This window comes from Vombatus ursinus, unplaced genomic scaffold (genome assembly GCF_900497805.2).
Source record: "Vombatus ursinus unplaced genomic scaffold, bare-nosed wombat genome assembly UNPS02014832.1, whole genome shotgun sequence".
NCBI classification, from domain to species: Eukaryota; Metazoa; Chordata; class Mammalia; order Diprotodontia; family Vombatidae; genus Vombatus; species Vombatus ursinus.
Genome location: NW_020954610.1, coordinates 28,824,926 through 28,897,014, shown reverse-complemented (window position 1 = coordinate 28,897,014; position 72,089 = coordinate 28,824,926). Strand labels below are relative to the sequence as shown.

The window sequence follows — 72,089 nt, the reverse complement described above, 5'->3', positions numbered from 1 at the left end:
TACATAATTACAAGGGAAACCAATTATATTGAAATAGTTAGGTTGTTGTATGTTTTTCAAGCAAGGCTGCAGAACCCAGGTTAAGAATTAATGTAGTATAATGTATCTGATTAGCTTTGCATTGTTCTAGTATATGATTGCTGCTGACACTTGTTTCTTTGACATCACTAACTCAGACTTGTGATGGGTTTAGCCTCTTGGTTGCTCCATTCAGCAAAGAGCATTGTCAAGACCTACAGAAAGTTTGAAAATAAAAAGGATTATAAGTGTAAGGGCAGCATCAGCAGGATATACATAGCTCTGGATTTAGCTCAATAATCCTTTGCTTAAGAGTTATGTTAAATGTCAGGTTCTAGTTTCAAATTGGAACATAGCTGGAGGTGGAAAACCATCAATAAGTGTTTTTTAAGCAACTACTATGCCAAGCACCATGCTAAGTGAAGAAAAAGTTGAAGAATTACAGAATGATAGAAGAAAAAATGCAATAACAGAGATATAAAAAATAAGTGAGAGAAAGGAGAAACAAATGGGCAAAAAATCAGCTACTGCCATTTCGTATAATGTATTGTCTAAAAAGACTACAAGAATAGGAGACAGAATGTAGACTGAAATTAACCTGTTAAGCTACCATCAGGAAAGGGAGGAAAAAGAGAGGAATGGCTGCTTCAAGGGATTATTTAGAGTAAGGATCTACTTTACAAAGGATAAATGTATTTGCACAACAAGAGATCATGTGATGGACATCCAGAATTTTAGTTAAATTGCAATTTACCCGGGAGACATACTTGAAGTAGTGTAAGTTGCTGCATTTATGGGTTTGACTTCAGTTTCATATCCAGTTAGAAATTGGATTTATTTTAAAGAATGTGTTAGAAGAATAAGGAGTAAGAATGCTAGTCCAATTTCACTCAGAAGATCATGGTGAAAGAAATTGCTTATTACTGTCAGGAATGAATCAGTGACTTGTTTAGAGTCAGGTTCAGTTCTTATACCACAGGGATATAGTGATTTCATTAGAGAGATTATGACATATTAGGATTCCCAGGAAAAGTAGGAGATAAGTTTGGCATATGAACTAGAGAATATAAATTTGAAATAACATTATGAAAAGAAAGAGATAGGATTAAAAAGAAAAAAGACTTCCAGTTGATTTTCATTTAGGAATAGAAATGAGTGGAGGTTCTAGCCAAGGATATGCTATAGGTATGCCTTTTTTTAAAAAAAATAAAATGTTGAATAGAAAAAATTGTTTCAAGTTGAGGACAAAGATATAACACAGTCATCTGTTTAGATAGTTAAGAGTCACCTTTGTGGGAAAAAAGTGCTCAGCTACTGGGTACTGAGATACATCTTTTTACTGAACTCTAATCTAATCTCTCTCTCTCTCTCTCTCTCTCTCTCTCTCTCTCTCTCTCTCTCTCTCCTCTCTCTGTCTCTTAGGAATGAAAAGAAATACATATCCTGAGTATGATATCAAAATTTCAAAAAAAAGCTATCTATTCAATGATTTGTAGAACAATATATTTTGTAGTTTAAGAAAAAAAGAGGGAACTTAAATGTTTAAAACCAGGGTAATGGTTAAATAGAGTCCATTAATGTAAGAATACTACAATATAATTAAAATTGAAGTTTATAAAGCATATAAAGAAATGTGGAAATAATGAAAAGAAAAGCAGAAACAAGACAGCAATGCTTCTCCATGCTTCAGCACAACTGTGGGCAAACAGGAAATCTCCAGAGCCCTGACCATGCTTACTTCAATGGAACCACTGGGAAATGCAGAAAGCATGCACCAGATGCCACCACTAGGACCCCAGCTCAGCACCAGGTAAGCTGCTAGACTCTATGGAGTACAGCAGTGCCAGGCAACCCTCACCCCACCCTGCAGCACAACACCAGACTTGAGGGTACTGTGGGGAGCCTCAGAGCTCAAATGTAAAAGAAAAGAAAAAGGCCAAAAAAGGGGGGATGAGTAGAAAACAACAACCAAACAAAAAATGTGACCATAGGAAGTTATTATGGTGATAGGGAAGACTATGACACAAACTCAGAAAATGGCAGCAATGTCAAAAGAACTGTGGGCAAAACCCCAAAGAAAAATGGGAAGTGGTCTCAAGCCCAGAAAAATCTCATGGAAGAGCTTAGAAAGGAGCTTAATAGATGGAAGAAATATTGGGATAAGAAATGACAGAAACACAAGAGTATTATGGAAAAAAAAGAGTATTATGGAAAAAGAGTCAACAGCTTTGAAAAATTGCCAAGGAGAATTTGCTAAATGGAAAAGGAGATACCAAAATCCACTGAAGAAAACAACTATTTAAAGAGTGCAATTGGCCAAATGGAAAATAAAGTACAAAGGATAACCAAAGAAAACAACACCTTAACAGTTAGAATTCGGCAAATAAAAGCTAATAACTCTACAAGACATTATGAATCAATGAAACATATTCAAAAGAATGAAAAAATGGAAGAAGATGTAAAATAAATCAAGAGAAAAACAACTGACCTGGAAAATAGATCCAGGAGACACAATATCAGAATCACCAGATTACCTGAAAACCAGAATCAAAAGGAAGACCTGGACAGCAACTTTCAAGAAATTATTAAGGAAAAGTGCTCTGATGTCCTGGAGCCAGAGGCCAAAATAGGCATTGAAAGGATCCACCAAGCACCTCAGGAAAGAAACCTCAAAATAAAAACCCCCAAGGAACATTATAGCCAAATTTCAGAAGTATCAGGTCAAGGAAAAATAAAAATACTACAGGTGGCCAGAAAGTAACAATTAAAATATTAAGGAGGCACAATCAGGTTCACACGGGACCTGTAACATTAAAGGATCAGAGGTCATGGAACATGATATTTCAGAGGGAAAGGAACTGGGGCTACAACCAAGAACCATTTAGCCAGCAACATTAAGCATAATACATGAAGGGAAAACAATGTTTATTCAATGAAATAGAATGATTTCAAGACTTTGTAATGAGAAGACCAGAAATAAACCAAAAAATTTGACCTATGATATCAAGACACAAGAGAAGCATGAATAGGTAAAAAGGAAAAAGACAAGGGATTCAATAGAGCTAAACTGTTTATATCTATATATGGGAAGATGATACTTGTAATTCTTAAAACTTGCATTGCTAGCTCATATTCTTAAAATCTACCCTCTGCTTAGATTCGTTAAGAGTCTGGCTAATATGATGGATATTCTAATAAACTTTGTCTTTGGCTGAAAGAAAGCTTGGGTTGAATTCATTTGGGCAGGATCTGTGTGTTGTGATTTTGTGGTCCAAGTACTCCTAAACCTGAACATTTTGGTGGCCCCTATGAGGAAAACTGCCTAACCCCAAGTTCTTCTCCAGCCAAAACTGGAAGGTAAATAAGCCTCCCTCTCTTCCTTCTTGACCTATAGTTGGGGTCACTCTCCAAGCACCTAGGAAGGTTTGGAGGTGCTTTTCAGGCAGACACTTATGAGATTGTCTCACACTCAGCCTGACACTCTTAGGCTCTTGCTTCACTGGCTCGGTTCAAGGACGTGGACCTGGTTACATCTTCTGCAGCATAGAGGACAAGGATGTACATTCTATCCAGAAGCAAATGCCCAATTCTGTCAATTCTCTTGGCACTAGGAAATTGAGAAAACTGCAGGTGCTTTTTGGTTCCCTGAGGCTTACTTACTCCCTTCCCTCTAACCCCCTGAATCCTCCTTCATGTAGGTTACAGGGAAAAGTTAGAACAGCTCAAAACACCTTATCAGATTCTGGAAGTTTTATGATTGATCATTAAGGAGTTTTGAAACAGCTCCTTACAACCTTGGTCACTCCCTTCTCCCACTCCCTTCCCTTGAGTTAAGAGGGTATCTGTTAATCTCTCTCATAGGAGAAAAGGGTTTCACTTTCCCCCTTCCCACCTTTAAATTTACCCTCTACAGCATGGGCCCCACCGACAATAGCCTTGGGCCCTGGAAGCATCAGCCAGGTTCAGCACATCCTGCTCAAGGTAAAGATGCTAGCCTCTGAACTTGGGTAAGCATGGTCTTTTAAAATTGTAGTTTTAACTGTTAATGATGAGACTGATTCCCTGTATAAATTAATTTGGAAATGCATTTAACAAAACTGAAGTCACCTGATCGGTAATGAGTTTGTTTCAAGTTTCAAATTGGTGAACTTTTTGTATGAGTGATGTCAAGCAACTTTTTTATAATTTGGTTACGCTAAAATGATTTGGCTATTGTTGGTTATTGTTTTAATGTGCAAACTTGCCAGAAAGCTTGCTTGTTTTTTTTTTTCTTGCTGAGAATTTGCAAGTATATAGAAATAGTCTCTAACAATTGGCTTTTTACACCAGGACAAATTTAAATTTGAGATGTAAATTCCAGAAAAAAAAAAGTTTTTCCTAAACTGTGATTAGTGAAACTTGCTGTTTGAGGTAAAAGCTCATAGGGTTTTATTTTGAGTTATCAGATGGATCATAATCCATTGATAATCAATAATCTGCCATATAAGGGAGATGCCAGAAGCTACTCAGAGAGAATATAATACTGGTGCGAAGTCAGCATTGGGAAAAGCTGAGAGGAGAATTTTAACCTCACTTTAAGATGGGATCCTCCTGGCTCTGTTACTCCATTATGTTCCTTTGAAAAAGAATGTTACCCTCCTGTCTATTCCTGAGTCTGGTTATGAGGTGGATTTGATACTGCGTGGTTGGAAAACTGAATTATCTGCATCCAAACAGAGCTAATGATGTTTTATCCTGTCATATCTGGGCCTTGCAGCTTTTTTTTCTGTCAGATTTATGTCTTCTAGATTACAGGCCATTCACCTGTAGTTGGTAGCAAACAGTGGGTACCAGCCAATGTCCCTCCACCCTCCCTCATTGTTCCCTGGATGCAGCCTGTGCTAGGTTCCACTCAAACTCCTCTTTGGGACCACTTCGAGGCAGGGACAGCTCTATGACCCTTGCCAGCAGAAAGTAGTTTCAGAAGTCAAGACCTTCGCCCCTTAGCCCAAAAGAATTTGGGTCCCATTTGTTTGAGGGAGGAATGATGGGGATGGGATCTGGACTCCAAAAAGGAAAAAAAAAAAGAAACAAAAATCTGGGCTTTCCTGAATGACCAAATCTCTTGTGTTTGCCTGAGGCTATAATCCTATAAACTGGGTTTTCATTATAGCCTAAACCCAATCTCTCAATTCCATTACCTGGCCCTCCATTGTCTATTACCTCCAGTTGACCTCTGGCCATTTCCCACCCTTAGTCCTATCTAGACTCCATTCTCCTTTGGCTAAGTGGTCCAGGTCCCAGGCATTCTGTTCATCCCAGCTTACTGGCCACTACTATCCAGATCTTCCTGAGATCCCTCCAGTCACCCTAAACTACTTGGCCAATTCTAGATCCCTCCCATAGTCTTTCTGTACATTAAGTCCATCTTGTCTCCATTAAAGTGCTCAGATTCTTAAAATCTAGCCACTGCTCAGATTCCTTAAGGGTTTGGCTAATATGATGGATGTTTTAATAAACCTTGTCTTTGGCTGAAAAAAGCAAAAAAAAAAAAAAACTTGTATTACTAACAGTGGAGATAAAAGGAATATACATATATAGAGGATAAAGGTACAAGGTGAATTTGAGGGAATGACAAAAAATTAAGAGATGAGAAAGAGGAGTACAAAGCATACAGAAGAAAGAGGTAGAGTACAGTAAATTATCTCACATGAAGATGGGATAAAGACCTTTTACAGTGGAGAGGAAGATGGGAGGATGGACAATGGGCATTGTTTGAATCTTACTCTCATTAGTATTGACTCAAAGAGGGAAGAATATACTCAATCAATGGAATATAGAAATTTATCTTCCCCAACAGGGAAAAAGGAGGGGAGGAGATTAGGTAAAGGAAGGAGGGGACTGATACAAAGGACGGAAGATCAGGGGAAGTGGTAGACAGAAAAAAAATAGGTGCGGTAGGAAAGTGTGAAAGAAGAGAGAGGATAAACAGGAGGAAAAATAGGATAGAGGGAAATATAGAGGTAGTAACCATAACTGTGAATGTTAATGGCATGAATTCTCCCATAACATGGAAACTGATAGTAGAGTAGATCAAAAACCAGAATCTTACAATATGTTCCTTACAAGAAACACAATTGAAGCACAGAGAGACACACAGAGTAAAGGTAAGGAGCTGGAGCAGAAACTAGTATGCTTCAGTTAGAGTTAAAAAAAAAAACCCAGGGGTAGCAATTTTGATATCAGACAAAGTAAAAGCAAAAAATACACCTAATTAAAAGAGTTAAGGAAAGAAACTGCATCTTGCTAAAAGGTACCATAGACAATGAAGCAACCAAATTAGAAGATCAAAGAACAATCTACCTTTCAGATGTATGGGGAGGGGAAGAATTCCTGACCATACAAGAGATAGAGAGCATTACAAAATATAGAAGAAATAATTTTGATGATATTAAACTGAAAAACTTTTGTACAAACAAAAGCAATGCAACCAAGATTAGAAGGAAAGCAGAGAGCTGGAAAACAATCTTTACAGCAATTGTTTCTGCTAAAAGCCTCATTTCTCTAGTATATAAAGAGCTGAGTAAAATTAATGAAAATACAAACCATTCCCCAATTAATAAATGGACAAAGTATGTGAATAGGCAGTTTTCAGATAAAGAAATCAAAGCTGTCTATAGGCATATGAAGAAATACACTAAATAACTTTTGATTAGAGAAATGCACATTAAAACAACTCTGAGGTACCACATCACACTAATGAGATTGGCTAATACGACAAAAAGAAAATGATAAATGTTGGAGAGGATGTGGAAAAATTGGGACACATGTATTATTGGTGGAACTGAGAATTAATCCAACTATTCTGGAGAGCATTCTTTTACTGTGCCCAAAGGTCAACTAAACTGTGCATACCTTTTGATCAACAAAGAGATCCCAAAGAGATAATAAAAAAAGAAAAAGAACTTACATGTGCTAAAATATTTGTAGCTGCCTTTTTCATGGTGGCAAAACATTCGAAATTGAGAGGATACCCATTAATTGGGGGATGACTGAAGAAGTTGTGGAATTTAAATGTAATGTAATACTTTGTGCAATAAAAGTGGTGAACAGCCAAATTTAAGAAAAATCTGGAAAGACTTGTACGAACTCATGCAAAGTGAAATGAGCAGAACCCAGGAAATCATTGTACACAGTATCAGCAACATTGTGTGATAATCAATTATAAATGACTCAGTTCTTCTCAGCAACACAATGATCCAAGATGTGTACAAAGGACTTACAAAGGAAATGATATCCATATCCAGAGAAAGAACTGATGGACTCAGAATGAAGATTGAAGCATATTTTTTCACTTACTTTTTTTCTTTCTCTTCTTTTTATTACCTTTTGATCTGTTTCTTTTTCTACAAGTGTGATAAATATGGAAATATGCTTTACATGATAGCACATGTATAAACTATATCAAACTGCCTACCATTTTCAGAAGAGGGGAAGAGATAGAGGAAGGGGGGAAATTTAGAACTCGAAATGATCCCCAAAACAAACAGGAAAACAAAATAAAGACGTGAATTTAATAAAACATTTTTAAATGACAGAAAAAGGAAAAGTAACTTCAGAGGGATATCCAAGAAAGTAAGAAAGCTGTTGGATTTATTATACATGTAATTTGTGCCTGAAAGCCCATTTTCATAAGGCATTCCCATTTGTAGCAACTGATTATTTAATGTTTCATGCTTGCATGAGGGATGGAGTTGGTAAGAGATTCGGAGAAGAGAAATCCCTGTCTTCTCAATTCCAATTTCAAGTCTAGACCCTCTTCATGCACTTGGTGGGAGAGAAAAACTAGAAAAAACTAACATGTGGAGAAGCTGGCATTTGACCATATTCTTATATCTCTATAATTGTCTGTTCTCTAAGGAAGACAAAATAGCCAGGCTCTGTCTCCAACTTCCTGCTTCCCTTCTGGTGGGAATCTAAGTCTTCCTTGGAAAATGATAGGAAAATAAATCTCTAGAAATATCTATCCATGCATTCCTATGAGTCATACCTAGACAAATATCTGTGGACATATAAACTCTACATGGGCAGCACATAAAGCCACTACTACCACCAACTAAAATATACTCTTAAAAGCAGAAATTATACTTAATAAAGATTCATGGTTTTATATATAATGAATAGAAAATTTGACTTTCAAATACAAGACTCAAGTGAAACATGGAAGAGGTAAAAGGGAAAGAGAAATCATAAGAGACTTATTAAGGTTGAACTCTTTACATTCCTGCATGGAAAGATGATATTTGTAACTCAAGAGTCCTTTGTCAGTATTACGGTAGTGGGAGGGATAAAATATATGTAGGTATGTAGATAGATAGATAGATAGATAGATAGATAGATAGATAGATAGAGGGCACAGGGTGAGTTGAAGATGAAGGGGTGATAGCTGGAGAATAAAATTAAGGGGTGAGAGAAAATTATAATGGGAGAAGGAGAAAGGGAGTAGTATAATGGTGTAAATTATCTCATGTAAAACAGACAAGAAAAGGCTTTTACAGTAGAGGGGGAAGGTAAGAGGGAATGAGTGAATCTTATTCTCATCTGATTTGGCTTAAGGAGAGAACAACATACAAATTCATTTGGGTATGGAAATCTATCTTACCCTACAGGAAACTAGGGGGGAAGGGGATAAGATGGAGTAGATGACAGAAAGGAAGGCAGATTGGAGGAGGGGGTAATTAGAAACAAGCACTTCTGAGGAGGGACAGTGGTAAAAGAGAGAATAGAATAAATGGGGAGTGGGAAAGGATGAAGGGAAATATAGTTAGTTTTTTACAATATGGCTACTATGGAAGTGTTTTGCATGACTACATATGTATAACATGAATCAAGTCACTTGCCTTCTCAATAAGGGTGACTGGGGAGGGAGGAAGAGAGAAAATTTGGAGCCCAAAGTTTTAAAAACATGTTAAAATTGTTTTCATAAGCAACTGGGAAATAAGATATATAGGCAGTGGGGTACAGAAATCTGTCCTGCTCTACAGGAAAATAGAAGAGGAAGGGGCAGGGGAGATGGAAGGAAGGTCAGATTAGGGAACGGGGTATTCAGAATGCACACTGTCTTGGAGTGAGGGGAGGAATGAGATGGGGAGAAAAATTGGAACTCAAAATCTTGTGGAAGTAAATGTTGAAAACACCAGGAGGCAGAGGTGAAGAGGGAGAGCATTCTGGCAGAAGAGCAGCCCCAGAGAAAATATAGCTAGTGGAGAGAGAGGTCTCATTCAAGGTCATCAAGGAGGAGAGTGTCACTGAACCCCTGATATGGAATAAGGTGTAAGAAGAGTGGAAAGGTAGGATGGCTCAGGCTATAAAGGGCTTTAAAAGTTAAACAGAACATTTTAAATTTGGTCCTGAAGGTGATAGGGAACCCTGGAGCTTACTGGATGGGGAGGGGGTAGGGATATGATCATACCTGGGTGTTAAGGTGATCACTTTGACAGCTGAATGAGGAGAGATCTGAGGTGAAGAAACCAATCAGCTGGTTATTGCTTGGTTCGGCATTGACAAAGGTCTGTACCAGGGTGGCTGCAATGTCAAAGGAGAGAACAGGGCTTATATGAGCAATATGACCAAGGTAGAAAAGATAAGGCTTGCTAACAGACTAGATTTGGGGGTGTAGTCAGAGAGAAAAGTTGGGGAGAATGCCTCAGTTAGGAACCTGGGTTACTTCAACAGTAAGAAGGAAGTTAGGAAGAAGGGAGGATTTTGAGGGAGATTATGAGTTCAGTTTTGAATATGTTGAGTTTGATATTTCATTGTTCACTTGTTTTGGTTGTGACTGACCCTTTGTGACCACATTTGGGGTTTTCTTGGCAAAGATCCTGGAGTGGTTTGCCATTTCTTTCTCCAGTGGATCCTTTTTGTCAGGCAATCAGAAATTAAGTGACTTCCCCAGGGTTGCACAACTGGGGAGTGTCTGAGGCTGGATCTGAACTCAGATCTTCCCGACTCCAAGCCCAGTACTCTATCCACTGAGCAACCAGCTGCCTCAGTATTAGTATTTCTGCTTGAATATTTCTTTTTTTCTTTTACTTTTCTTTTTCTTTTTTTTTAAACAATCTGGAGATTTATTCCATTAAAGAATGTCCAGGTTAGGGTTTATTTGCCCTTTTGGGCTTTGATCTTTCTTAGGTAGAACTCAAACTCTTTGCCTTCAAGCTTGTAACTGTCTGCCTGGCCACACTGGCCTGGCCTCGATGAGATGCAGGCAAGTAGCTTGCCCTGCTAGAACTGTTCCTCCAGAAATGAACTGATCTTGTCATTCTTCTTCCATTCCTCATATTTCTTCTAAATCTTCTTCGACTGTTATTTATTTAAAATTTCTTCCTCCTCAGGAGTCAGCTTAGCTCCCTTCTTCTGACCCAAGGGCAGGGCATAGTGGGACTCATACCACTGGAGGTACAGGGTGCTATCGATGAACATGATGCAATTCTTCACCAGCGTCTTGGTCTGGACCAGCTTATTGTTGGATATATTATAGACCACATCAATAATCCTTGTTTTTTGGGTACAGCACTCAGAGCCCCAGGAGAAGTTGCCTACATTCAGCCTCAGCACCTGGTACTTTTTGTTGCCACCTCGGACTCTCATGGTGTGAATGCAGCAGGGACCAATCTTGGTGTTGGCTGGCAGGTGGCCCAGCTCATACTTGGCGCTTCTTATGGTAGGGCAGATGCTTGCCCCCTGTCTTGTGGTGCTCGTGCCAGTTGTCTCAGGAGATTCCCACGGTCGGCACGAGCTGCAAAGAGTTGCCTGAATATTTCTTCCAGCATTCAGTTTGAGAGGTTTAGCAGTCAGCTGGTAATGCCAGACTGGAGATTAGTAGAGAGGTGAGGATGGATAAATAGATCTGAGAATCATCAGAGATGATTATGAAAACTGATGAGATCAACAAGTGAAATTGTATAGATGGAGGAAAGAAGAGAAACTAAGACAGAGCTTTGAGAGACATCCACAGTTAATAGGCATGACCTGGAGGAAGACCCAGCAAAGGAGACTGAGAAGGTTTGGTCAGGTAGTTAGGAGGAGGACCAGGAACAAGAAGTGTTATAAAAACCTAGAAAGAAGAATGGATCAAGAAGAAGATGGTCCCATAGTGTCTCCCTAGACTTCTAGCAGAGGCTGGGTGGCAATTTGTTTGGGGATGATGTAGAGGGAATTCTAGTTCCAGTGTTTGTTGATATAGACTGAGTCCTTGGAGTTGATTCTCAATTCTGAGATCAATGGATTCTGTAATCATAAATAAAGATTCTAGAACAGCTTTTTTTTTTTTGAGTTAGTCATTGTGGCAATGAACAGATTCTATACAGTTCTTAAGTTAAAATGTATTTGAAAGAGAATAAAAATCTTAGCTCTATTGAAAAAATATCCTCAAAATCACTAATAATTAAAGGAAGGCAACTTGAAGCAACTCTGAAATTATCCTTCATTTTCCTTAAATTGGCGAAGTTCACCAAACAGAATATGACACATTTTGGAAGCACTTTAAGGAAAATAGGTTTATTGATTTGTGAGTAGGGGAGATGTAAATTGGTCTGGTTACCCTGGGAAACAATTTAGAAAAAAAAATTATCCCCAAAATATTAATCTGTGTAGGACCTTTGATGTATTGATAGAATTACTGGTCTTACCTGAACAAGAACAAAGAAAGAGGCAAATGTCTTACAAGTACAAAAATGTCTATTTCTGATGTCTTGCCACATACTCTCTGCTGACCTCCAACATTGTATTTCTAACTGTCTTTCAGATATTTTCAATTAGATTTTCAGTAGAAATCTTAAACTAACTCAATATGCTTAAAACAGATTTCATTGTCTTTCCCCCTAAATCCTCCCTACCTTTGGCCTCTTACTGTACAGGTCAACACCATCCTCCTAATCCCTCAGATTTACAAGCTAGGTAATGCTGCATCTCTCATTATCTCTGTCCCATATAATCTATTGCTAAAGTCTATCTGTTTCACTTATGTAACAACTCTCATATATATGCCCCCCATCTCTTTTCTGACACAGCCATCACATTACTGAAAGCTCTCATCACCTCATACCTGGAATATTTCCTGTTACTAGGTCTTCTGTGCCAAGTATCTCCCCATTCCAATGCATTTTCTAGTAAGTTACCAAAGAGATTTTCCTAAAGCACAAGTTCAATCATGTTACCCTCCTACTAAATAAACTCCGTTAACTCCCTGTTACCTCTAAGATCAAATACAAAATGTTCTGTTTGGCTTTCAAAGACCTTCTTCACTTTTCTCCAACATTTTGAGTCCTCTTACACATTACTCCTTGCTACATACTACATATGAATTGGTCTCAGGTCATGGAAGAGCTTAAAAAGGACTTTGAAGATCAAATAAGATACGTGGAAAAATTGGGAAGAGAAATTAGAGTGAAGGAATAAAACAATGAAAAACGAGTCAATATCTTGCTAAAGGAGACTCAAAAACTACTGAAGAAAGTAACACCTTAAAAATAAACTAAACCAAATGGCAGAAGAGGTCCAAAAATGCCAGTGAGAAGAATACCTTAAAAGTCAGAATTGACCAAATGGAAAAGGAAATCCAAAAGCTCACTGAAGGAAATAATTCCTTAAAAATTAGAATGGAGCAAATGGAAGTTAATGATTTTATTAGAAATCAAGAAACAAACAAACAAAAAACAGAAGAGTGAAAAAAAGAAGACAATTGAAATACATCATTTGAAAAATAACTGATCTGGAAATCAGTCTTAACCTACAGGAATGTAGGAAGGAAAGTGAATAAGAAAAGGGGTGTTAACAGAAGGGAGAGCAGATTGGAGGAGCAGGTAGTCAGAAGCAAAACACTTTTGAGGAGTGACAGAGCCCTGAGTTGAGCTGAAGCATGTGGAAGAATGCACACTGAAGCATGCTTGCCTGCCCAGAGCCATTCTAAAGCACGTGGATGTCCAATTGCTGTAGGACACCTGCTGAGGCTATGTTAAAGCATGGAGATATCTGGCTGATGGAGGTTGCCTGTTTGTCTGGGGCTACCCTGAAGCATGTGGTGGTTCTTGGAGCTGGAGTCTGCTGAATCCACTGGCCATACTAAGGTACATGCGGGTGGGGGTAGGGTCCTGATATTTTATTTTCCTGTTCCACCACACTGAGCCTGAGGATTTCCCACTGGTTTGCTGAGATGGGCCTTGCTGTTGGCTTATTGAGATGCTTCCTGTCCTGGAATATGCTCCTCTTTTACCCGAGTAAGATGGACCTTTCATGCTGATCCTGCAAGTCTCTTGGACTAAACAAAAAAACAACAACAACAACATTCCACCCAGACTTTCTGCTGTCACCATTATTCCAGTATTTGTTCTGGGGTGCTATTTTATATGGGTTTTTTTGGTTGTTGTTTGGAGATTAATATGGGAAAGCTGTAGTGATTTACTGTTTACTCTATCATCTTGGCTTCCTGAAATGCTTCTCCTTTGCTGTGCTTTAATGAGGAGCAAAGACTGCCTTTGGTCATTTTTCCCCCTTTTTTCCCATTTTGAGATTACAATGCAAAAAGAAACACTATGTATTCAAGGATATGTCAGTGATGTGGGGAGTGAAGTCTAGTAATGTGCTATCTCCTTCCCTGCTACCTTGGGGTAAAAGTACATGAGAATTGCATAAAGTTTTCCATGCAGCCTGAAAGGAGAGAGTGAACCTTCATGGCCTAAAAAAAAAACAGAAAATGGGGGCATAGATTAGCAATTACCTATGGGAGTATAGGGTGGAAAAAGTAATGTGTATGCCCTCTTCTCCCTAAAAAGTTCACCTTAAATACCATGTTTCTGAACACCAATCACCTATGTAGAAGTGGAGGAATTTTGATTTGTTGGCTGTGTGATTCCAAAATTCAACCTTCTAACCAGTGAAAAAAGACTTCTTGGATATTTTGTAAAATTAATATCAAGCACTTCCAAGTCTGAGAGTTCAGGTTATGGAGATTCTGGAGAAATTAGATATCTCGGGTACCTTTGCCTTTTGAGAAAAGAAGAAACCTGCATGGGCCCTGTGAACAGACAAGTGGTAAAAAAAAAAAAAATCTGTGATTAGAGAAGTAAACAACCAGTAGTTAGCCATCCCTCTATTATTAATGAGTTATTAGAGTAATGTAGATCTAATGAAGTTTGATGCCATTGGCAATTCCAATTTTGTTTTTCTGTTTCTGTGAAAAGTATACCTCTGGGAGGATTCTGGGAGGCAATATGGTGGAGTAGGACAAAAAAGTTTCAGCTCTCCAAATTTCCTGCACACAAAAATAGAACCAAAAAAAAGTCAAGTTCAGCATTCATCTCCTAAGAAAACCTAAGAAGACTACAGGAAAGACCTAGCCCCCTGGATCAGAGGTTTGACCTGAGTAAGTGCAAATGCCACCAGGCCAATTCTGCAGAATCAACAGACAATAAGCCCTGGGGGCATCTGGGGTTGAGAGACAACTGAGCCTTAGAAACTTTCATCTCATCAACAGTGTGGGGATCAGACAGATGAGTAGAAGGAGAAGGAAGGCCTTCCACTGTCGAGGGAAACTAAGCACAGCTTTGCTGACCAGAAGGTCTGAGGGTGGGCTGCTGCTGTGGGAGAAAAGATGCTACCCCACACCTGATGATTGCAGTAGCAGAGGGGCAGGGAACTTGTAGGAGAGCAGAGTCCCTGGTTTCAGTTCTAGGGAAGAGAGGACAGCTATAGTTTGCAACCAACTGAAGGACCCCAGGGAGTAAGATAATTTGCAGTATGGCATGACCTAGGGCTCTAACCCTGGCAAAGGAGTGGTGAGGAGATCCCAAGGTTTAGCATGGGACAGATCACAGAAAATGATAGTAAGAAGGACTGGAGGCTTGGGGCATTATTCCCCACACATAGGAACTAGAACTTGATCACACTAATAGCTGCCAAAAATAAAATAAAACAAAAAAAAATAATAGCAAAGAACAAACAAAGGAGAAAGAACTCAACCCTAGATGGGAACAGAGAAGATCTGGGTTTATATTCAAAGGAAGATAATGGAGCTAAAAAAGCCACTCCTTTTTCAGTGAGAAACATTACATGGTTCCTAGCACAAAAATATTTCTTAGAAGAACTTAAAAAGGATTTTTACAAAAATAAGAGAGATTGAGGAAAAATTTAAAAAATAAGAGCAATCCAAGAAAAATCAATGAAATTATGAAAAGAAAGTCAATCAACTTCAAATAGAGAACCAAAAACTTAATGAGGAAAATAATTCCTCGAAAACTAGACTTAGGCAAAGGGAAGATAATGACATTCTAAGACACAAAGAAAAATTAAAACAAGATCAAAAGAATGAAAAAGTAGAAGAGAATGTGAAACTTCTCATCAGAAAAACAACTGATCTGGAGAACAAATTGAGGAGAAATAACATAAAAATAGACTGCCAGAAAATTATGATAAAAATCTTAATACAATATTACAAGAAATTATGAGGAAAATTGCCCTGAAGTTATAGAACAAGAAGGCAAAGCAGAAATAGAAAAAATCCACTGATCACCACCTGAAAGAGATACTAGGAGGAAAAGTTACAGGAATATCAGAGCTAAGTTTCAAAACTCCCAGGTTAAGGAGAAAATACTGGAAGCAACAAGAAAACAAAAACATTTTAAATATCATGGAGCTACAAAAATGATTAAATGAGACCAAGTGGCTAATATGTTGAAGCACCATAGGTCTTGGAATACTATATTTCATAGAGCAAAATAACTGGAGTTATGACCAAGGGTAACTTACCCAGCAAAGTTAAGTAAAATCCTGAATTTTAAAAAAAATGGACATTTCACTAACTGAAACACTTTCAGGTATTTGTGACAAAAAACAGCAGAATTTAAGGGAATATTTGACATATAGCATCCAGGAAAAATATAAACATTAAGGATCACTTATGAGGGACTCAATAGGGTCAAATCACTTATTTCTTATATAGGAAAATATCAGTTCTTTTATGACTGTCATTTTTATTTGGGTAGTTTGAAAGAAAGACTTTGGCTTAGCTGAATATGATGGGGTGATTCAAAAAAATCTGAAGGGAGAGATAAAAAGGAGCAATTATCATATACAAATGAGGAAAAAAGGAAAAACTAATGCAGAAGTTAGTGGGGGCAATACACACACACATATACATATGCATGTTTATGTATATATATGTATGTGTATATATTTGTGCATATGTATGTATGTGTATGTATGTTCATGTGTGTCTTCTAAAATCAGAAAGAAATAATAATGCAAAGGGATATGATGGGGAGAGAGGATAAAGGGAGGAATTCTTGGAGAGTTGGATAGGTTGAGGAATAGAAGGGCAAGGTAGCGGGTAGAAGTAAAGCAGAGTAGTGAGGAGGGATAGGAATAGAGTGAGAAGGATAAGAGGGAAAAATAGGAAGGAGTAGAATATGCAACAAGTAATTATAGCTTAGAATGTGAATGGGATGAATTTATGCATAAAATGGAAACTCATAGTTGATTAAAAATTTGAATTGAACAATATGTTACCTTCAAGAAATATTACAAAAGTGAGAGATACACACAAATATAAAATAAAGGTCAAAAGTAGAATTTATATAAAGAAGGATGGGTAGTAATTATGATTTCAGACAAAATTTAAATTAAAATAGATTTAATAAAAAGAGAAAAATATGGAAACTACATTATTTTCAACCATATTACTCAATAATATTTTAGACCATTTAAAATAACTAGACAGTATAAAACACCTGAGAGTATACCTGCCAAAACAGGTTCAGGACCTATATGAATATAAACATAAAACACTTCTTATACAAATAAAGTTAGGTCTAAATAATTTAAATAATATTTATTGTTCATGGGTAGGTAAAGCCAATATAATTTTTAAAAAGAAAATTTTGCTTAACTAATCTATTTATGTAATGTCATCCCAATTAAATTACTAAAATTAACTTACTGAATTAGAAATATAATAACAAAGTTCATTTAGAAGAACAAAATCTCAGGAACTCAAAGAAACCGGGATGGGGAGAGATGTAAAAGAAGGAGATTCACCATATTATAAGGTGAGAGAATTGCTGAAGTGTAAAATGAATAATTTTGATTATTTTAAACTATTTTTTCTTCTATAAATATAACCTATGAAACTAAAAATACAAGGAATGCAGAAAATTGGGGAATGGAGTAGCTTTCATACAAAATCTCTCAGAAAGAAAGTGATTGGGTTGGAATGTTACTTGTGGTGTAGGAAATTATGACCTGGTTGATTCAGAATAACATGGAAAGACTGGGACTTATGGAAGAAGATGCTATCCACCTTCATAGAAACAGATGAAAAGTGGAAACAAGCATAGTATTGTCTTACATAAATGCATATGAGTATACATATACACACACACACACATACACACACACGTATGCATATAGGTATATATGTATGTGTATATCTATTATATATATAAACATTTATACATACATATATATAAATAAACATTGTACATGTTTATGGATATCTTTGCATGCTTGTGTACACATATATGCATACATGTGTATATATGCAGGAATATATGCATATGTGCATTTTACATATATACAAACACACATACACATATTCATGCTTAATTGTACCCTGCTTTGGGGGAAAAGAGGAAAATGAAGTAAAAAGTGAAAAGTAGAGAACAAAAGAAAACCTATAAAGAAGAATAGAAAGACTGGACAGCTTTGAAAATAATTTGTAGAATTTATCATATAGGCTTTCTTGAAATGGAAATTATTGCTTAATTTTGAATCTTCTTTTATATTCTGCTGTGTACATAGCAATGTTTCTTTTATTTTTCTTATTTTTAACATGTTTAAAATAAATTTGAAAACTTTAAAAAGAGAGTATAACTCCTGAGAAGATCTTTATAGGGTTAAAGAGAGAGTCTCTGCCATGTTATACCATGAATGTTTTAAACATTTCTGTATCTATTTATGGAATTCTGTGAATCCTTTGTGATATGCATCTTTGTGATGAAATAAAAGGATATTTTACCAAATACAAATACCAAGAGCTCATGACCTTCTTCCTCATATTTGAGGAACTTATAAATATGATATTCTTGTGATATTGGGAGAAATTTCTTAGGATAAAGACTCCAAGTTTAGGTGGGGATGAATAATATCCCTGAGAGAGAAACCAATATATGCATTGGTATCCAGGATTTGACATGATCTAGCATGTGCATGTGTGTATATAGGTCTGTATGTATGCATGTATGTACATGTGTATGAATATACATGTGTGTATACATATGTGTGTGGATACATGTATACACATAGATTATATATTTAAATTCACATACCTGTCTACACATTTTTTCTACCTAATAGAATAGTTAGCTCTTTGAGTTCAAAGGTATGTTTCATCTTGTCTTTGTCCTCCCAGTGCTTAGTATATTTCTTGACACTTAGTAGGCACTTAATAAATGTTTGATGAATTGAATTGAACCTTTGCCAGTCACTATTTGTGCCAAAAAAAGAAAGACTCCTTGACTTCACTGAAATTTCTTGAGTGACAGCAATCGATGTAACTGTAACAAATAAGTTATAAATCTGAATAAAGAATATCTCTTGGCTGATGGAAGCAGTTTGAATTCATTACAGGTTTGAGAAGGATGCAAAATGTAGCATTTTATTGACAGTCAATTTATAACCAGTAGGGGGAATATCACTTTAGTGACTACATCTAACCAGTTGCTCTGTCCTGATTCATATCTTGATTCAAATGATTTGTTTCCATGTGTTGAATAAATTACTCCCATAAAAGAATTCAAAGAATGATGTAGAAGTTAAATAAATCTCATTCTCAACCTTTGTTCTTATACCTTGTAGCTGGGTAATTGTTAGTACTTTATAGTAAAACACTCACCTCAGATCAATTATAACTTACTCAGTTAAAACCCAGGACATTTCTCAAGAAAGAACATGTGGTTTAGTGGGTAGGTGGGGTAAGAATGGATATTCAAAAACTGCTTTGCTGAGTATGACTTTTTAAATATTAATTATGCCACGAGTTTCTTCCTGTTTACAATTTTAAGTATTTGCTTGGGACATAAATGGTACTAAATGGTCTTGAAGAAGCCACAGAGAAGCTTTGTTAGATAAAACTTTTTGCAGCTGTTAATTTTTGGCAATTAATATTATAAATGCTAATGGCATAGAGAGTGGGAATAGCATTTCCAGGATGCTACTTATCTCTGTAAAACAAAAGAAAATGTCAGAAGTGGTGAGCCTGCTGAGAGTATAGCTTCTGGGAGGTAATTTAGGTGACAAATGTTAAGATTACCGTATTTATGGATAGTGTAGAACTTTAAGACTTAAACTTGTTATAAATATGGTTTGATATAAATATTTTTCAAATTCATGTTTTGAATTGGTTATTATAACACTGAATACTTTCAATTTTTTAGTGCTACACTATAGTAAATAACTGGGTTAAGAGCAGTCCCCTGCATTATTGAATATATATACATATATACACACACACATATGCATTTATACATAGATGTACACATGTACACACATGTACACACATACACACATGTGCGTATGTATGTATGTATATGTCTGTGTGTTGGTTTGATTTATAATAGTTGCACATATTGCAGTAGCCTCTGTAAAAATCAAGCGTAGAAATATAAAACCAAGAAAACAAAAGATAGAGGAATAGAAACTCATTCTTTATTGGTTATTGGTACTACAGGTTATTATTTCTTGGGGGATATTAAATCTTTTTCTAACTTGCTACTGACTGAAAGTCATTACTATGTAATAGATACTCAGTAGCTTATGTCATTTGAATTTGACTTTTCATTGGAAAGAATGACGCAAAAGAGGACAAGAACTTGAAATGTCAATTATAGAAACTGGATTGCGCCACACACTGCATTCTCATGGTTCACAATTTATATTTAAGATTTGAGGAGCTGTTTGGTAGCAGGTAATATATTCTATATTTTCAACAGCTGAGTAGTTTGGGTTTATGAAAGAGACAACGAAAATTCTGTTTTCTAAGTCTAGAACAGTGTTTTGTTTGCCACAGATCAGGAAGCCTCTGCTAATCTTTTTAATTGCCATAGTGGTTTGCTCCAAAGTATATTGCTCCAACTTACTTGACTTCTCAAAAGGTGAAGGAGGCTCCTCAATCCATACATTCATTAGCTTTTCACCTTGTCCTTGTTACTCTTGGAACATTTCTGTTTTGGGCTTATTCAATGTATTCCTCCCAAAAAAGGAATTAATGAAAAGGTAACATAAGTATACAATCAGGGGTGTGGCAAATAGTTAATTCCCATGAAGAAAAGGAATGGCTAAGCATTAATGAATTATAGGATGTATTATAGAATTATTTAAAACTTATCATTCATAGAACATTCTATTGGAAGATTAATATTCAGCCCTTATTGGGACATAAACAGTTTTTGCAAGATTACTAATTAGCCAGTTGCATTTTACTCTCACTGAACAGGATACAATCAAACATCAATCTGGATTTTCTTTCTGCTTGCCAGTGTCTTATCACTACTAACTCTTCCTTTACTGTCATTGTACTCCTATTCCAAACCTTTCAAGTTCACAACATCATATGGTAAAATAAAGTTATTAAGAAAGAGTCAAAGGGACCTCATTATAATACCAGCCACTTGATTCTTGACTTCATGTGGGAAGCTACTGCCCAAGACTGACTCTATTATGTCAGGGAAAAAAATGGCTGTCTTTCAATCCCTTAATATCATCACCTCTTTTGACCTAGAAGGCTGTGATCAAAAATTATTAAAATCTTCTTATTTTATCAGATAAAGCATCTGTCCCCTTTCTGTGAGTCAAGGGAAGTCTCAGAGTCAAACCAGTCATTGTAAGACCAACAAGTCCTTTCAGTCTTTAGACCACCACATTGCCTGGAGAATTCAGGAAGTTTGTCATCCCTAAAGGCCCAAACAATGAGTCACTTTGTCCTTTAAGTCTCCAGAAATTTTCAGGGGAGGACTGGGTTCCTTGGTTTATTCAGTCTTACCATACACAACTTTTTTCCTTTTTTTTTTTCTGTAGGAGTTTAGATTATATCTTCAATGTTAGAGAGAACATTTATTTTTGTTACCAAAATAGTATAGTATGCTTTGTAATGCTCTACTTAGGGCTAGAAATAAGGTGATAATAAATATAAACACTTTTCTTTTTGTTCAGTAAAACTTCTATGTCACCATTGAGAGGTACTATATAAAACATGGCAAAACTGTAGTTTCAATTCATTTCAACTCAATAACCATTAACAAAGTACCAAAAGCATATAAATGACAATACAAAGTAAGAAACAACAAAGATAAGAAAGACATTGTCCCTGCTCCTATAGAGTGGAAAAACTAGAAAAGCTATTTGATACATGCCCATGTAACTAAAATACAAAAAGGAACATGAGGTTTGCATGAAGGGAGGTGACTTGAAATCTGTTATAGTGGGAATTCCTTTTAGAGATAAGCATTAGTTGGAATAGTTGGTCAATATCTTCTTCCACAGATATGATTCTATGACTTAAGAAATCTGCAAATATTTTTTTTCCAGTAAGAGTTAAGAAAGAACAAAGCATCTATTTTCTTTAAATTAAATAAAATGCATCATTTGGTAAGTCACATCATCTCTGAAATTCATTGCTTTTTTTTCTCATCTATAAAATGGGGTTTATTTTGCCTGTCTTTTCCTACCTCTAATAGAAACAGCATAAATAGTGGTGTCTAATACTAGTAGGTTTTAAAAGTCCTGGAGATATCCTGAAGGAAATATTAAGCAAATAATGCATAACATATGGAAGATTATTTTTTTAGAGGTGGAGGATCATACATTTGACAAGTTACAGTGCCTTTGGATATTTTTGCCCTTGAGCTCTGTCTTCTTTGTTCTGGTGCAGAATGATTGCACATCAGATGAACATGATTAAAGACTGCCAGGTCTAGTGAAAAAATCATTTTGAAAATTTGAAAAAAAAAAAAAAAAGAAAACTGACCAGAATTGTGACTGGAGCTTTTCTGTGTCTGAGATGACTATTTCAAAGTATTACATGGCATTGAATTTAGTAGAGCATAAATGCTGCTAAGATGTTCCCTTTTTATTTCTAAGAGGCTGAGTGGTCTGCCCACCCCAAAAGCATCTACTTCTGACCAATCCAACATTCTAAATTTTGAAATTTCTATTAGTCTATTTTCACGAGATTGTGATTTGTGGTATGAGAACTTCTAATATTGCTATCTGGAATAAAATCAGTTTAGACTTTCTGTTTTCTCATTACTCATGAACCATTGTTTATAAACCCCTGGGGAATATTTTTTTTTTCCTTTTGGTCAAGATACTTCAATTTGTGTATATTACATTGCTCAAGGCTAAATTTCATGAGAAGGGGATTATGTAGCATATATCTTCATATCTCCCAGAGTGCTTTGGACATAGTGTAGACTCTCTCTTTATCTTTGCCTTTACATATCTATATTCTATATGTGTGTAAATATATACATATATACACATACAGAATATGTAAGAAAATAATGTTTGATGTGTTGTATAAATGTATGTGGCTGAGTATCTATATATGTATACATATGTGTATGGTATATATACAGTGTATGTTTATTGACAAAGTCAGGAAAATAAAATACAGATCAGTTTGACCAGTATTTATAATATTTGGCTCACATAAGTTCCTTCTTCTTTTATATTGGCTTTCTTCCTAGAACTAGAACTTGTGCTGAACATGAGGCATGGCACAAATTATAATCATTAATATAAATAAAAAAGCCTCACTAGTCCAGAAAAAGTGGTATAAACTGGTGGAATACTATTCTAATACTAGTACTATTCTAAACTCTGCCAAAAATTACTTTCTTATTATCCTGTAGAATTAGATTTAGTGTATCTGATTGGAGGTTCTGTTCCAGCAATATCTTTTCTATTGAGAAACAGCAAGACTAAGAGCGAGAGGATCAGATTCTCTGCTCTATCACCTGCTTATGAACTTTTAGAAAAGTGACTTAACCTTTGTAAAGCCAAAATATCCTCATTCCTAAAATAGCAGAATAAGATCTATACCCCAAGTATGATAAGACAAATTAGACCATATCATCATCATCATCATCATCGTCATCATCATCACCATCACCATCATCATGATCACTCACATTAACATAACACTTTAAATCACCAGATGGTTGTTAAACTGGAATCTGATTATGTATATGTATATGTATATCCCTATGCATATCTATGTGAATATGTAAAAAACACACTCATATGGGCATGTATATATATAGTAACTTTTCAGTATGATGAGTTGCCTTTAAGATAGATAGGTAGATATAATTTTATTCATTTGAAAACTGTGTTTTGAGAAAGGGTTTATATATCCAGACTGCCAAGGAGGCCCATGACACTCAAAGAAGGTTAAAAAACTCTGCCTTAAAATTATTCTATATTTCATCACAACTGCTCTAGGAGGTAGGTTGTGTAAACTTTATTTCCATTTTAGTTAGAAGCATTTTCAATAGTGTCAGTGTCAGGATTTAAGCACAAGTCTCCTGAAGGCAAGTTCAAAACTCTTTCTACTATATGATACCTAATATCACCTCTCACAATTTTAACATTTTATGATTCTTTGTTTCAGTGACCTGCAGAACTGGAGAAACACAACAGTATATTGCATATAAACTGGGCTTGAAGTCAGAACTAGGTTCAAACTCTCTCTCAGATATTTATAGTTGTATGATCCTCGGCAAATTTCAATCTCTACCTCATATTCCTCAGCCATAAAATGGAGAGAGGATTAGACCTGATGATCTTCAATATCCATTACAAATCTAAATATATGGCCCTATAATATAATTAACACATACACCTCATAACATTGCCCTGGTTAATACAATATTACAATAATGTCTTTAAAACATAATAACCATATTCTACTCTCCAGTCATAAATCATCTCTGTAATGTTATTTAATTGACCACATGTGTATCTTTTTTGTCATCTTATTTCACCAACCCTCACAATTTGTGGGAACTAATTAGCAGTAAGGTGGTATATGCTTACATCTATGTATAATTATGCAGGGGTTTTTCTTAATTTTTTTTCCTGCAATGGTGGCCATCACTGTGTATTCCTTAGATAAAGTTATTGAAGACATCTACAGAATTCTGAGAGGAGTCAAAATTGTGAGAACTGAGTGAACCACATTGACCCCATCTTGTGCCTCAACACTGGATCTAGCTCAGTTTACCTTTTATTCAATTATGGGTCTAGTCCAGTTTCTGTTTTGTGAGAAAACTTCATTCAATTATGAGAATTGTGAGAAAACTTCATTGCATTGTTTGAACCTAGCCCTGTGTAGCTGGGAAGCTGGACTACCTTTGCCTGTTGCTTTGAGACCTTTAACTAAGAACCTAGTTTATTCTGGCTAGAAACCCAGTCAAATTCAAATATTTAAAGAGGGAGTTTTCTCAAAATTATACATCTCAAGCAATCCACATGTCTTATCTGAAAACTAACTTAGTACTGGTCAATCAATTACTGTTTTCTTGTTCTTTTTAGTAGAGGCACTTGGGGTGAGGGGTACTGGGACACATCTTTTCCTGACTTCAGGGAACTACCATCTCCCTCCCATTTGGAAAGCCCTTAACCTTTCCTTCAATTAGAAATCAGATTATCTAATCTTGTATTCAGGTTTCTATTCTGTTAATTATTCTCTTTCAATAAATAAACATCAGTATCTTCTGTATCCAAGGGCCAATACCAAGCTGAGGAGGCCTACTCCTGATTTGTTATGAAATTGTCATTAATTGCTTAATAAATTGAAGTGCTTGGAAGCTTGAATCTTTTTTTTTCCTCAGTCATTTCAATCAATCTACCCTGTACATATGTTAGCAAAACTGAATTGTTTTTAACAAATCAGCATACTAAACCAACTAGGAAATCAGTTTAGAGACTAGGACACAGGACAAGTAAATGTAGTTAGGAGAAAAGGCACAAGGAAAGATCTGGAAAGGAAATCTGCTGGGGTTTCAAGTTTAGGTATGATATTAGTGATCATGGACATGGAAGTTAAGAACTTTAATTGATGGGAGAGGCATAAAGCATAATACAGACAAGGGAATGAAAGCTTCCCTATTACAAACCACTTCTTTAAAAAAGAAGCCAAATTGCTATGGAAAAATAATTAATTTTTCTAAGAAATTCAAATAATAGATTAAATTATTTTTCAATTGAGAAAAAAAGCCTATTTTCTGAAAATAACCACATTTTATTTGAAAGGTAGCATGATGTGAATCGCTAATGAAATATAAAAGGAATAAGTTCCTCATAATATAATAAAGTAACTTGAAATGATATTCCATCCTTCCCAGCGGGGAAGATATCTATATCTATATCATCTATATCTACAACATCTATATCTCTAGACACATAAATATACATATATGTATATATGTGTACACTTCTATGTGTATGTATATATATTGGAAAAAATTACCTCATAAGCAAATCCATTTTTGCAAGATTCCCATAATTATTAGGAATATAAAGATATAAACAGTATAGATAAAAGATGTGTCAAAAAATCTATAAGAGGTAGTGCTAATAAAAAAATGCCTTACAATTGTCCATATTACCCACAAATTAATAATGAAGTCTGCTTCAATAATATGCTTTCCTTCTATATTCTTTATAAAATATTGTTCTTCATTTTCTTCTGCTTCATGTTTTATTTTTCCTTGTGGTATATTGAATTGATGAATAAAGGAATCCCTGAAGAAATTAACACTCCTCTAATATTGCTCCATTTAGCCTATCCCATCTGTTGTAAATTCATAGGTACTGGAGATGGTTACATCTCTTGCAAAATTTCACAAGGGCTACAGCTGACTACTATTTTTACTGAAAGGCAACAGACCTGTTGTCTTTTCCATTCAGTTAAGCCTTATTATATCAGAAGAGCTTACTGAATTCAGGAGAGCTTTTTGATTAGATGTTTCTTTATTTTTCCACTTAATGGTATTTTTTTTAGTTCCATGTAAAGATAGTTTTCAACATTCACTTTTACAAGATTTTGAGTTCCAAATTTCTCTCTCTCTCTCTCTCTCTCTCTCTGTCTCCCTCTCTCTGTCTGTCTGTCTGTCTCTCCCTCTCTCTCTCTCTCTTCTCTCCTCCCTAAGACACAAAACAACCTGATATAGGCTATACATGTACAATAATATTAAACATATTTCCCCATTAGTCATGTGAAAGTAGAATCAGAACAAAAAGAAAAAAAACAAGAGAAAGAAAAAGAGAGAAAATAGTATGCTTTGATCTGCATTCAGACTCCATAGCTCTTTCTCTGAATGTGGACAGTGTTTTCCATCATGAGTTCCTTGGAACTGTTTTAGATCATTGCATTGCTGAGAAGAGCTAAGTCTATCAAAGTCTGTCATATTAGCTAGTCTGATAGGTGTGATGTGGTACATCAGAGTTATTTTAATTTGCATTTCTCTAATCAATAGTGATTTACAGAATTTTTTTAATGACTAAAGATAGCTTTAATTTCTTCATCTGAAAACTGACTTTTCATATCCTTTGACCATTTATCAATTGGGGAATGACTTGTATTCTTATAAATTTGACTCAGTTCTCTATATACATTTAGAAATAGGCCTTTATCAAAGACCTTGACTGTAAAAATTGTTTTTCAGTTTTCTTCTTCCTCTCTAATCTTAGTTGCATTTGCTTTGTTTGTGCAAAACTTTTTTTTTTAGTTTAATGTAATCAAAATTATCCATTTTGCATTTCATAATGTGCTCTGTTTCTTGTTTGGTAATATATTATTCCCTTTTCCATAGATCTGACAGGTAAACTATTCCTTGTTCTCTTAATTTGTTTTTGTTATCACTCATTTTTTCCTCTCTATATCCCCCTCTCCCTTCTTTCTTTTCTATGACTTTCTCCCTACTTCTCAACTCTCATCCTCCCCTCTCATGTTTTTATTTTTATTTCCCTATTTCTTCCTCCTTTGCCCTCCAGAAGAGCTACTGTTCCTTGAGGAAAATTTCCTTGATTTCCTGCTCTACTAAGGATATGAGGATATTGTATAAGATGATGGAAAATTGGAAAAATGAAAAGATTTGGCAGCTGCATGCAGAGTAAGATGAGAGAGAGAGATAAAGTCTTCTTTAGTTTCCATCATAGTTATGGTAGAGGAATAGTTGAAAAGAGATAAGAGGATATACGGAATCAAGCAAGCACTTGTATGGCAATAGACTATCTCAATTTGCCTTTTCTTCAATGCTAAAACTCACAACCTCTTCATGCCTGCCCATACTTGCAACATATCCATTGTGACCTTAAAGTCTGCTTAATGTTAAACATGGTGGAAGCCTAAACACAATTTTTGCCTGTATTGTAAGGGTACCAGTGGAGAATTGTGGGCTATATGCTCTTCTTGTAATATAATTGCTTAAAAACATCTTTCTTGCTGATCTTCAGAATTCGATGTCAACCTTCTGTTGCAGCCTGCTCACATCCACTATCTGCTTCTACATTGACATCTTTACGCTAGGCAGTTTGAGTTCATCACATCCTGTGTTGTCATATAGTGACACTGGAAAATTGTTAAAGTTGTATTAAAGAAGCAAACACAACTTAATCTTAGAAATACCAATAAATATAAGTACATTTGATCACTTCACCAAAAATATTCTTATGTACAAACAACTCCTTATAAAAATAACTACCAATAAAATGAAATTATGTTAGAAAATAGTTATATCAAAGAGTCACTAATACTATGTCAGTTCTTTATTTCTTTGTCAAGCAAAATTTCAATAGATTACATTTCATGATAATTGTGCCATTGACTGCACAATTAAAAAAACATAATTTTCATTATTTAGAAATCATTCAAAGATCATTCTTCAACATATTTGACATCCAGAAAGAAATAATCAATAAATACATTTAATTTTAAGTACTTATAGATGTTATATATCTGTATTAACTCATTATTTACTGCATGTCTTAAATACTATGTCAAAGTATGTAGTACCCATAGTTTCCTCAATATAAATTATTAAAATAATTTTATCTTCATTTGTATAGGGAACCGATCTTCAATACAGACTTTAAATTATCTAAATCTAGATAAGTGGTTTATTTTTTTAAGTATACAAAAAGTATCATTTCCTTACAGATTCTCAGGTGAAAACATTCTTACACATTAACTGTGCAGAATCTTAGACAAAAGTCATCAAGTCAATAATCAAACTCTTGCCTCAAAGGCTTTTCTTTTTGGAAGATCCTGACAGGATTTGCCTTCTCAGGTACAGATTTCAGCAAACCAGGGTATTGTGGGCCTCTATATGAACTTTCTTTATGCTTTTGAAATTTTAAAGGTAAAGTAAGAACACTGAGTTACAAAGTATGAAAACTGGAGTCACGTCTATCATATCTATCCAAATTTTTCAATAATGACAATAACTCACCATTATATAGCACTTTTTAAATCAATTCATAGATCCACTGGTTTTGATTATATTTGTTTTTCTTCCCATAATCAGTCCAACATTGATAATTTTCCAAATCTGCAATATTTAAAATTAGTTTTGATGAATAAATAAATGAATGAATGAAATGACTGTTATTAAGTTTCATTTACCAATTACTAGGTTAAGTTTTTGTTGCAATATGGAAACACAGTATTTCTCATAGAGCCAAGGTAACGGAGTAGAGGAAACACTCAGCCAAGCTCCCCCGATATTCCCATCCAAAATATTTTAAAATAATGCCACAAATCAAATTCTCAAATGACAGAATAAACAAAAGGTCAAGGTGAAATGTTCTTCTAGTCAAAGATAACTTAGGATGTCAGAAGGAGAAATCTGTGACACGGAGATGAAGACTGACCCAGAGACCACATAGAAACAATACCAGTGGAGGGACTAGGTGGAAGCAATAGAAACAATGGCAACTTCAGGAGCTCTTAGACTGTAAAAGGACCTGGAAACTAGTTAGAATGAGGTTATAAAGGTCCACTGTGCTAGCACTGGACACATGAATAAATGCTGTTTGGGAACTAAGTTGCCTATACCCACTTCTGGGGTATAGATTAAGGTCAGAGAAAAGGACTTTCATTTAAAAGGGAGCAGAGTTCCTGAGGAGCAGTACTGTTTCTAGACCCAGGCAATCAGAAGGGATCGGGGGACTTTCTGGATAGGGACCAGAACACAGACTAGGACAGCAATGGCCACACCACTCCCCAAATTACACCACATTGGAAGCACTGAAAACATCAAAAGTTTGAGAACTAGATCTGAGAACAGCAATTTAAAAAATAATAAATCTTAGAACAGTGTACTTCAACCCTCAACCCACACACACACACACACACACATTCTAGGAACAGAGCCAAATTTTAAAGTTCAACTACAAGATATAGGTTAAAAAATGAGCAAATAGGTTAATAAAGAAATAGGTTAAAAAAATGAGCAAACCATAACAACAAAAAAAAGAATCTTATCATAAAAATCAACTATGTTAATGGAGAAGATAGGACACAAAATCAGAAGAGGATAGTGATGTCTAAGCAGTTATAAGCAAAGCCTTATTAATATGTGAATTGCCCCAAGAGATACATAAAACTCAGGTAAGGCACAGGGGCTTATACTACCAACCTGTAGAATACATACACACATTTGAGTACATATAGAAACACACATACATATATAGGAATAAACATACAGCACAGAAACAGCATCATGGTACAGGGGACAGAGAACCTGGGACAATATACTCACCCTTCCACTTACTACTTGGGTCAACTTGGGCCATCATTTATGCTCCCTAGGCTTCAGTTTCTTCATCTGGAAAATGTGAGTGGGGTGGAATAAAACATACATATATGTACATATGTGTATATATATATATATGTATATGTGTATGTACATATGTATATATATGTATATATGTATATGTGTGTATATATATATACACACACATATATATATATTTAGGGCAGTTAGGTGGCACAATGGATAGAGCTCCAGCCCTTGGAGTCAGGAGGACCTGAGTCCAAATCTGGCCTCAGACACTTTACACTTACTAGCTGTGTGACCCTGAGCAAGTCCAAGTCACTTAACCCTATTGTCTAGCCATATATTTATATATATTTAACACTATATATACTTATATATTTAAAACTATATATATGTATTTATATTTATATATATTTAAAACTACATGTGTGTGTGTGTGTGTATGTTTTAAATATTTACTTCCATAGGATTTTGAGTTCCAAATTTTCTCCCATCTTTCCCCAAGACAGTGTACAATTTAATGTAGGCTCTACATATGCATTCATGTTGAACCTATTTTCACATTACTCATGTTGTAAAGAAGAATTAGAACCAATGGGAGAAACCATGAAAAAGAAGAAACAAAAAAAGGAGAGAGAGCACAAGTAATGTGCTTTAATCTGAATTCAAACTCCATAGTTCTTTTTCTTGATGTGGACAGCATTTTCCATCATGAGTCCTTTGGAGTTGTCTTGGATCCTTACATTGATAAGAAGAAATGAGTCTATCAAAGTTAGTTATCTCATATTGTGGTTCTTATTGTGTACAATATTCTCCTGATTCTGCTCACTTCACTCAGAATCAATTCATGTAAGTCTTTCCAGGTTGTACATGTAAGCACTTTTCTTTTTTATCTCTTTTGGCATGCAAACCTAGTAGTGGTATTGATAGGACAAAGGGTGTGTATGGTTTTATAGTCCTCTCCTTTGACCCTGTCCCTCCTTCTGATTAACCCTTCCCCCAATGTCCCCTCCCTTCTATCACCCCCTCTTGTCCTCTTCCCTCCTACTTTCCTGTAGGGTAAGATAGATTTCAATACCCAATTGAGTGTGTATGTTATTTCCTCCTTAAGCCAAATCTGATGAGAGTAAAGGTTACCCATTCACTCTCACATCCACTCTCTTCCCCTCCACCTTAAAAGTTTTTTTCTTGCCTCTTTTATGTGAGATAATTTACACCCATTCTACTGCTCCCATTCTCTTTCCCTCCCAATACATTCCTCTTTCATCACATAATTTTATTTTTTAGTTATCATCCCCTCATATTCGACTCACAACTATGCCCTCTTTCTATATATACTCCAACTACCCTAGTAATGAGAAAGGTCTTATGAGTTACAAATATCATCATTCCATGTAGAAATATAAACAGTTTAACTTTAATAAGTCCTGTATGATTTCTCTTTCCTGTTTACCTTTTTGTGCTTCTCTTGAGTCTTGTATTCAAAAGTTGAATTTTCTACTTAGCTCTGGTCTTTTCTCAAGAATGAATATAAGTCCTCTATCTCCTTGAATGCCAATTTTTCCCCTGAAGGACTATACTCAGTATTGCTGGGTAGATGATTCTTGGCTGTAATCATAGCTCCTTTGACCTCCATAATATCACATTTTATGCCCTCTGATTCTTTAATGTGGAAGCTGCTAAATCATGTGTTATCCTGATGGAGGTTCCACAATATGAGAATTGTTTCCTTCTGGCTGCTTGCAATATTTTCTCCTTTGTCTGGGAACTCTGGAATTTGGTTGTAATATTCTTGGAACTTTTCATTTTGGGATCTCTTTCAGGGAGTGGTCAGTGGATTATTTCAATTTTTATTTCATGCTCTGGTTCTGGAATGTCAGGGCACTGCAAGTTTTCCGTTCTTCCAAGGTGGTATAATCTAAAGAAAGGTGTTTACTCCTCTCCTGGTCAGCGCTCTCATTTGTGAGTGACCACAAGCCCTCTTTTCTGCCCTGAAACTGTGAGGAGAGTTGCTCCTCACACATTGTGAGGAGGCTTGCTGACCCAAGTTCTGTTATCCTAATATTCCTCCTTCTCCCAGGACTGCCACCCAGGACTGTGACCCACATTTCAGTATGGGCAAAGCAACAGAGTCCTGCCTCAGTGCTTGCAAAGAGACCACTGGAATCTCCTTCTCACCTGCTGTTGGATCCCCTTCTTATCTGTGGTCTGAGAACTCCAGAAGCAGCTATTGTTCCTGCCACTGTTGCTGCAACTGCCACTGCTGATTCAGTCACTCCCAAGGCCTGTTCCTGGTTTGCTGGGGCCTGGGCTATGCTGGTGTGGCCTGAGTTAGATTGCATTCCTCTCTCACTCAACTTCAATGGACCTTTCCTGCTGACCTTCTAAGTTGTCTTTGGTATCTGTGGTCTAAGAAGTCTGGGACTGACCACTGCTGCCAGTGATTCAGTCCCCTGAGGACTGTTCTGGGGTTGCTGGGGCCAATCTGTTCTGGCGTGGCCTGTCCTCGATGATGCTCCTCTCTTAGCCTGGAGCTGTTGATCTTTCCTCTCAACCTTTCAGGTTGTCCTGGGCTGGAAATCTATTTCACTCTGTCTTTCTGCAGGTTCTACTGCTCTAGAATTTGTTTGAATCATCTTAAAGGTATTTGGAGGGGTTTAGGGGAGAGCTCAGGTGAGTGCCTGCCTTTACTCCACCATTTTAGCAATATCAATACATAACTTATGTGCACCAAGTAGTATAGCATCCAATTTCTTTTTCTTAAAAAAAAAAGAAACAAAAATATATGTGAACATAACCAAAATATTTAAAACATCATATATAATTGTGCCAATGTGATTGGCATATATTATATCATACATATAAGGTATACAGTTCAAATATATATTATACAACTATATAAAGCATTAAGTGCTTACTATGTGTTGTACTAAGCACTAGGGATAAAAATAAAAACAAGTTAGACAGTCCTTATCTTTAAGAAGCTTACATTATAATATGGGAAAATTATATATAAATAGTAGTTGGGGAACTGGAATGAGGAGTATGGAATTATATATGTGATAGTATAACTAGTGATGTTGATGAAGTATTTGTGGTATAGGCCTGAAACTAAGTAAGATGAGGTCAAAGCTAGACTATCAAAACCCAGAGTGGCTCCATGGACAGATCCCATTTTCAGGTGGGAAAGGAGTGAAGAAAATGGCTCCATCAGAGTTGAATGCAGTCAGTATGTTTGGAGATGTTCAGTAAGTATTATTTACCTTTTTGTGCCTCTCTTGGAGTCTTACATTTGAAGATCAAATTTTCTTTTGAGACCTGGTCTTTTCATCAGGAAATTTTGGAAGTTCCCTATTTCATTGAATGTCCTTCTCCTACCTTGAAAGACCAGGCTCAATTTTGTTGAGTAGTTGTTGATCCTTGGTTGTAATCCATTCAACTTTGCTTATGGAATATCATATTTCAGGCCCTTGATTTTTTTAATGTAGAAGCTGTAAGGTCCTGCATAATCCTGACTGTGGTTCCATGATATTTAAATTATTTCTTTCTGGCTACATTCAGTATTTTCTCCTTGACCTCACTATTCTGTAATTTGGCTGTAATATTACTTGGTGTTTTCAATTTGGGATCTCAGGAAAGAATCAGTGGATTCTTTAGATGACTATTTTATCCTTTTGTTGTAGGACAGTTTTCCTTGATGATTTCTTGAAAGAAGCTGTCCAGTCTTTCTCTTTTTTTTTTTCATCAAGGCTTCCAGATAGATCAACAATTCTTAAATTATCTCTCCTGGATATATTTTCCAGGTAAGTTGTTATTCCAATGAGTTATTTTATGTTTTCTTCTATTTGTTCACTCTTTTGATTTTGTTTGACTGATTCTTGATGTCTTAAAGAGTCATTACCTTCCACTTCCTCAATTCTGATTTTTAACAAATCATTTTCTTCATTTAGCTTTTGTATCTCCTTTTTCATTTGACCAATTCTACTTTTTAAGGAAATTTCTTCAGTGTATCTTTTTTTTCCATATTGCCAATTGGATTTTTATTACATATTTTTATTAATTTATTTTGATTAATCAACAATCACTGCCATAAGCTTTTGAGTTTTAAATTTTTCTCACCCTTCCTCCCTGCCTTCCTTCTTAAGGCATGCAATCTGATATAGGCTATACAAATATATTCCTATTAAACATATTTTCACATTAGTGATTTCATCAGAAATGAAAAGGGTGAATCCACCACCAAGGAAATTAAAACAGTAATTATGAACTATTATGCCCAATTATATGCCAATAAATTTGACAATCTTAGTGAAATGGATGAATATTCACAAAAATATAAATTGCCCAGATTAATAGAAGAGGAAGTAAAATACGTAAATAACCCCATCTCAGAAAAAGAAATTGAACAAGCCATTGATGAATTCTCTAGGAAAAAAATCTCCAGGGCCAGATGGATTTATAAGTGAATTCTATCAAACATTTAAAGAACAATTAATTCCAATACTATATACACTATTTGGGAAAATGGGCAAAGAAGGAGTCTTACCAAATTCTTTTTATGATGGAAATATAGTGCTGCTACCTAAACCAGGAAGAGTCAAAACATAGAAAGAAAATTATAGACCAATTTCCCTAATGAATATAGATGCAAAAATTTTAAATAAAATATTAGCAAATAGATTACAGCAACTTATCACAAAAATAATACACTATGACCAGGTAGGATTTATACCAGGCATGCAGGGCTGGTTCAATATTAGGAAAACTATCAGCATATTGATCTTATCAACACCAAAACTAACAGATATGACAGAATCATCTCAATAGATGCAGAAAAAGCTTTTGACAAAATACAACACAGATTCTTATTTTTTTAATTTTTTATTAATTTATTTTGATTTATCAACAATTACTTCCATATGCTTTTGAGTTTAAAATTTTTCTCCCCCTTCCTCCCCACTACCCTCCCCAAAATGGTGCACAATCTGATATAGCCTATACATTTACATTCCTATTAAACATATTTTCACATTAGTGATGTTGTAAGTAAAATTTAAAACAAATAGGAGGAACCATCAGAAAGCAGAAATGAAACTCAACAAAAAAGAAAAAAAATAGCAATTCATCTTCCATAGTTCTTTCTTTGGATATGGATAGCATTTTCCATCACGAGGCCTCTGGAGATGTCTTAGATCCTTGTCTTGCTGGGAAGAGTTAAGTTTATCACTATTAGTCATTGCACAACATGGCTGTTTGTGTACAACATTCTCTTGATTCTGCTCACTTCACTCAGCATCAGACCATACAAGTCTTTCCAGGTTTTTGTGAAGTCAGCCTGTTCATCATTTCTTAAAGCACAATATTATTCCATTACATTCATATACCACAGCTTGCTCAGCCATTCCTCAATTGATGGGCATCCTCTCAATTTCCAATTCTTTGCCACCACAAAAAGGGCTGCTATGAGCATTTTTGTACATGTGGGTCCTTTTCTCATTTGTATGATCTCTTTGGGCCTAGAAGTGCTATTGCTGGTCAAAGGATATGCACATTTTTATAGCCCTTTGGGCACAGTTCCAAATTGCTCTCCAAAATGGTTGCATCATTTCACAACTCCACCAACAATGTATTAGTGTTCCAATTTTCCCACATCTTCTCCAACATGTATCATTTTCCTGTTTAGTCATGTTGGCCAATCTGATAGGTATGATGTTGTACCTTAGAGTTGTTTTGATTTGCATTTCTCTAATCAATAGTAATTTAGAGCATTTTTGCATATGACTATAGATGGCTTTAATTTCTTCACCTGAGAACTGCCTGTTCATATCCTTTGACCATTTATCAATTGGGGAATGACTTCTATTCTTATGGATTTGACTTAATTCTCTATATATAACACCCATTCTTATTAAAAACACTAGACAGCATAGGAATAAATGGAGTCTTCCTTAAAATAATAAATAGCATCTACCTAAAACCTTTAGTAAGTATCATATGTAATGTGGACAAGCTAGAAGAATTTCCAATAAGATCAGGGGTGAAACCAAGATGTCCATTATCACCACTGTTGTTCAATATCATACTGGAAACATTAGCTTTAGCAATAAAAGAAGAAAAAGAAATTGAAGTTATTAGAATAGGCAAAAAAAAAAACAAAGCTATCACTCTTTGCAGATGATATGATAATATATTTAGAGAATCCTAGAGAATCAAGTTAAAAAACTATTTGAAAGAAAAAACAACTTTAGCAAAGTTGCAGGCTATAAAATAAATCCACATAAATCATCAGCATTTCTATATATTACCAACAAAGCCCAATAGCAAGAGAGAGAGAAATTCCACTTAAAGTTACTGCAGACATTACAAAATATTTAGGAGTCTACATACTGAAACAAACCCAGGAACTAGATGAACACAATTACAAAACACTTTTCACACAAATAGAGTCAGTTCTAAATAATTAGAAAACCATCAGTTGCTCATGGATAAGACAGGCTAATATAATAAAAATGACAATTCTAGGCTTAGATTCTTAAAATCTACCCACTATTTAGATTCTTATAATCTAGCCACTGCTTACCCGTGTTCAGACTCCAGAAGAGTCTGCCCAATATGATGGATGTTTTAATAAACCTTGTCTTTCACTGAAAGAAGGCTTGGGTTGAATTATTTCAAGCAGGACCCGCATATTGTGATTTTGGGGTCCCAGGCACCCCCTGAACCCCTAAACCACATCATTTTGGTGGCACATATGGGGAAACCGCTTAACCCCAAGTTCTTCTTCAGTGAAGATTGGAAGGTATGTAAGCCTCCTCTCCCTCCCTTTCTTGCACTGCAGTTGTGGTTGCTCTCCAAGCACCAAGGCTTGGAGGTGCTTTTCTGGCAGAGTTATGAGGCTGTCTCACACTTGTCCTGATGCTTTCAGTTCACTGGGTCTGTTGAAGGCCATGGACCTGGGTACACCTTCCGCAGCATAGAGGACAAGGACAGACACCCTATCTGGAAGTATATGCTCTGTTAATTCCCTTGGCACTAGGGAATTGGGGAAAACTGCAGTTGCTTTTTGGTTCCCTGAGGCTTACTTACTCCCTTCCCTCTATACCTCTGAATCCTCCTTCATGGAGTTTACAGGGAAAGTTAGAACAGCTAAAAATATCTTGGCAGATTCTGGAGGTTTTGTGATTGATCATTAAGGAGTTTAGAACTCCTCCTTACAAAACCTGGTCACTCTTTTCTCCCATTCCCTTTGCGTGAGTCAAGAGGGTATCTATTAACCCCTCTCATAGGAGAAGAGAGTTTCACCCTTTACCCCTCACTTTTGATTTTGCCCTCCCCCACATAGGGAAAAGGAAGGAGGGGGGAGAGGCAGCAGCTACATCATGGGCCCCACTGGCAATGGCCTTGGGCCCTAGGGCAAACTGGAAGCGTCACCCAAGTTCAACACATCCTGCTCAAAGTAATGAAGCTAGCCTCCAAACTTGGGTAAGCACGCTCTTTTAAATTTGTAGTTTGAGCTGTTAATGATGAGATGTTGATCCTCCATGTAAAGTAATTTGGAAGTGCATTTAACAAACTGAAGTCACTTGATTGATAATGGGTTTGTTTTAAGTTTCAAATTGATGGAACTTTCTGTATCAGTTATGTCAAGCAACTTTTCATAATTTGGTTACTGCAGGGGTTGGGACCTGGGCCCCAGAAAGGAAAAACCCTGGACTTTCCCACATGACCAAATCTCTGGCATTCCCCTGAGGCTATAATCCCATCAACTGGCCTTTCATTGTGGCTACATGCAATCTCCCCTCCACTGTCTTCTCCCTATGTATGGTCCCTGGTCATTTCCCATCCTTAATCCTAGCTAGGCTCCATTCTCCCTTGGCCATGTGGGCCAGGTCCCTGGAATTTTACTACCTCATAGACTACTTGGCCACTCCTATATCCCTCCCACAGATTTTCTGTATATAAGGTCCATCTTGTCTCCATTAAGATGCTCTGATTCTTACAATATAGCCAATAGCCCACAGATGCTCAGATTCCTTAAAAGTCTAGCTAATAGGGCGAATCTTCAATAAACCTTGTTTTTGGGTGGAAGAAGGCTTGGGTCGAATTCTTTTGGGCAGGACCCAGGTGTTGTGATTTTGGGATTCTGGGACCCCTAACGTCTACACTTCATTAGGTACCGCTAAAATAATTTAGCTATTGTTGGTTATTGTTTTAATGTGTAAACTAGTCAAAAAGCTTGTTTGGGTCATGTATGGCTTGCTGAGAATTTGCAAATATATAGAAATCTCTAATGACTGGCTTTTTACATTAGGATAAATTTAAGTTTGAGATGTAAATCCTGGAAAAGTTTTTCCTAAACTGAGATTAGATAACTTGCTGTTTGAAGTAAAAGCTCATAAGATTTTATTTTAAGTCATCTGGTGGGTCATAATCCATAGATAATCAATAATCCACCATCTGAGAGAAAGCTACAAGCTACTCAGAGGAGATGATACTGGTGGGAAGTCAGCATTGGGAAAAGATGAGAGGACAATTTTAGCTTCAGTCTAAGATGGGATCCTCCTGGCTGCTCAGTTTCCCCATTATGTTCCTTTGAAAGGGAATATTACCCACCTGGCTATTCCTGAGTCTGGCTATGAGGTAGATTTGATATTGCATGATTGGAAAACTGAATCCAAACAGAGCTAAGGATGTTTTATCCTCTCAAAGTTGGGCCCTAAATTTGCTCCCTGCTTTATATCTGGGCCCTGCAGTCTTTTCTGTCAGATTTATGTCTTCCAGACTACAGCCTATTCACTTACAGTTGGTAGCAAACAGCAAGTACCAGTCAATATCTTCCATCTTTCCCTACATGCAGCCTGTGTTCAGGTCCAGTCAACCTCCTCTTTGGGACCCCCTTGAGGCAGGGACAGCTCTATGCCCCTTGCCAGCAGGAAGGAGTTTCAGAAGCTGAGACCTTCACCCCTTGCACCAAAAGAAATTGAGTCCCATTTGTTTGAGGGGGGAAAGATGGGGTTGAGATCTGGGACCCAGAAAGGAAAAACCCTGGACTTTCCCACATGGCCAAGTCTCTGTGTTCACCTGAGGCTATAATCCCATCAATTGGCCTTTCATTGTGGCTACACCAAATCTCTTCATTTTCTTTCCTCTCTATGGCCTCAGGCCACTTCACACCCTTGGTCCTATCTAGGTTCCATTTCCCTGGCTATTACCTCATAGATTACTTGGTCACTCATAGATCCCTGCCACAGTCTTTCTGTATATAAGATCTATCTTGTCTCCATTAACATGTTTAGATTCTTAAAATCTATCCACTGCTTAGATTCTTATAATCTAGCCACTGCTTACCTATTTTCAGACTCCTTAAGAGTCTGCCCAATATGATGGATGTTCTAATAAACCTTGTCTTTGGCTGAAAAAAAGATGAAAAGTCTACCTAAACTAATTTACTTATTCAGTACCATACCAATCAAACCACCAGAAATTATTTTATAGAGCTAGAAAAAATAATAACAAGATTCATTTGAAATAACAAAAGGTCCAGAATATCAAGGGAACTAATGAAAAGAAATGCAGAGGAAGGGGGTCAAGTTATTCCAGATCTTAAATTGTATTATAAAGCAGCCATCATCAAAACTACTTGGTACTTGCTAAGAAATAGAGTTGTGGATCACTGGAATAGGTTAAATATGTAAGACACAATAGTCAATGACTATAGTAATCTACTATTTGTTAAGCCCAAACACCCCAGCTTCTGGGATAAGAACTCACTATTTGACAAAAAAAAAAAACAAAACAAAAAAAAAAAAACTGCTGGGAAAACTGGAAAAGAGTATGACAGATACTAGGCTTAGACCAAAATCTCACACCATATACCAAAATAAAGTCAAAATGGGTTCATGATTTAGATATAAAAGCTGATACTGTAAGCAAAATGGGAGAACAAGGAATAGTTTATCTATCAGATTTATGGAGAACAGAAAAATTCATGACCAAACAGGAGATAAAGAACATTACAAAAAGCAAAATGGATAACTTTGGTTACATTAAATTGAAAAGTTTTTGCACAAACAAAGCCAATGCCAAATGTATTTTTAAAGGAATTGTTTTCTACAGTAAATTTTTGTCCTTCCTTTTTTAAGTTGTTGGCTCCCTCTTGCATATTTCTCATTTCTTTTCCCAGTTTTTCTTCTACCTCTCTTATTTGACTTTTAAAATCCTTCTTGAGCTCCTCCAAAAAATATTTTTGGGCTAGAGACCAGTTCATAGTCTCCTTTGAGGCTTCAAATTTGGGTATATATTGACAATGTTATCCTCTTCTGAGTTTGTGTTTGATCTCCCCTGTCACCATAATAATTCTCTATGGTCACTGTTTTTCTTTGCTGCTTTTTGCTCATGTTGTTTGCCTTTTTCTTTGCTTTCAAAGTTTATTTATACTTCCAGGGCACAGGGGACACTGTTCCACATTTCTTGTGCTGGGTGCTGGGGGCCTGTTTACTTGCTTTCTGTGCTGGGGCCTCAGGTGAAAATAGCTGGAGCCTATAGGGGTCTGGTAGCTTACCTGATGCTGAGCTAGAGCTGATGGTGGTGGCTCTTATGTGTCCAAGCCAGAAGGGGGTTCTGTGTTTCCCCAGTGTCACATTGAAGCTTTCAGGGTCGGGGGGTGATGGCTGGTTGCTAGAGGTCACCTCTTCTCCCAGAGCTGTGCTAGAGCATGCATAAGTTCAGCTGTTGGTGGACACATGCCAGTGCATGTGATGGTTCTCTGAGCTGGTATCTGCTGGTTCCCCTTGTTGTGCCAATGCACCTGAGATTTAGGAGGTTCCTAGTGTTGGTGCTTGCCTGCTCCACCACCCTGGAGTTCAGGATCTTCCACTGGTCTGCTGAGGTGAGGCTTGCAATTGGCTTGCAGGGACACCTCCTGTCCTATACTGCTCCCACTCCCCCAGAGTGAGCAAGGCCTTTCCCATTAATCCCCCAAGTCTTCCATGCTGAAAAACTGCTACACCCAGTCTTTCTACTGGCTCCACTGTTTCAAGATTTTCCCTGGGGCAAAATTTTCTTGGTTTTTCAACATCAATAAGGGAGGGTGAGAGCAACTTACTCCTTAATATGCCGTCTTGGCTCCAAGAAATCCCCAGCATCCAAATACTTAAAGGAGAAGTTGTGACTTACAGGAAGAAATAGGCTATACTTGTAGGGGACTTCAACTGTCACCTGTCAGAATTTGATAAATCCAATCAAAACATAAATAAGAAAAAAAACTAAGGATTTAAATAACATAACAGAAAAGTTAAATATGATAGACATCTGGCAAGATTTAGATATAAAGGGTGACGCCATAAGTAATTAAATGAGTAAATAATAGTCTACCTGTCCGATCTATGGGGAGGGGAAGGATTAATCACCAAAAAAGAGATAGATGGCATTACATAATGTAAAATAGATAATTTTAATTATATTAAATTTTTAAAAAGCTTTTGTATAAACAAAACCAATGCAACCAGGATTAGAAAGAAAGCAATAAGATGGAAAACAATATTTACAGCAAGTGTCTCTGATGAAAGCCTCATTTCTCAAATATATAGAGATCTGAGTCAAATTTACAAGAACACAGTCCATTCCCCAATTGATAAATGGTCAAATTATGAATAGGCAGTTTTCAGATGAAGCTATCAATAGTGTCAAAACATTTTGAGATACCCTGTTTTCCAGCACTAAAGCTCAACAAGTAGACTATTTCCTCAACTTGTGATAACAATAATCCTTTGCACTCAGGATTATATCACTGTTTGGCAAAGTGTATTAGTTGGACCAGCACCAGGTTTTTGCCAAGGAATTTAGCTTCCCTTATTCCTTAGGGCTGTCCATCACATGTTCACAATCCCTATTCCTTATCACTGACAGGCACTGTACTCCTGTTCCTGTCACAGAATTCTAGGTCTGTACTTGGCAGGTTGAACATGAATCCCAAGACTTGAGACAATGACTGTTCCCATGGGACCCAAGAATACTTGTATTGTCCTAACAAATGCTAACATAAGAACCATCTCAAGATCTATGAATGTTTGTGTCATGGGCCACTCTTTTCATGTATGTAAGTGGCCCCAGTCTCATCAGGCTTAAGCCCTCTTTCTAGGAGAAGGGAGGATGTTTTGTCTGCATATATCTTTTTTCCTCACTCTGAAATTAGTTAAACTTCTGTAATATGTCCTGACTCTCCTATATAAAGCCTGTTCTTTTTGGTTGGCTTTGGCCACTCACAGGTTGGAGGCTGGTTCTGATCAGGTTGGCAATAGGCATATGAAGAAGTGCTCTAAATCACTTTTGATTAGAGAAATGAAAATTAAAACAACTCTGAGGTACCATCTCACATTTATCAGATGGATTAATATGACAGAAATGGAAAATGATAAATCATCATCTATCATTATATCATTTATCATTATAAGATGTAGGAAAACTAATTATAAGATGTAGGAAAACTAATGCATTGTTGGTGGAGTTGTGAACTTATCCAACCATCTTGAAGAGCAATTCGGACCTATACCTAAAGGGCAAGAAAATTGTGCATACCCTTCAATTCAGCAATATCAGTACTAGGTCTGTATCCCAAAGACATTGTAAAAAAGGGAAAAAAGCACCATATTTGTAAAAATATTTATAGCAGCCATTTTTTTTTGCAAAATATTGGAAATGGAGGGGATGCCTATCATTTGGGGAATGGCTGAACAACCTGTGGTATATGAAAGTAATAGAATAGTATTGTACAATAATAAATGCTGAACAAGATGATTTTAGAGAAACCTGGAAAGATTTGTATGAACTAATGCAATGTGAAATGAGCCAAACCAGGAAAACATTTTACACAGTATCAGCAACACTGTGTTAACCAGGAAAATATTTTACACAATATCAGCAACATTGTATAATGATCAACTATAAATGATGCAGCTCTTATCAGCAACACAATGATCTGCAACAAGTACAATGGATTCCAGAAGGAAAATGCTATCCATATCCAGATAAAGAATTGATGAACTCTGAATGTAGACTGAAGCACATTTTTTTCACTTACTTTATTCTTTCTCATGGTTATTCTTTCTTTTTCCTTTTGATCTGTTTCTTCTTTTAGAACTGTGACTAATATGGAAATATTTTATATGATAGCACATTTATAAACTTTATCAAGCTGCTTACCATTTTGATAAGGGGCAAGGGAGGAAAAGATGGAGAAAAATTTGGAGCTAAAAATCTTGTAAAAATTAATGCTAAACATTTTCTTGACACGTAACGGGGGAAAATAAAATACTATCTAATTAACTATTAAAATAAGCATTGAATACATCCTAAAAAAAATAAGAAAGACTCAGAGCTGGCATCTGCTGGTTCCTCTGGTTGTGCCAATGTACCCAAGGTGGGGGGGTGTTTCTGGTATTGGTGCTTATCTGCTCCAATATCCTGGAGCTCAGGATCTCCCACTGGTTTGTTGAGGTGGGACTTGCCACTGGCTTGCTGGGATACCTCCCATCTTGTACTGCTCCCACTCCCCTAGAGTGAGAAAGTTGTTTAAAAGGGAGGGCAGATAAAGGAAAGCAGTAGTCAAAAGCATAACAGATTTTAGAGGAGGGACAGTAAAAAAGAAAGAGAGAAGAATAATGAGAAGAAAATAAGATGGAGGGAAATGCACAATTAGTCATCACAACTGTGAATGTAAATGAAATGGGCTTACTGAGAAAATGGAAGTGAATAGCAGTGTGGATTAGAATTTCTTTTGCATCTACTTCCTCCTTCTTTCTAGTCTACTGACCCTCTATGATCTTAGTATAGTGACTCCATACCACCCTTGTGGACATTGCTGCAGTTTCCTAATAGTTTTTTTTTGTTTTTGTTTTTTTGTTTTTGTTTTTGTTCTTTGGCTAGGCAGTAGGTTTAAGTGACTTGCCCAGGGTCACACATCTAGTAAGTGTCAAGTGTCTGAGGCTGGATTTGAAATCAAGAACCGAGTCCTCCTGACTCCAGGGCTGGTGCTCTATCCACTGCACCACCTAGCTGCCCCATAATAGTTCTTCTCAACTGTAATCTCTTACTCATGCTACTCCATCCTAAGCATTACTAATATAATTTCTTGCCACAGATTTGTTCTTCTAACTTTCTGCTAAAATACATTTTATGAATCTCTACTACCCACATTCTTTTATCTGTAATTCTAGGCTCTGGAATCTCTCTATTTTTCCAGGATTATGTTGTTTTCCTCCATATTCCAGTTAAAACAGGAAAGGATTGTTAGAAAGAAAGGGTAAACACTTCCACAAAAATAAAGAGAAGAAAGACTATCAAAAAGAGGAAGTGATTAATTCAACTAAATATAGCAGGAAAAAAGGGGGAAAAAAGATCAGAGAAATAGCCAATAGGGTTATCAATTAAAAAGTCAGTGGTGGCATTAGGAAACAGCAGATTAAATAAAATGGTGGAAGGGGCTGTAAGGTGTTAAGTAAGACAGTGAATTATTAATTATATAAATTTAACAATGAAAGGGAGAAGAAAGATAGGTAGATGGATTGAGGTAGTAGTATATTCAAAGGAATGTTGCTTTTTTCAGATGTGGATGAACCAAACATCTTTTTAAGGTAGAGGAGAGACAGAGAGACAGAGACAGAGAGTCAGAGAGACAGAGACAAGGATGGAAAGACAGAGGCAGACAGAGAGAGACACAGAGAGAGAGAGACAGATAGACAGAAAAACAGACAGATATACACAAGGTAGAGAGAGACAGAGAATGTGGTGAGGGAGATAATTGTGTAGTGAAGAAGGAAATAATTAATACGAAAGGATCACATCAAGCATTCATGAAGCTCCTCCATAATCTCATAGGCTTGCATCTTGTGAAAAAGAATGAAAAATTATCTCTGATCATATTCAAAAGAAAATAACCTTTATTCTGTCTTTTCATTTTATTATTTCTGACTTTTTCTAGCTGAGTCAAAGCTCATTTCATGGGTGTCTGTCAAAAATTATCCTCAGTTTCTGTTTTGGTGCTTTCAGAAGGCTTTGGCTTTGAAGTTCAACTACTTTATGACCCATTGTCCTCCAGCTTCTTCTAGAGGTGGAGGATACCACTCAGTCCCCTGCTTTCCATGACAGGTATAGTTACCAAAGGCTTGAAAGCAGATTAACTCTTCTGACATATTAAGCAGCTGAGATAAGAAATACTCTGCCCTGCATTGCACAGAACATTTGAAAAATGCAATCACATAATCTAATTTAGACAGATTCTCCTGGAACTCTCAACAAGCAAGTGGAATATAAAGAGGTATCAATCATTCATTTCATAATTTGATATCTAAACAGGTGTGTTTCTAACAGCATTTCTAGGTGTTCTAAATGTATTTTTAACAATCTCTCTCAATAGAAAAATTGTAACAGATTACTTGATATGTACTTATGTATGAAAAAAAAATGTGCCATAGATGATAGAAAGCTAGATTTGAAGCCAAGGAAATTTGGATTCAAGTCTTTTCTGTAACATATTTTAGCTGTAAACCCCAACCAAGTCATTTAACTCCTTAGTTCTCCAAACAACTGTCTAAAAGATAAATTACAAAGGTAGCATCATGAGTAACACAATGAAGGACCAGACATTTTCTCTGATCCCCTGTACCTCTTAAACCCCTCCAAAACAAATTATCAACCAAAAATAAAGCAATTTCAGTATCCTCCATGATCTAGGGCACCAAAATAAAAAAGAAAAGTAAAAATCAAACAAAAAGAAACATGAACTAATATTCAGTGACCCTGAGCTTTGAGATCCCCTCTTCCACCTTCTACATTACTGGTAGCAAAACTACATGAGATGACCAAGGACACAATACAGGCTTGATGCAAAAGCCACTCTCACATTGAAGTTCTCCACTTCAATTTCCACTGCTTTAGATACCCTGGCTCCAGGCTATAGAAATTTGCCCTGTGTTTGCAGCCCTTCAGGAGCAAATGAAGCCCCAGCACTACAAAGCTCTGAAGAACTGGTGCCATGCCAAACAACTAAGGAAGAGAAGGAGCAGGAGAGGACACAAGGAAAAGACCTTGAGTGTATGAAGGGGCTAGCACTCACTAAGCCTAAGGCGATAAGCACAGTATCTATCTGAGGTTTGTTCTGATCACACAAAAGTCAATTGGGTCACAAACATAGTCTAATGAACTATAAATTGCCCAGCATGACAGAATTATGTGACTCTTTGAGATTCAGCACAACGGAACCACAATCAAAAAGGAAGGAGTCAGAAATTGAGCAATAGGAGAAAACTAAGGAAAGTAAATTAAATTACTAAAAATTTTAAGAAGAAAAAAATCAAAGACCTTAAACATCAGCAAACACTTAAAACAAAAAGGAAGTATTTAAATTAAAAGCACATAAAAACAGAAATAATAAACATAAAAATGATAATGAAGACAGAAATAAAACTAAAATTTGCTCTTTGAAAAGAATAATGAAATGTATAAATCATTGGTCAATCTTACTTAAAAAAGAAAGCAAAAAATCAAATCAATCAAATAGCAGATAAGCAAAGTAAAATCACAAAAAATCCAAAAGAAATAAAAAAAAATAATCAGAACATAGTATGTACAATTATGTGCTAACAAAACTGAAAACAAAAAATAAATAAATGAATACTTTTAAAATACAAAATAATCAAACTATGAAAAGAACAAATGGAAATCTTAAATAAATCTAATCTCAGAAAATGAAATAGATCACATTGTAAACAAACTACCAAAAGGAAAACAGACAAACAAGCATAGAAACAAACAAGAACCTTCCGGTCCCAATTCATTCAATAGAGAATTATATAAAACTTTTAAAGAATAGTTAGTACTCATACTTTACAAATTATTCTCAAAATTCGAGAAACAAAGTACCCTATTATATTCCTTTGATGGCAGAAAAATATAGTGTTCATATATAAACAGGGAAAGATTTAACACAAGAACAAAACTATCATTAATGAAAATACACAAAAAATTTTAAACAAAATCTTACCAAACAGAACAATTTATTGTTATCCAATATATCATGTATTATGATCATGGGAGATGTATACCAAGCATATAAGGATGATTGAAATTAGGGAAACAATAAAAATAAGCAATCATTTACAAATCAAAACATCCAAAACCAAATGATCATTCTGACAGACATAGAAAAAAGTCCTTAACTCTTTTAGGCCAGAAACAGTACAAAGTATAAGCACTGAGTGACATTTTATTTTATTCTTTTTTATGGTGCCAATTTTAAATAGATTTATTCTCCAGGACAAGAATTGCATATTCATTTGTTCACAGTACTGATAAAGTGCAATGTTGTTCACTTCTCTCCCTCTGCACATATTCAGGTACTCAGAATGCCCATATTTACACAGTAGCTTAAATGACACTTTTAAACTGCTACTGCCTTGGCTACAAATTCAAATCCTTCAATTTTTGTAAAGCTGTGTGGAATGCACTTTCTTCTGGTGTGTTTAGTCGACTTCTTCAATGGTGGGTCCAGAAGAAGCACCTCCAGATGGGGCTGCTCCACCTACTGGGAACCCACCAGGCATGCCTCCTGGCATGCCCTCTACACTCTGGTACAGCTTAGTAATGATGGAGTTGCAGACTTTCTCCAATTTTTTTCTGCTGATGCTCAAATTCTTTCTTCTCAGCAATCTGGTTCTTCACCAGCTAGTTGATTATTTTATTATATTTGTCAAGAATCTTCATCATCAATTTTGCGTTGCATTTTTTCATCCTTTACAAAACCTTCATGTTGAAAGCTCAAGATTCAAGAGAATTCTTGGAAGACACCTTGTCTCTCTGCTTCTCATCCTCAGCCTTGTATTTCTTAGCCTCCTGGACCATACCCTCAATGTCTTCTTTACTCATATGCCTTTTTATCATTGGTGATGGTGATCTTGTTTTCCTTGCCTGTGCTCTTATACACAGCAGAAACTTTGAGGATTCCATTTGCATCAATATCAAATGTCCTTTCAATCTGAGCAACACCCCTGGGTGCTGGGGTGATTCCTATGAGCTCAAACTTGCCAAGCAAGTTGTTATACTTTGTTATTGCTCTCCCACCTTCATAAACCTGAATAAAAACACCAGGGTGGTTGTCTGAATAGGTGATAAAGGTCTGTGTCTGCTTTGTGGGGATGGTGGTATTACATTTGATCAGAACTGTCATAACTCCACCAGTAGTTTCAATTCCAAGGGAAAGAGGAGTGACATCCAACAGCAGCAAGTCTTATACATTCTCAAATTTATCACTAGACAAAATGTCATCCTGGACAGTTGCACCATAGGTAACAGCCTCATCAGGATTGATACTCTTGTTGAGCTGCTTACTCTTGAAGAAGTCTTGCAGAAGCTTCTGGATGTTGGGGATGTGAGTGGAACCACCCACCAGGATGGTGTCATGAATCTGTGATATATCTACTTTGACATCTCTTAAGGCCTTTTCCACAGGGTCCTGTGTGCCATGGAAGAGATCAGCATTCATTTCTTCAAAATGGGCTCAGGTGATTGATGTATAGAATATGATATATTCATACAGAGAGTCAAAGTTCGCAAGTGGTATGCAGATGACAAACAGCCCTCTTGTTCTCATTGAGATCCTTCTTGTGCTTTCACTTAAACTCAGCAATGAAATGGTTGACCATTCAGTTGTCAAAGTCCTCCCCACCCAAGTGGGTGTCCTCAGCTGTGGACTTAACCTCAAAGATGCCCCCTTCAATGGTAAGGATGGAGACATCGAAAGTATCACCTCCAAGGTCAAAGATCAAGACATTTCTCTCAGCACCAACCTTTTTGTCCAAGCCATAAGCAATAGCAGCAGGAGTTGGCTCATTGATGAGTCAGAGCACATTGAGATCAACAATGGCTCCAACACCTTTGGTGGCCTGATGTTGAAAGTCATTGAAATAGGTTGGTATTGTGACCACAGCATTTGTGACAGTCTTCCCAAGGTAAACATCAACAATTTCTTTCATCTTGGTCAATATCATAGAAGATACTTCCTCTGAATAGAAACTTTTAGTCTCCCCTTTGTATTCCACCTGGACCTTAGGCCTGCCTGCATCATTCACCACCATGAAAGGACAATGCTTCATGTCTGATTGTGCAAGTGCATCATCAAATCTACAACCAATCAGATGTTGGCATAAAAAACTGTTTTGGTGGAATTCATTGCAACTTAATTCTTTGCAGCATCACTGATTAAATGTTCTGTGGAAGTGAAGACAACATAGCTTGGACTGGTCCTGTTTCCTTGGTCATTAGCAATGATCTCCACTTTCTATGTTAGAAGACTCCCACACAGGAGTAAGTCATGGCAAGATCAATGCCAACTGTGGGTCCCTTCAACATGGTTGCTGGGGAGTTGGGGTTCATTGCTGACCACTGTGGAGGAAGAAGTGCTGCTGTTGTGCTGAGTAGCTTGAGTGACATTTTAAAAAAAAAGTCATAGAAATCATCTATCTAAATCCAAAAGTAAGCATCATATGAAATGGGGATACACAAGAAACTTTAAAAAATAGATACAGAAGTGAAGCAAGGATGTTCATTTCCCCATTATTATTTGATATATTTCTGGAAAGGGCAGCAACAGTAATAAGACAAGAAAAAGAAATTAAGGGAATATTGATAGGTAAGGAGAAGAATAAACTATCCTTACTGGCTGATGATAATTTACAAAGAAAATCCTAGGGAATCAGCAAAGATACTAATTGAGACAGTAAATAAATAGCTTTATCAAAATTGTAAGTCACTAAATAAATTCTTAAAAATCAATGGCATTTTGATGTAAATATAACAAAACACAAGAAATATTAATAAAAAAAGAATTCCCAGTCCAAATAATTACAAAATGTCTAAAATATCTGGGGATTGACCTGGCAAACAATATAAAATGCTTGTATAGATTCAATTACAAAGTACTCTTTAGATTAATAAAGAACAAGTTAAATAGCTGTAGATCATATGAAGTGCTCAGACTGTACTATGCCAATAGAATAAAAATGTAAATATTGACAAAGTTAATTTATAATTTTAATGATACTGTTGTTGCTGTTTTTGTTCAGCCATTTCAATTGTGTCTGAGTCTTTGTGACCCCATTTGAGGTTTCCTTGGCAAAGATACTGGAATAGTTTGCCATTTCCTTCTCTGGCTCATTTTACAGATGAGAAACTGAGAAAATCAGGGTTAAGTAACTTGCTTAGGGTCACAAAGCTAGAACGTGTCTGGGGACAAATTTGAACTCACAAAAATGAGTCTTCCTGACTTCAGGCCTGACACTCTCTCCACTGCTCCACTTAGTTGCCCCACTTTTAATATGTCAATAAAATTACCAAGGAAATACTTTACATAACTTGATAAAATCATACAATTCATTTGGAAAAAAATTAAGCTAGCCTATGAAGGTGAATATTGAAAAGAGGTAAGGAGAAAAGGCAAATGCACTTCCAGACTCCAAAATATATTATTAAGCAGCAGTCATCAAAATCATCTGGTGGTGGTTTAAATAGAGAAATATATCAATGGAACAGTTAAAATAAGGAAGATTCAGAAACAATAGAATTCAATAAACTACTATTTGATATTATAAAAAGTGCAAATGCTGTGCATATTTAAGTACTCCTTATTTGATTAAACAAGTGCTGGGAAACATGGAAAAGTCTGGCAGAAATAACATTAAGACCAACACCTTACACTATATTACACAATACATTCTAAAAGTACATGTTACCTTACTAATAAAGAATATAGTATAGAAAAAGAAAAGAAACAGATGATATACCTCTCACAGCAATGAGTAGATATATTCTTAACCAAACAAAAGATAGAGGGAATTACAAAAGAAAAAATAGATAACTTTGATTCCTTGAAACTGAAAGGTTTCTGCATAGACAAAAATAATAATTTTAGGGTAAGAAGAGAAATAGTCAAGTGGGGGAAAAAAGTCTTTGTATTAACCTTATGTGATAAGTTTTTTTTTTTTTTACTCAAGATACATAAACAATTATTATATAAATATAAGACCAATAGGCTAGAGATTGAAAGGTGTTACAGATTGCACATGGTTTTGGACTTTTTCAATGTATTAAGCATGCATGTGGATTTTGTTTCCAATTTAAAAATATAATTTATTATTTAGTATAGTTCTCTGAAAGGAAAAGGAGGAAGGATATTTGGAACAACTATGGGGAAGTAAGAAAAAAAAGAAAATAAAACTTATAAAAATAAAAAAAAAAACTAAAGTTTAAGTTGCAGAGAAGGTACAGAACTAGTTTAGTGGTTAGAATTCTCTTGTCTAGAATTTCCCTATATGAATAAAATCATATTTCCAGGCTCCATTCCTTACATAGCTTTTGTGACATTGATGAATGCTAAATGACAACTTTCTCTGATACTTTGGTACTGGAACAGAGAACAACACCTAAAATGAATGGAAACTCTTCCGATAGAATATCAGGCACTATTACAGAGTCCATCAAGATAAATATTGAGGTCAGATGGGCTTTTCTGTGACATTTTTGAAATAACACCATAGTCACCTATACATAAATAAAGTAGAGTAAATACTCTCATTTTGGGAGATCAAGAGTTCTTTCTGTGATTAAAATTAGTAGAATAACTCCTACATTGTAACTCTAAAGTGAGACATGGTTACAGTCTTATTTTTTGCCCTCATTCCCATCCTCATTGTCAATCAAAAGTAGGAGATTATTTCCTTATATGAAAAAGATTAATGAGTTGGTCTTATAATATGTTTTCATATTTAGAAAGATCTATGATTTCTTCAATGTGGATGCACTCTCTCCACCAAACCAGACCATTACCTCTCCCTGCCTTTGTAATTGGTATTTAGGATTCTGGCATAGAGTACCTACACATGCTGTGAAGTAGCGAGCAGGGCCCTCTATTACATTCTTTGTATTTCCAGAATTTATCCATTAATAAATATTTATTAAGTGCATACTATGTGCCTGCACTATGCCACATACTTGAGATACCAAAAAAAAAAAAAACCCAACAGTCCCTGAATACAAGGATCTTACAACCTAATAGGCAAGACAACATTCAAATAAATATATACAAAGAAAGCTATATATAAGACAAATATTAGAAATATTAACAGGGAAGACATTAGAATTAAGAGGGTCTAGGGAAGGGTTCTCTTAGAAGGTGGGATTTTAGTTGGTAATTAAAGGAAGGTAGGTAGATCAGTACTAGCAATAGATGAGAGATAATGTTTCAGGTATGGGGAGTATTCAGAGAAAAATGTCTGGAGCCAAGAGATGGAATATTTTGTTCATGGAATAGTCAGGAGAAAAAAAAGTAGATGTCAGGAAGTAAAGAATAAGAAGACTAGAAAGGTAGGAGAGGGCTAGGTTATGAAGGGTTTTGAGTGACAAACAGAACATTTTATATTTCCTCCTGGAGGTCATAGGGTAAGAAAAAATGGTCAAAGAAAGATAAAACTGTGAAAGAAAAGGGGAGAGGGAGAGAGAGAGAGAGAGAGAGATACAGAGAGAGAGAGAGAGAAGGAAGGGAGGGAGGGAGGTGGGAAGGGGAGGAAGGAGAAAAGGAAAGAAGTAAAAAAGGAAGTAAAGAGGAAGGAAGAAAGGAAGGAAGGAAGGAAATTTAAGTGGCTTAAGGGGCTAAGACTTTGACTGTTCTTCCATTGAAGCTCAACTATAAAAACTCAGCCCACAAGCTAGCAGAAGTTGCTTTCCTTTAAATTTGATCTTTGTGCCAGTAAGCTCTGTATGAGATAAGAAAATCACACCAAATTCAATCAGTGCTGTTGATTTTCTGAGTATTTTTCCATTATATGACATGGAAAATTATTTTTATAACTAGATAGCCTACAAGTATTTCATTTGCTTCCAATTCTGAACTGGGAACACAAGACCAGCTGGAATCAGTGCAGCCTATAACAGGGGACCAGGATATCTGGATTTTATCAATGTTTCATATTATTTCTGTGAGTTTGTACAGATTGTACAGGATAAACTGATGTTCTTGAATTTTACATGTTTAATAGCTTACTTTTAAGGGGTAGACTATTTAAGTGCTTTATGTTTCTTTCTTCACTGACTCCTGGTAATCCTTTACATTATGATTTTTCTTTGGTGGTCAAATAAGGGCTACCTCATACTTGATACCCTTTTAGTACATTTTGTGACTATGGATGAAGTAGGGTGTCTGTTACCCACTTTGGGGGAAATCTAGACACAATCCATAGCTTAACTTCATTTTGAAGATTTCCTCAGAATAAAGCTCTTGAATAGGATCAATAAATGAAAAAGAGCAAATGACTCTTTTTGTTCCTCCCCCTTCACACCATGGTAAAATCTATTTACAAGGCAACAATGGTGTCATATAAGATGTTAATATAAGATTTCCTAAAGAATGAACTCTGGTTTATGAAAGAAGCAAATACATGATTTGGAATTGGACTGAATGAACTACAGTAATAGACTACTCTAAACACAGCTTGAGTCCATTTGCCTTAAAGTCTTCTTGTAATTCTGTGGTATGTATCCTATCCTCTCTATGCCCAGTCCTCTTAACTACATATGCCTTAGTATTGACTTAATACCTCATTTAATCAAGGCCTTCTGAAATGCTTTCAATTTGACTTGGTTAAGTGGAAAGAGAAAGCAACCACTTGTTTCTGAGGTGCTACAGTGTACAGAGAATGGTATAAAGCAGAAAATCAATCTGTTTGCCTTGAAGTCTGCTTGTTTGCAAAGTTTTGTAGTCAATCAAGGGTGGCCCAACCCTCAAGGCAACAGTGCATCTGAACTACCAATATACCTGGCTGCTGCCCTGTTCCAGAACTCCAGAGATTGCATGTAGTGCATGAGGCTCAATCCTACCAATTAATGAATTCCAAATATAGCTTAAAAAAAAAACAAACCTGACTTGAAAGCAGGCCAGTCCTCCTTTGAACTTCCACTTGGATTCCACTGAGCACCTTTCATATGTTTTGAGTTGGCTAGGGTGAGAGAAAACTGTCAAACAAGAGCCTCTGACCAAAAAGAAAAACCTTAAAGATGTCTTGCAGTTCCCAAAGTGCTGTCAGCTCTGACATTAAATGGAAAATAGTTTTCAACTTTTAACTTGCCAGTTTAACACTATTCCAGAAAAAGGATTGAGCAGGGAATTGTTGCTTCACTGTAGCACTAGGAGAAGAAAAATAGAAGAGGTGAAGAAAGATTGCATTTTTATTTTTTTTAAATGAGTTGGTTAACAAGTTCCTCAGCAAAGAGCCAATAGCCATAGTCTGATTAAAGTTACCCTGACCAGTGTTTTATTGAGATAAGATAATTAATCTATTCTAATCAACCACAATAAAAAATTTGTATAACCTTGCCAAGAGAGTGCTATTAAAAGTATAATAATGGGCTTTCAAAATCATTCTATTTATCTATCTAAATATATCCATTCACCTAGTTCACTCACTTAATTTTAGTCTTTTTTATTATAATTTCTTCATCATTTTTAAAGTCTTTTAATCATTAAATAAAACCCTTATTTTTACTGTTTGCTGATTTCCAAGGTGTAAATGATCACAAAGAAAATTTAACAATCTAAACTCCTACTAGCTTGTAGCAACACACTCCTGGATCTTGCAAGGTGTAACTTGCTTAGTGAATTGATCATTTTTTTTTTCTTTTAAAAATATTTTAGTTTTGCCAATTGAATGTAAAATTTTAACATGATTTTTAAAAAAAATTTTGAGTTTCAAATTCTCTCCTTCTCTCCCTACATTCCTTCCCTATTGAGAAGACATGCAATTTGATACAGGTTATATGTGTGGAGATGTGAAAAAATAAATTTCCATATTAGTCATTCTGTGAAAGAAAACACAGACAAAAAAGAAAGAAAAAGAAAGTGAAACAAACTTGTGCAACTAGTTATTTTAGTGGATTCTCTAGTATTCTCTCACCATACCCTCATTTCATTTGGAGAGAGTGATAGTTTGGTATCCTCATTGCATGTTCTAATTGCTTCAATTTATTTTCCATGTCTTATTGCTATAAATCTAATTTCTAGTACAGTATGGAGTAATAGTGGTGATAACAGATATTCTTGTTTCACTCCTGATCTTATAAGAAGGCTTCTAGCTTACCCCCACTACAGATAATACTTGCTGATGATTTTATATAGAAATTACTTATTTTATGGAAAGCTCCATTTATTCCCATGTCTTCTAGTATTTTCAATAGGAACGAATATTATATTTTATCAAAAGCTTTTTTCTGCATCTATTGAGATAATCACATTATTTGTTGGTTTTGTTGTTGATATGGTCAATTATGCTGATATTTTTTCCTAATATTGAAAGAATTTACCTTCTTGTTCTAAATTGCATATGGTCATAGAGTGTAATAGTTGTGATACATTACTGCAAATTCCTTGATAGTATTTTATTTTAGTTTTTTTGTATGAATATTCATTATGGAAATTGGTCTATAGTTTTATTTCTCTGTTTCTGCTCTTCCTAGTTTAGGTATCAGCATCATAATAAAAGGAATTTGGTGGGAATCATTCTTTGCTTATTTTTCCAAACAATTTATATAGCATGCAAATAATTGTTACTTAAATTTTTGGAGAATTCACTTGTGAATCCAATCAATCATGGTGTATTTTTTTTCTTTATGGAACTTATTGATGGCTTGTACAATTTCTTTTTTCTAAGATAGGATTATTTAATTAGTCTATTTCCTCTTCTGTTCATGTGGGAAATTTATATTTTTGTATATATTCATCCATTTCTCTTAGCTTGTTAGATTTATGGTCATGTAATTGGACAAAATAAGTCCAAATAATTGCTTAAATTTCATCTTCACTGGAGAAAGATTTCCCTTTTCATTCTTTTGATACTCATAATTTGGTTTCCTTTATTTTTTCTTTTTTTTACTTTTTTTAAAATTTCTTTATTTTTTTTTTTAGTTTTCAGTATTCATTTCCACAAGATTTTGAGTTCCAAATTTTCTCCCCATCTCATCCCTCACCCCACCACAAGATGGCATGCATTCTGTATACCCTTTCTCCTAATCTGCCCTCCCTTCTATCTCTCCCCTCCTTCTTTTATCCCCTTCCTCTTCTATTTTCCTGTAGGGTAGGATAGATTTCTACACCCCATTTCCCAGTTGAATGTGAAAACAATATTTTTAACTTTTGTTTTTAAAACTAAGTATATTTTCCTTCATTCTATCCCACTCACCCCATTTAGTGTATTCTCTTTTTTGAGCCTGTTCCTCCTCAGAAGTATTTGCTTCTGATTACTCCCTCCCCTAATCTGCTCTCCCCTCTATCATCTCCCTGCTCTCTTGTCCCCTTTCCCACCTATTTTCCTTAAGGGTAAGAGGTATCCATATCCAATTGAATGTGTATGTTATTCTCTCCTTAACCCAAATCTGATGAGAATAAGATTCACTCATTCCCTCTCACCTTCCCCCTCATTTCCCCTCCACTGTAAAAGCTTTTTCTTGTCTGTTTTAATTTACCCCATTCTACCTCTCCCTTTCTCCTTCTCCCAGTATAATCCTCTCTCACCCCTTAATTTTATTCTCCAGATACCACCCCTTCATCTTCAATTCACCCTGTGCCCTCTATCTATCTATCTATCTAATCTATCTATCTATCTATCTATCTATCTATCTATCTATACATATGTACATACATATAATTTTTTCCTCCAACTAGTCTAATACTGACAAAGGTCTCATGAGTTACAAATATCATCTTTCCCTGTAGGAATGTAAACATTTCAATCTTAATAAGTCTCTTATGATTTCTCTTTCTTGTTTAACTCTTCATGTTTCACTTGAGTCTTATATTTGAAAGTCAAATTTTCTTTTTAGCTCTGGTCTTTTCATCAAGAATGCTTGAAATCCCCTATTTCCCTGTATGACATTTTTTTTTACCCTGAAGGATTATACTCAGTTTTGCTAGGTAGGTGATTGTTGGTTGTAATTCTATCTCCTTTGTCCTCTGGAATATTATATTCCATGCCCTGTGGTCCCTTAATGTAGAAGCAGCTAAATCTTGTGTTTTCCTGATTGTGCTTCCACAGTACTTGAATTGTTTCTTTCTGGCTGCTTGCAATATTTTCTCCTTGACCTGGCAACTCTGGAATTTGGCTATAATATTCCTAGGAGTTTTCCTTTGGGGGTCTCTTTCAGGAGGTGGTCGGTGAATTCTTTCCATTTCTATTTTGCCCTCTGGTTTTAAAATACCAGGGCAATTTTCCTTGATAATTTCTTGAAAGATGATGTCTAGGCTCTTTTTTTGATCATGGCTTTCAGATAGTCCAATATTTTTTAAATTCTCTCTCCTGGATCTATTTTCCAGGTCAGTTGTTTTTCCAATGAGGTATTTCACATTGTTTTCTATTTTTTTTCATTCTTTTGGATTAGTTTTAAAATGCCTACATTTCTCATAAAGTCATTAGCTTCCAATTTCTCCATTCTAATTTTTAAGGAAGTATTTTCTTCAGTAAGGTTTTGGATTTCCTTTTCCATTTGGCCAATTTTGCTTTTTAGAGTATTCTTCTTTTCATTGGCTTATTGGACCTCTTTTGCCATTTGGGTCAGACTATTTTTTAAGGTGTTATTTTCTTCAGTATTTTTTGGGTCTCCTTTATCAAGCTGTTGACTTGTTTCTCATGATTTTCTTGCATCACTCTCATTTCTCTTCCCAGTTTTTCCTCTGCTTCTCTTACTTGTTTCTCAAATTCCTTTTTGAGTTCTTCCATGGCCTGGGACTGATTCATATTTTTCTTGGAGGCTTTGGACATGGGAACTTTGACTTTGTTGTCTTCTTCTGGTTGTATATTTCGATCTTCTTTGTTACCAAAGAAAGATTTTATGGTCTGACTTTTTTTGGACCTTTGTTTATTCATGATCCTAGCAAATTACTTGAGTTTTAAATTCTTTGTTAAGGTAGGAGTCTGCTTCCAGTATGGAGAATGTACTATGCCAAGCTTCAGGGGTTTTGTTCAGCTGTTTTCAGAGATACTTCTAGGGACCTGTAAATTTGCAGCTCTTCCAAAGTGGTATGATACGGGGCGAGGTGTTACTCCTTTTCTAGCCTGTGCTCTGGCCTGTGATTGACCCCAAGCACTCTTTTCTGTCTTGGAACTGTGAGGGGGATTCTACAAGCTCTACCATGCCAGTGCTCCTCCTCATGCCAAGACTGTCACCCAGACCTGTGACACAGATCCAAGCATGGGCAAAGGAAGAGAATCCTGCACTAGAGAGATCCCTGCAATCCCCCTCTGGTCAGCCACTTGATCCCCCCTTAGTCTGTGGGTTAAAAGCTCCAGAAGCAGCCACCACCCCAGGCAGAGCTCAGGGACTGGGACTGGGACTGCTCTTTCCTCTCTCACCACAGACACAGACTTTTCCCACTAACTTAAGTTGTCTTTGGCATTAGTGGGTTGAGAAGTCTGGAAACCACCACAGTGGCCAGTGATCCAGTCCTCTGAGGTATCCTCCAGGTTCACTAAGGCCTGCCTTGCCTGTGCGCCCATGCCAAATTGTGCTCTGCTCCTATCCTGGTGTGGTATAACCTTTCCAATCAACCATCCAGGCTGTCTTAGGCTGTAAATTTGTTTCACTTGGTCTTTTTGTGGGTTCTGCTGCTTTACAATTTGTTTAGAGCCATTTTATGCAGGTATTTGGAGGGGTTTGGGGGAGAGCTCAAGCAAGTCACTGCTTTTACTCTGCCATCTTGGCTCCACCCCTCTTCTTTATTTTTAATCAAATTAACCAATGCCTTGTTTATTTTTTTATAAAAAAAACCAGTTTTTACTTTTATTTATTAGTTTAATGGTTTTCTTTCTTTCAATTTTATTACTGTTTGCTTTTCAGGATTTTTAACTTGGTTTAATTTGGGATTTTTAATGTGTTCTTTTTCTAGGTTTATTTTTTTTTTGTAGTTGCATTCTCAATTTACTGATCTGTTTTTTCTCTACTTTATTGTTGAAAACATTTAGAGAAGTAAATTTTCCACTAAGAACTGAATTGTACGCATTCCTTAAATTTTGTTATGTTATCTCATTGTTACCATTCTCTTTAATGAAATTATTGATTGTTTCTAAGATTTGTTCTTTATCATTCTTTGGGATTAGATTATTTAGTTTCTAATTAACTTTTATTTTGTGCTTTCATGGCTTTTTATTGAATACAACTTTTATTGCATTATGATCTAAAAAGATGCACTTAATGTTTCTGCTTTTCTACATTTGGTTGTGAGGTTTTTATGCCCTAATATGTGGTCATTATTTTGAAGGTGCCATGTTCCACTGAGAAAGATATGTTCCTTTCTATTCCCATTTAATTTTCCCCAGAGATTTGCCATGTTTAACTTTTCTAAAATTCTATTTATCTTCTTATCTTCTTAATGATTTAATTTTTTGGTTAGATTTTTCTACAAACTGATCATTTCTAACATTGCTCTCATGGAACTATTTGACACTCCAATGATTTTTTTCAACTTATAGTATGAATTAAACTAATCTATGAATAATATCAGGTAGGTACATATAATTTGTAACTTGGAAGGATACTAGAGATAATCTAGTCCATTCACTGAATTTTATAGGTGAGGAAATGGATCTAAACAAGTGAAGTCACTTAAATAAGAATATACTTTTAGTAAGTAATATAGCCTTAATTAGAAACCAGGTTCAACAATCTAAACAATCATTAGCTAATTAGGATATTCCAATTTGTTACCTTACTTAAAGGTAGGTAGTAAAAACAGTATTATCAGTTCCAAGGACCACAGGAACCTCATCTTTTACTATCCTCTATCTATCTATCTATCTATCTATCTATCTATCTATCTATCTATCTATCTATCTATCTATCTATCTATTTATCTGTCTGTCTTTCTCTATTTCCACTTAATAGTATTTTATTTTTTCCAATTTCATGAAAAGAATGATTTCAACATTCACTTTCATAAGAATTTGAGTAGTAAATTTTTCTCTCTACTTCTCTCCCCTCCTAACTCCCAAAGATAGAAAACAATTTGATGTAAGTTATACATGTGCAATCATATTAAATATATTTCCACATTATTCACATTGTGAAAGAAGAATCAAAACAAACAAAAAAGATGAGTTACATAAAACAAAAAAAATGAAAATAGCATGATTTGATCTGCATTCAGACTCCCTAGTTCTTTCTCTGCATGAGGAAAGCATTTTCCATCATGACTCTTATAGAATTTTCTTATATCATTGTATTGCTGAGAAGAGCTAAGTGTATAATAATTGATCATCAAACAGTGTTGCTGTTACTATATACAATAATATCCTGATTCTGCTCATTTCACCTAGCATCATTTTATGTAAGTCTTTCCAGGTTTTTGAAAATCTACCTGCTCATCATTACTAACAGCACAATAGTATGCCATTACATTCATATACCACAACTTGTTCAGCTATTCTGCAATTGATGGGCATATCCTTAATTTCCTATTCTTTGTCACCACAAGAAGAACTGCTATAAATATAAATTTCTATATGTGGGTACTTATCCCTTTTTTATGATCTCTTATGGATATAGACCTAGTAGTGGCATTGCTAGATCAAAGGGTATGCTTTATAGTTCTTTGGGCATGGTTATACTTGCTCTCCAGAATGGTTGAATTAGTTCACAACTCCACCAACATTTCATTATTGTTCCTATTTTTCCACATCTTCTCCAACACGTATTATTTTCCTGTTTTGTCATATTAGTCAATCTGATAGGTGTGATGTGGTACCTCAGAGGTGTTTTAATTTGTATTTCTCTAATCAATAGTGGTTTAGAGCATTTTCCCCATAGGATTATAGATAGTTTTAATTTCTTTAACTGAAAACTGCCAGTTTATATCCTTTAACCAATTCTCAACTGGGGAATGGCATCTATGCAAATAAATTTGACTCAGTTGTCTATATATTTGAGGAATGATACCTTTACCTGAAACAGTGATTGTAAAAATTGTTTACCAGATTTCTATTTTCCTTCTAATCTTGGCTGCATTGGTTTTGTTAGTACAACACCTTTTTAATTTAATGTAATCAAAATTGTCCATTTTGCATTTCTTAACGTCCTCTACCTCTTGTTTTGTCATAAAGTGTTCCCTGCTCCATAGATCTGATGGGTAAACTATTCCTTGCTCTCCTAATTTGCTTATGGTATCAAGCTTTAGGTCTAAATCATGTCCTTATTTTGACCTTTTTCATATGGTCTGAGATGTTTGTCTATCCCTAGTTTCTGCCACTTTATTTTCCAGTTTTCCCAGCAGTTTTTGTTAAATAGTGAGTTCTTATCCCAGAAGCTGGAGCCTTTTGGTTTTTATCAAACAGTAGATTACTATAGTCATTGACTACTGTGTCTTGTGTCCTTAATATACTCCACTGATTTACCAGTCTATTTCTTAGCTAGGCCAAATAGTTTTGATGACTGTTACTATGTAATATAGTTTTTTTCTTTTTTGCTGTTTTAGTATTTTATTTTAACCCAATTATATGTAAAAATAATTTTATCATACATTTTTAAAAGTTTGAATTCCAAATTTTCTCCCTTCCTCCCTCCCTACCCCCATCATTGAGAAGGCAAGTAATTCAATATAGATTATTCATGTATAATAACACAAAACATATCCATAATTTTAATATTGTGAAAGAAAATAGACAAAAACAAAAACTCAAGAAAAATAAAGTTAAAAAAGGTATGCTTCAATCATTATTCAGACACTATTCAGTTCTTTCTCTGCAGATGGATAGCATTTTTCATCTTAAGCCCTTCAGAGTTGTCTTGGATCATTGTATTGTTAAGAATAACTAAGTCATTCACAGCTGATCATCTAATAATATTGCTGTTACTATGTGCATAGTACATTTCATTTTGCATCAGCCCACGCAAGACTTTCTGGGTTTTTCTGAGAACCTCCTGCTCATCATTTCTTATAATACAGTAGTATTCCATCATAATCACATAACACAATTTGTTTAGCCATTCCCCAATTGATAGCCATTCCACCTTAATTTCTAATTATTTGCCCATGGAAAAAAAGCAGCTACAAATATGTTTGTACAAATAGACCCTTTTCCCTCTTATTTTTTAGTCTCTTTTGGGATACAGAACTACTAGTGGTATTGCTAGGTCAGACAGTATGCATGATTTTATAGTCCTTTGGGCATAGTTCCAAATTGCTTTACAGAATGATTGGATCAATTCACAACTGCACCAACAGTGCATTAATGTCTCATTTTTCCCACATCCCCTCTAATATCTGTCATTTACTTTTTTTGTCTTATTAGGCAACCTAATAAGTATGCTAAGTGTCTTGGATTTTTTTTAAATTTGCATTTCCCCAGTCAATTGTGAGTTAGAGTACTTTTATATATAAATAACGTTGAATACTTTATCTGAAAACTGATCATATAATTTGATCATTTATCAATTGGAACATGGCTCTTATTTTCATGAATTTGACTCAGTTCTCTATATATTTGAAAAAATAGGCCTTTATCAGAAAAAAGAAACTTGTTTCAAGTTTTTTCCCATAGTTACTGTTGCTAACTGTATTTCACTCCATCCTATTACTGCATTTATTGTCTTCTTTCTCCTTTCACCCTGTCCCTCCTCAAAAGTGTTTTGCTTCTTACTTCCCGTCCTCTCATTTGCCCTGCTTTCTATCATCCCCTTCTATTATCTCCTTCTCATCCTACTTTCTAATTCCTCATTGATTGTGTACCTTACTACCTCTTTGAGTCAATTGTTACGGAATTTTCATTCATTCCTTCTCACCTCCCCCCATTTCTGTTCCATAGTAAAAGCTTTCTCTTGACTCTTTTATGAGATAATTTCCCCATTCTACCTCTTCTTTTATCTTTCTTAGTACATTCCTCTATCACTACTTAATTTTATTTCTAGATATAATTCCTTCATATTCAACTCACACCTGTGCTATCTGTATACACACACACACACACACACACAGACATATATTCCTTCTAATTATCTAATATGAGAAAGTTCTATGAGTTACAAATATCATCTCACCATGTAGGAATGTAAATAATTGAATCTTTTTCAAGTCCCTTATGGTTTCCTTTTCTTGTTTACCTTTCTGTGCTTCTCTTGAATACTGTATTTGAAAGACAAATTTTCGTTTCAGCTCTGGTCTTTTCATCAAGAATGTATGAAAGTTCTCTATCTCATCGAATGTCTATCCATTTTCCCCCTGAAGTTTTCTGGATAGCTCACTCTTGGTTGTAATCTTAGATAGTTTGCCCCTAAGAATATCATTTTCAAAGACTTCAGATTCTTTAATGTAGAAGCTGCTAAAGTTTGTTTTATCTTGACTGTGGCTGTATTGTACTTGAATTGTTTCTTTCTCTCTGATTGCAACTCTAGAATTTGCCAATAATATTCCTGGGAGTTTTCATTTTGGAATGTCTTTCAGGAGGTGATCAGTGGATTCTTTCACTATTTTATCTTCTACTTCTAGAATCTCACAGCAGGTTTCCTTGATGATTTCTCGAGAGATAATGTCTAGGCTCTGTCTTTGATCATGGCTTTCTGGTAGTCCTATATTTTTCAAATGAATCTATTTTCTCATGAATCTATTTTCTAGGTCAGTTTTTTTCTAATGAAATACTTCACATTGTCTTGTATGTTTTCATTCTTGGTTTTTATTTTTAAATGATTGAAGCATTTATTAAGTGTTTACTATATTCAAAGCACTATGCTAAGTGCTGGGGATGCAACAAAAGTCCCTGCTCTTAGCTCATATTCTAACATGGGAGATAACACATATGGAATGTTTCAGATGCAAGTAACTTATCACAGTGCCTGGCCAAAGTAGGTACTTAATATTTGTTTCTTGATTTCTCAAGAAGTCATTAGCTTCCATTTGCTACATTCTAATTTTTAAGCAATAATTTTCTTCAGCGAGCTTTTGGACCTTCTTTTTCATTTGATCAATTCTGGATCTGAAGGCATTTTTCTCCTCATTGGCTTTTTGGACCTCTTTTATCATTTGGCCTAGTCTGCTTTTTTTTTTCAGGTGTTATTACCTTTAGTATTTTTTTGTGTCCCCTTTACTAAAGTGTTGACTTGTTTTTATGATTTTCTTGCATCACTTTTGTTTCTCTTCTCATTTTTTTCCTCCACCTCTCTTCCTTGATTTTCAAAATCTGTTGTGAGCCCTTTTATGGCTTTAGACCAATTAATATTTTTCTTGAAGCCTTAGAATTTAGAAATTTTGACTTTATTGTCTTCTTTTCAGTGTGTCTTTTGATCTTCCTTGTCACTATAGTAACTTTCTAGATTCAGAGTGTTTTTTTCCCATTGTTTGCTCATATTCCCAGCCTGTTAGTTGACTTTTAAAAAGTCCTTGTTTAAAAAAAATGAGGGGGTGGGGGCTGTACTTCCAGGATGGAGGGTTCACTGTCCAAATATTTTTTTAAATTTTTTTTTATTTTTAGGCAATTGAGGTTAAGTGACTTGCCCAGGGTCACACAGCTAGGATGTGTTAAGTGTTTGGTCTAAGGCCAGATTTGAACTCAGGTCCTCCTGACTCCAGGGCTGGTGCTCTATCCACTGCACCACTTAGCTGCCCCTTTGCACTGTCCAAATCTTTAGGAAATATGTGCAGATGTTTTCAGAGGTACTTTCTAGGGACCTGTAAATTTTCAGTTCTTCCAAGTTGGCGTGATCTAAGGATGGGTTTTTACTACTTTCCTGGACTGTGCTATTGTCTGTGAGCCATGACAAGCAGTTTTTTCTGCCCTAGAACTTTGAGAAGAGACACCTTCCACTGTGGCTGTAAGCTCTGCTACTCTACTGCTTCTTTTCACCTGGAACTGCCAACTAGGATTGTAGCCCAGATATGAATATGGACAAAGTAACAGAGTTTTGCCTCAGTGCTAGCAAAAAGACCCCTGCAATCTCCTTCTAACTAGTTATTTGACCCTTTTATCATCTTTGGACTGAGAGCTCTGGAAGCAGCTGCCACTATTGTCCTTCCCAATTCAATCACTACCAAGGCATGCTTCTAGTTTGCTAGGGCCCAAGCTGTGCTGACTAGGCCTCCACTGGACTCTGCTCCACTACCAAGCAGATGGGACAGACATTGACTGCCGACCTTCTAAGTTAACTTGGGCTGGAAAATTGTTTTGCTATGTCTTTTTGTAGGTTCTGCTTCTCTAGAATTTGTTTTGAGATATTTTTAAAGGTATTTGGAGGGGTTTGGGGGAAAGCTTAGACAAATCACTGCTTTTATTCTGCCATCTTAGCTCCACCTCCTTTATTATAATTTTAGATTTGGTGAGGCTTGTCCACTTCCATTTACATTTTTTTTCCAAATTTCCCTTAACATTTTTTTTTTCAGGCAGTTGGGGTTAAGTGACTTGCCCAGGGTCACACAGCTAGTAAGTGTCAGGTATTTTTTTTTGAGGCTGGATTTGAACTCAGGTCCTTCTGATTTCAGGACTTGCACTCTATCCACTGCACCACCTAGCTGTACCTTCCCTTAATATTCTTGACCCATTGTTCTTCCAGATGAATTTTCTTCCTTTTTCATAGCTCTATGGAATAATTTCTTGGTACATTGATTAGTATGACCCTGTATAAGCAAACTAATTTGGTAGAATTATCATTTTTTGTAACACTATCTTGGCTTACCCATGAAAATTGATATTTTTTGTTTATATTTGACTTTATTTGTGTGAAAAGTGTTCTGTAATTGTGTTCACATAGTTACTGGGTTTGTATTGGCAGGTAGACTCATAAATATTTTATGTTGTCTACAGTTATTTTAAATGGAATTTCTATTTTTTTAATTTTTTTTTTTGCTGTTAGGCTTTGTTAGAATTATACAGAAATACCATTGAATTATGTAGGTTTATTTTATCTACTAGAATATTTCTAATTATATTGTTATATTGTTTTATATTATTTTATATTTTAATGGTTTATTATATTTATTTATGTTTATATATTTATATTTACATAAAATATATTATATAATATTTTATATTGTTATATAATCAATATTGTTAATTATAGTTGTTAATTATTTCAAGTAGTTTTTTTACTTGATTCTCTAGCATTCTCTCAGTATACAATATGATCTGCAAAGAGAGATAATTTGATTCCCCATTGCCTACTATAATTAATTCAATTTATTTTTCTTCTCTTATTGCTTAAGCTGACATTTCTAGTACAATTTTGAATAACAGTGGTAAAAATGAACATCCTTATTTCACCCCTGATTTTATAGTGATAGCTTCTAGTTTATCCCCATTACATATAATGTTTGCTGATGGTTTTAGATAGATACTACTTATCATTTTAAGTACAACTCCATTTATCCCTGTGTTCTCTAATGTTTTTAGTAAGACTGAGTGTTGTATTTCATAAAAAGCTTTTTCTTCGTATATTGAAATAATCATATGATTTCTATTAATTTTTTATTGACATGATCAATTATACTAACAGTTTTCCTAATATTGAACCAGCCTTGCATTCCTGGTATAAATCTCATGTGGTCATACTGTTTTATCATCATGATTAATTACTGTAATTTTGTTGTTAATATTTTATTTAAAAATTTTGCATTAATATTCATTAGGGAAATTGATCTATATTTTTTGTCTGTTTTAGCTCTTCCTGCTTTATGTATCAGCACCATATTTGTATCATAAAAACAATTTCATAACACTCCTTCCTCACCTATTTTCCCAAATAGTTTATATAGTATTGGTATTAGTTGTTCTTAAAATGTTTGGTAGAATTCACTTGTAAATCCATCTAGCCCTGGAGATTTTTTCTTAGGGAGTTAATTGATGGCATGTTCATTTTTTAAAAAAGTGATATTTAATTATTTTATTTCTTCTTCTGTTAATCTAATTTATATTTTTGTAAATATGCATCCATTTCACATAGATTGTGAAACTTATTTGCATACAGTCATGCAAACAGCTCCTAATTATTATTTTAATTTCCTCTGAATTGGTGGTGAATTCACCCTTTTCAATTTTGACAATGGTTACTTGTTTTTTTCTTTCCTTTTTAAAATCTAATTAACCAGAAGTTTATCTATTTTATTGATTTTTTCATAAAACCAGCTTTTAGTTTTATTTAGTAGTTTCATAGTTTTCCTAATTTCAATTTCATTAATCTCTCCTTTGATTTTCTGAATTTTGAATTTGTTATTTAATTGAGAATCTTTAATTTTTTTCTAGCTTTTGTGGTTGTATGCACAATTCATTGTACTTCGCTTTCTCTGTTTTATTCATGTAATCATTTAGAGATGTAAAAATTCTCCAAAAAACTGCTTTGGCTGCATCCCATAAGTTTTGGCATGTTGTCTCATTATTGTCATTCTCTTGGATGAAGTTATTGATTGTTTCTACGATTTGTTGTTTGACCTGCTCATTCTTTTGGATTAGATTACTTAGTTTACAATTAATTTTTATTTTATCTTTCCATGGCCTTTTGTTACATGCAATTTTATTGCATCAGGATCTGAAGAGGATACATTTAATATTTCTGTATTTCTGCATTGGATTGTGAATATTTTATGATACTTCTGGTCAAGTTGTACCATGGAGAAAAAGGTATATTCTTTTCTATCCCCATTCAGTTTTCTCCAGAGATCTATCATATCTAAGTTTTCTAACATTCTATTTACCTCCTTATCTTCTTTCTTGCTTATTTTATGGTTAAATTTATGTAGTTTTGAATGAGGGAGGTTGAATTCCTCCACTAGTATTGTTTTGCTGTCTATTTCTTCCTGTAGCTTACTTGACTTCTCTAAGAATTTGGATGCCGTACCACTTGGTGAATATATGTTTAGAACGGATATTACTTCATTGTCTATGGTTCCTTTTATCAAGATGTAGTTTTCTTCCTTATTTCTTTTAATTAGATCTATTTTTGCTTTTGCTTTGCTGAGATTAGGTTTGCTTCCCTTGATTTTTTGTTACTTCAGCTCAAGAATAATATATTCTCTTCCAGCCCTTAACTTTACTTTGTGTCTATCTCTCTGCTTCAAATGTGTTTTTGGTAAACAATATATTTTAGGATTATTGCTTTTAATCCACTCTGCTATCTACTTCTGTTTTATGGAAGAGTTCATCCCATTCACATTCACAGTTGTGATTATTGTGTCTTTCTCTCCATCCTATATTTCCCACTGTTCATATTTTTCTCCTTTCACCTTATCCCTCCTCACCAGTGTTTTGCTTCTGATCACCACCTCCTTCAATTTGCCCTCCATTTTATCAAACCCCTTCCTTTTTCTTTCACTTTTACCAAAGAATTTCTGCCTTCCTTTCTATCTACCCCACCCTCTTTTCTTTCCCCATTCTACTCCTACTTGCCTACAGATTAAGATAGATTTCTATACACAAATGAATGTGGGTGTCATTCACTCTTTGAGTCATTTCCAATGAGAGTAATATTCAAACAATGCCTGCCTCCTTTCTTTCCTTGTCCTGTAATGGGTCTTTTGCACCTCCTCAAGTGATTTAATTTACTTTATTCTATCTACCCCCTTTCCTCTTCTCCCAATACAATCCTTTTTAACCCCTTAATTAATTTTATAACATTCCATCAATATCAACTTATACCAATACCTTCTATGTATACCACTGCTAACAGCCCTAATCAAGATATAGTTTCCAAGAATTACAAGTATCATCTCCCCTTGTAGATACTGTAGACAGTTTAATCTTATTGAATAGCATATTTTTTTTTCTTTCTTTCTTGTTTACCTTTTTATGCTTCTCTTGAGTCTTACATTTGAAGATCAAATTTTCTGTCCAGCTCTGGTCTTTTCATCAGGAAAGTTTGAAAGTCCCCTATTTCATTTAATGCCCATCGTGTCCCTTGAAATATTAGCCTCAATTTTGCTGAATAGTTGACTCTTGGTTGTAGTACAAGCCACTTTGCCTTAAAGAATATCATGTTCTAAGGCTTTCAATCCTTTAAGGTAGAAGCTGATAAATCCCTTGTAATCCTAACTGTGACTCCATGATATTTGAATTGTTTCTTTCTGGATGCTTGTGGTATTTTCTCCTTGACATAATACTTCTGGAATTTGGCTACAATATTCCTTGGAGTTTTCATTTTGGGATCTCTTTCAAGAGGTGATCAGTGGATTCTTTTGATGACTATTTTACCCCATTTTTTGAGGATATCACAGCAGTTTTCTTCATTATTTTCTTGAAAGATTATGTTTAGGCTATTTTTTTGATCATGGCTTTTAGGTAGTCCAATAATTCTTAAATTATCTCTTCTGGATCTATTGTCCACATCAGTTGTTTTTCCAATGAGGTATTTTAAATTTCTTCTATTTTTTCATTCTTTTTCATTTTGTTTGATTCTTGATGTACTTTAGAGTTATTAACTTCCACTTTCCCAATTCTAATTTTTAAGGAATCATTTTCTTCAATTAGCATTTCTACCTCTTTTTCCATTTGGATAATTCTACTTTTTAAGGAGTTGTTTTCTTCTGTTTTTTTTTTCCCATTTGTGCAATTTTTTTTTAAGGAATTGTTTTCTTCAGTCACTTTTTGCCCATCCTTTTCCAAGCTGTTGACTCTCTCTTGCATACTTCTCTTTTCTTTCCCCAATTTTTTCTACCTCTTTTATTTGAGTTTTAAAATTATTTTTGATCTCTCCCAAGAAGGCTTTTTGAGCTTGAGAGTGATTTATATACCCTTTTGAGATTTCACATATAGGCATTTTGACAATATTATCCTCTTCTGAGTTTGTTTTTATCTTTCATGTCATTTAAGTAGCTTTCTCTGGCCAAGGTTCTTTGTTGTCTTTTCATCATTTTTTGGCCTATTTTGTGGCTTTTAAAATTGAACTCTGCTGCTGTGGCATGGGAGGGGGGGGCATTGTCCTAAGTTTCTTGTTCTGGGAGCCACAATCTGGTCACTAACTTTATATACTGGGGACTCAAGTGCTACTGGCTTGTTTATTGTGCTGGAGTGGCCCAGCCTAGTCACTCCCTTTGTTGCCTTGCTTTGGGGGCTGACAATTTGCCTTCTGTGCTGGGGTTGGAAGCCTCACAGGTGCCCTTTTGTGACACTGGCTTGCTGAACCAGGATGAAGGGGCCTTGGTTGCTGATCTGTGCTATGGCTTAGAGACTCCCATAACTTGCCTGGACACAGTCTGAGTTGGGCTGTGCTCCCCTTTTACCCAAGTGAGACAGACTTTTCCTGAAGTCCTGGTAAGTAATTGTAAGTTGGAAAATCATTTCCCTCCATATTTTTTGTAGATTTATTTGCTCCAGAATCCATTTAGAGGCTTGATTTATTGTTGTTTCTGTAACTGGAGAGAGCTCTGTCAACTTCCTAGTTTCTCTCTGTCATCTTTATTATCTTTTTTTAACACTTTTGTTCAAACACCCTATTTGTCTTCCTGTTGTTTCTACAATAAACTACTTATGCTGACATTTAAGGTCACCCACAATCTTGCTTCAGTCAATATTTTTAGCTTATTTCATATAATTCTCCTTCATATACTCAAAATTTGAGAAATTTCCTATCTCCTTGAGTAACATTCTCTGCAGTTCAACTATCTGTTGACTCATCTCCATCTCCACCATACTATTTTATCCCTGCCCATTCCCCACATCCTACACCAAGGCCAAAATACTCTTCCTGAAATTTCTGGTTTTGGGCACTAGAAAAACATAAACATTGAGCAAGTAACAAATCAGAGATACATTGAGGCCTGCAAGAGGTATTTTGAACTCTTCAGTGTTTGTCAGCCTGGCATGAATCTGACAGACTCATTCTTTCTTTTGTTATTAAAGCTTCCTTATGGCATCTTATACCTTTGGGTAAGACAGTATAATACCAGGAGCCCAAGTGAACAAATTCTCTGAAGTTTACCTCATCTTGCTACCCATTCCTTTATTCCTTTTGCACCTGAAAGCTATGATAAAAAAAGAGCTTTTACATTATCTTTTAAGAAATTATTAAGGAAAGCTGCCCTGATATTCTAGAACCAGAGGACAAAATAGAAATGGAAAGAATCTACTGGTCACCTCCTAAAAAGTGATTCCCAAAAGAAAACTCCTAGGGATATTCTAGCCAAATTCCAGAGTTCTCAGGTCAAGGAGAAAATATTGTAAGCAGCTAGAAAGAAAGAATTCAAGTATTGTGGAAACACAATCAGGATAACACAAGATTTAGCAGCTTCTACATAAGGGGACCAAAGCGATTGGAATATGATATTCTGGAGGTCAGAGGAGCTAGCATTAAAACCAAGTATCCCCTACCCAGCAAAACTGAGTACAACCTTTCAGGGAAAGAAATAGACATTCATCAAAATAGAGGACTTTCAATCATTCTTGATGAAAAGACCAGAGCTGAATAGAAAATTTGACTTTCAAATACAAGACTCAAGAGAAGCATGGAAAGGAAAATATTAAAGAGTAATCATAAGGGACTTATTAAAGTTTAACTGCTTAGATTCCTACATGGAAAAATGATATTTGTAACTCATGAGACCTTTGTCAACATTAGGGTAGTTCAAGGGAAAACATATACATACATACATACATACATACATACATACATATATTATATATGATACACACATATACATGTATGTATGCATATGTATATATGCATATCTATATCAATATATGTATATATAGAGGACACAGGGTGAATTGCAGAAGAAGGGATCATATCTAAGAAATAAAATTAAGGAGTATGAGAGGATTATACTGGGAGAAGTAGAAAGGGAGAGGTAGAATGGGGTAAATTCTCTCACATGAAACAGATAATAAAAAGCTTTTACAGTGGAGAGAAAGTGGGGGAAGGTGTGAGGGAATCAGTGAATCTTACTCTCATTTGGCTTAAGGAGGGAATAATATACACACTCAAATGGGTATGGAAATCTATGGAAATAATGGGGAAGGGGATAGGACAGGGAGGAATGATAAAAGGGAGGTCAGATTGGGGGAGGGTGTAATCAGAAGCAAACACATTTGAGGATGGACAGGGTCAAAGGAGAGAATAGAATAAGACATGTGGTGGGGTAGGATGAAGGGAAATATAGTCAGTTTTTCACAACATGACTATTATGGAAGTGTTTTGCATAAGTACACATGT

General features: G+C 35.5%; 2 pseudogenes; both read right to left on the bottom strand.

Annotated features, from left to right (window-relative positions):
• Positions 1 to 10,155: 10,155 nt before the first annotated feature.
• LOC114025834 lies at positions 10,156 to 11,926 on the bottom strand (annotated as a pseudogene).
• A 35,481-nt stretch (positions 11,927 to 47,407) lies between these two features.
• On the bottom strand, positions 47,408 to 49,292 carry LOC114025937 (annotated as a pseudogene).
• Positions 49,293 to 72,089: the final 22,797 nt, after the last annotated feature.